The sequence below is a fragment of the Leptosomus discolor genome, chromosome 9, assembly GCF_034619465.1.
Source record: "Leptosomus discolor isolate bLepDis1 chromosome 9, bLepDis1.hap2, whole genome shotgun sequence".
In the NCBI taxonomy this organism is placed as follows: Eukaryota; Metazoa; Chordata; class Aves; order Leptosomiformes; family Leptosomidae; genus Leptosomus; species Leptosomus discolor.
Genome location: NC_141399.1, coordinates 30,270,072 through 30,324,790, shown reverse-complemented (window position 1 = coordinate 30,324,790; position 54,719 = coordinate 30,270,072). Strand labels below are relative to the sequence as shown.

At 41.1% G+C, this 54,719-nt stretch overlaps 2 protein-coding genes across 2 annotated transcripts; both read right to left on the bottom strand.

Moving 5' to 3' along the window:
- Positions 1 to 6,406: 6,406 nt before the first annotated feature.
- BRS3 (bombesin receptor subtype 3) lies at positions 6,407 to 10,845 on the bottom strand. Its single transcript, XM_009952606.1, has 3 exons — positions 10,415 to 10,845; positions 7,380 to 7,731; positions 6,407 to 6,814 (listed from the first exon to the last, which is right to left on the bottom strand). The coding sequence occupies exons 1-3, from the start codon at positions 10,843 to 10,845 to the stop codon at positions 6,407 to 6,409; spliced, it is 1,191 nt and encodes a 396-aa protein (XP_009950908.1).
- Positions 10,846 to 21,110: 10,265 nt separating this feature from the next.
- ADGRG4 (adhesion G protein-coupled receptor G4) lies at positions 21,111 to 53,520 on the bottom strand. Its single transcript, XM_086470671.1, has 23 exons — positions 53,430 to 53,520; positions 49,716 to 50,333; positions 43,507 to 43,590; positions 42,959 to 43,053; positions 42,594 to 42,646; positions 41,429 to 41,468; positions 40,848 to 40,933; positions 39,544 to 39,692; positions 38,476 to 38,608; positions 37,847 to 37,965; positions 36,373 to 36,583; positions 33,479 to 33,644; positions 33,195 to 33,344; positions 32,237 to 32,359; positions 30,331 to 30,376; positions 29,312 to 29,415; positions 27,807 to 27,928; positions 26,793 to 27,061; positions 25,467 to 25,560; positions 24,123 to 24,412; positions 23,469 to 23,570; positions 21,888 to 22,049; positions 21,111 to 21,238 (listed from the first exon to the last, which is right to left on the bottom strand). Exons 1-23 carry the CDS (start codon positions 53,518 to 53,520, stop codon positions 21,111 to 21,113), a joined length of 3,435 nt encoding a protein of 1,144 aa, XP_086326797.1.
- Positions 53,521 to 54,719: the final 1,199 nt, after the last annotated feature.

The following is a 54,719-nucleotide window of genomic DNA, read 5'->3' as shown; positions in this document are numbered from 1 at the left end:
CATGGCGCAGCCACTGAGCCGCGGGTTGGATGATCACGTGGAGAGCGGCGGAGCCAATGGAAACGAGGGCGGGAGGGCGGGGGACACCCTTCCTAGAGAAGGCTGGGCGCTGGGGGGCCGTGGGGGCGCGCGCGGCAGCGGGCGGGGTTTGCTTTCGTGCCTGTGGGCGCTCCGAGGCCTGCAGTGATGGCGGCGCGTGGGGCCGGCGGCGCGTGGGGCCGGCGGCGCGTGGGGCCGGCGGCGCGTGGGGCCGGCGGCGCGTGGGGCCGGCGGCGCTGGGACGGGATAAAGGCTGTCGTTCTTCTTGCCCTTTTCTCTCCGGCTGCGGCTCTGCTTCACCACAGGCAGGGCCTTGGCACGAGGACGGCTTAGAGACCCTTCTGGGCCTGCTGTGGGCAGGGAGCCATGCCTAGGTGGGCCTTGCATGGAGGCTGTTGCGGTTTTACTTACGTGATAAATTAAAACCCTGCTAAGGGGCACTGAAAGTACTTCCTCCTGCAGTACTTTTCCCTATTGTGCTTCGGGCAACACTGAACAGTCAAGTTGCTGCTCTCAGTTGAGGTGCTGTGCAGCTAGCTGTCTGTCATCTGTCACTGACACTGAAAGGCTGTTTTCATATCCTGCTAGAGGCAAAGACAAAAAAAGAGGTAGATGACACAAAAATGATATGCTAAATGTGAACGAATCACATTGGTTCTTGCTCCTCCCTTGGCACAGGTTTCTGGTACAAATGGTTTAAACAGTTAAGCCTCCTGGGCAGAAGGAGCCACTGCTTGGATCTACCCGGGTGGCACAAGTACCTGTTTTCCACAGGACGGGTGTGACAGGCTGAGGGTGTCCAGCTATGGCTGTTGCGCTCCCTTCAGAAAGGGTTGATACATGGGTACAATGCAAGGGATGAGGCTTGTCTTCAAAATTTTGAGTTTGTTTGCATTAATGAAGCCTCCAATTAGTTATTAATCAGTATAGTCTTTGTCTGTAGGTACTTAAATAAAATTTTCTTAATCGAATCAGTTCTTTTAAAAGACTTTCATTCAGTGCCATCTAGTGGTTTTCACAGTTCGGGTCACATCAAAACTAAATTTAATTGCTAAAGTATGTATTTAAAAGTATTTTTATTTAGAGGATGAAGAAGCACACCGTTTAGGGTTTATTTTGCAAAATTTAACCTACAGCTATAAACCCCAGGTATTAAAACAGTGCAGGTGTTTTAAATGAAAATTTAGCTGAACAGCCCCATCGAAGCTGGCAGTGGCTGGTTACCAGTGGCATAATAATCTTGCCACTCAGAAATGAAAATTACATTCAGTACAGGAATTTTCCAGAAAGTATTCCAGGAACAGATATGTTTTTACTGCCGTACAGACTAGAATGGTAATAAAATCAAAGACACAATCCTGAGGTTGTGAAGCTCTGTAGGGAGAGATCGACATCAGCTAACTGGCTGGGCAGCAGACTGTCAGATGGAATTGCTGAAGGTATAAATAAAGACTTTCAGTCACCTTTGGCTGTTACACAAAGAACATCCAGCCTAGTTAATGACACCTTTCATGGTTCAAGAATTTTCTCTTGGCAGGGCTCTTACGATAGTTGCCCAAAGATTGTTTTGTGATCGGTTACGAACTGACATTTGTATTAGCTCTCAAATAGGTCTTGGATTTTGGTGAGGAACATGAGAGGCTTAACATAAACTGTGCTTACTTATAAAAATTAGAATTGGATATATATTTGGAAGTAAGATAATCATAGCCTTAAACATTGTAAGAGTGATACAATTTAAGTCTTAAACTGCTTATTTGATTTTGGCAGAGTTTTTTATGTTCATAACCTGAGTAAATGTAGTGACATCTGTGCCCACACAGTACGGATTTTCCTACTGTGCTTATCTGCCTACAGCAAGTCACTGGGGCACTGTCCTGGTGAGCAGGATAGTTAATTTAAAAAAAAAAATAAAATCTCAGTCTTTAAAAAATTAAATCCTGAATATTTAAGAATCAAATTTAATCTTAATCCAATGGAAGTGAAAGCATGCTTGCGTGCAGCAGGGTTAGCGCACAGGAAGTCTGATCTGCACACTTTCATGTAGCTATGAGGACAAACTACCTCAAATTCCCTCACACTTTCCGCAGGTAACAGCATGTGTGATGGCAGCTGCTGCGGCAGAGCTTCTTACGGTGTTGCTGCCATCTGCTCTCTTCCTCTTCAAGAAAGACAGCACAGTGAGCGAGCTCAGGGAGCTGATTCCGCTGGAAAATCATTGTTTTGGGGGATCAAGACAGCTTTCCTCTCAATCACATCCTTGCAACGATGTAATTCATGGCTGCACAAGTGCTGCTGCATGTTCTGGGGATGGTGCAAAGAGCTTGAGTGTTACACAGCTCAGGTCAGTCTAAGCTGTCAAGAAATGGCGTTTTAAATCCTGACAAAATGTCACAAAGTAAATATTAAAAGGAAGCATTAGCATAATGATTTTATATCTGTGTTTGACTCTTATGTGTGATAAAAGACAATCTTGGTTCATCAGAGCTGATTGTTGCTCTAGAGATACCACCTTACTAGAAGTACCAAAATCTTGGTTTTCATAAAGTGGTTTTTGCTATCTGTTAGAGGAGAACCAGCACTTCACTAATACTTAATTAAGTAAAGAGTTAACATTCTTTTCTGAAGATGCTTTGTAATGTTGAATCAAGGAGGCAGTAACTAGTGGTTAAGTAGGAGAGGTTACACCTCTTTGGGCTTTCCATGGGGCTGGAGCCAGCAGCTGTTACACAGACTAGCAAGAGCGAAGAGGAGTCTTCATGGTGCAAAAATGACAGGACTGGATCCAGATGTGCTAAAAATTCAAAACCGTTTCCTATGCTGACAAATGAAATTCCACAAAACAGTTCACCTTCCACAGAGCAGACCGTCCGTGACAGAGTCCATAACGATAAGCTGATTAGAACCTGTATGTTTGGGGGTTTTTAATTGGAAGTACTACTGTTTGAAATGTGTAAGTGCTGTAGCTGTGTGTAACTTTAGCTTATTCTTTAATAGTAATATTCTTAGCAGAAACAGATGAGTGTCAGCAGGCAGCCCATATTTAACTATGTAAAATAATACTTTCTATGAAAAGAGGAGGGTGAGCTTTAAAATGGCGGCAATTTCGTCACTGACTTTAATGTTCTGTGCCATGTGCTGGAGATGCAGCCTGTTACACTATACCCATGCTTTGACATGGTTTTGTTCATTTTTATGGAATTTTTTTTTCAAACTAACCCAGCATCTCGTAGTGACAGCACAAATTAGAGTACTGATACTAAACCTGTTGCTAGTGCAAACATTGTTACATTTGTATGTATGTTGATGTTAATGTGTACACTTCGTTCACACAACAAACTGAAAAAAAAATATGTCCTAGAAATGGTGTTTACTTACTTAGTAGGACTCCACATGAGCAAAACTTTTGATGGAGTCTTGCCTTTCAGTATTTAGTGCCTTTTTTCTACCTGTTCTTTCATTGTGGATATGAATAGTAAATCCCTAATTATTCATGCTAGTTCTTTGCTAAAAACGATTCAATATTTCTGTAAGTAGACATTATGCCCATATGCTCTTAGAGAATTACTCTTGTATTACCTAGGAGTGAAAGAGCTGTTTTTTGGAACACAGAGAAAAGATTGCAAAGGAAACAACCATTTTCCCCTAAATCTAGCTGTGGTGATGTGGAGACATTTTATGGATAGTTATATTGGGGGAATAGATGGAATGAATAATGGCAGATAAAAATAAATGTTGACCAATATATCACTCCAATACAACATGTCATAAAGATTTGAAAGTACAGAATTATAAAAGCATAAAATACACAGAATAGTTAAAATTATGGCTTGAAATATATTGCCAGTCTTTAACCAAAACATGTGCAGCATATAGCAAAAACATCAATTTTGTAACAGGATATATTAGCAATAGATAGACGATCCAGTTAGAGGAGTAGTTACACAAGCAAGAAGTAGCTGCATGCAAAGCAAGGAAAATTAGTTAGGACACTGTGGTTTTTAAGGGCTACTGTGAGGTGTAGCCAAAGATTTTGCAGTGGGAAATTTGGTCTCCAACAGAGACAAATTGTGAAGTCCAGAAACATGTGGCAGATTTGTTTCCCAAAGGCTGTAATAAACTAGAATAAAGAATGATGTAAGGAATGATAGTGGTTGTTGACTTTTCTTTTGTTCAGAATTCCCTATAGTAAGACCCAGGAAGATAAGAGTAGGCTCATAAGTGTGTAGGCTTTTTTATTTATTTCAGTCTCACCCTGCAGTTCCATTAAGAAAAAAAAAAGAAAGGGAAAATATCAGTGCAGTATGTTTGTTATATTTGTACATCGCTCACTACCAGGGAATGTGTTATATTAAGACAAAGAAAGTAAGATAAGGTCTCTGAGTCTGCTTTGCCTTAAATTGTGTATCTGTGCTGTTATATTTCCATTTATTTCAGTGGTGCTATCCTAGTGTACAATTGGTTCAATAAAAGAGAGAATCCGTTTGAAAACTGGTACTTATAGCCTTGCGGCTTGTAACATGAAGAGTGCAGTAAAATAAGGCCAGGCCTGAGGGGATTAAAAAGCGCTATCATTAAACTGGTTTGAGATGATGACAGAGGTTATATTCCAATGCCCTTGGGATTTATAGTCTGGTTTTATTATTCTGATTAGGGCAGTCAACAGAGACTGCAAATAGATTTTCTGCATCGTATAATGAAGTCAAGGAAGAGTGCATGGATGGATGGATTTTCATCCATGTGTTGTTATGAGCTCTGTGAGGCTGGAGGAGGGTTGTATCTTCAAATTCAAACTTCTGTGACTGACAGCAATATTTTGTTTAATTTACATAGTTGCAACGTCCCTTCTATACTTTAGCACACGCATTCTTTTTTGAGATAGAAGTCGCTTGGTTTAAGCCCTGGAAAATCTATTGTGTTTTCTATCACAAGCTCCTGGAGAACAAAATTTTGGTTCAGGGTACACAAACTTCATAAAAATGTGTCATTCAACGTTTTTGTAATGTGGGCTAAGAAGGCTTGCTTCCTGTGTTTCCTGATGGGAAGACAGTCCCTCCTAGCAGTGCTGCTGAGCTTTTTGGGGATGCACAGACTGCCCATGATAGGCTGTCCTTGACTTGCCTCTGCATGCAGAGTCATAAAATCAGTGGATTTGAGATTAGAAGGCCTATCTCATAAAGACGATCTATACTAATACTAAGAAGGGATTCTACTTGAATAACTTGAAGAACAGAAAACTAGTACAATAGAAAAATCAGCTCTCCCAGCATGCTTGAAAGTGTGCAGACCACTTAGATATGACCACGTACACTGCAGCAGGAGTGGATCTGTGGAGGGAAATGGTTAGTCTGGCCCCCTGCGCTGTACGCTCTGGAGGGCTTTACTTCAGTCTCACTGTAGTCTGGTTCTGTGCACTGGAGGCACAGTTTCATCTGAGAGAAATCCAGGTTGTGCACTCAGGACCACTCTGGGAGACAGAGCAAAGTAAGGCAGGAGGGGACATTTGAGCAGTTTGCATTAAAGTAAATCCAAACTAGAACTCTGATGCAGATCCACCCCAATTTCCTGATGTCAAATCACTGTAACAATAAAGGAACCTGCACTGTTGAGATGTTCTAACCATAGATCGCAAAGAATTTTACAAGTGTCATTAAAGATGATTATAGCTTTTTAAGAGAGGTCATCACCTACTGGTTCCCTTGGCTTCCTCAGGAACTGAGAAAGGCATCTCTTCACACAGCAGTCAGCCCTTACCCAGAGTTTCAAAGTGACTGACAGAGCAAAGGCTAGTGTGGGTCTTATGGATCTGGCCCATAATCCTTTTTTTTTTTTTTTTTTTTTACTACACCATACTACAAACCTTAGCTTTCCTTCATTTTAGCATGCTTTCTAGTGTATTTACCAATTTTTAACATTCAGGACAAGAAAAGAAATAAAAAATCTGCCTGGTTGATGGTGTTATGAAGATACGTGGTTTTGCTTGCTTGCTGCAGATGCAAGTACTTGGCAGAGGGAGCTCTCAGTCACAAGTCAAAGAACAAGTCACCAGGAATAAAACCATCCTCACAGCTAATTCTTGCACCAGCTCTGCTGACTCCTGTCCTGCCTAGTCCAGGAATTCCAGCTAGGGATCCGTGTTTGTGCTTGGGAACATGAACAATCCCTTTGAGCTTACGCTGGAAAGTTCAGCTGTTGCAGCTTCTTCTCCCACACACTTCGATTTCTTTGTTGTGTATTTAAAAAAATAGGAAGTCCTGATGAAAACTCTTTCACAGACGGGGCAAGGCATGGCACCTCCTTCCAGGATCCCAGTAGTAGTGACTTGATTGCAAAGGCTCAGTTTCTGTCCTTCTTCATCCCAGAGGGACTAAACGCTTTCCTCTTCTTTTGTGATACTATAATCTGTTAGCAGCGTAACGCTGATTTCTGAGCCATGCGTGCTGCCCGTGACTGACAGGGCTCTGGTAGGCGTATTACTGTATGTAGCACTGGGAGGCTTCGTACGAAATTTTGCCTTGCAGCACGAGACTTGCTTTTTAAAATGTTGCCGGAAACTTTTACTCAGCCAATAAAGAGCAAAAGGATTGACGCAGGAATTGCTGAAGGCCAAGGCACGGGAAAAAATAGTAGCTATCAGATGAAAGGTGGAAGCATCTACAGAAGCATGGTACGTAAAAGAGCGGTATAGGTAGAGGATGTGGTTAGGCAACCAGCAAAAGGCAAACAAAGCAACAAGCACCAGCACGGTTTTTGCAACTCTCTTGCGAGATTCAATCTACAAGAAAATAATGCATATCTGGTATTAATAGCAATTAGTAACACGTGTTTATATAGTTGGTGCTGATCTTCAAAGGGATCTAAATGCATTAGTAACCAAAAAAGTGAAATGGAAAGAAAACCCCAAGAAACCAACAAAAATTAATCTATTTCATAATTTTTTAACAAAGTATTTCCAGTGCAGAGCACATTCCCTTTCCATTATAAATCAAGTGGCAATCTCATCTAGACTAGGGTTTGAAAGTACAATAGTTAATGTGTCAGCTCACATGGATGAGGTCTCAGTGTTTACAGTTCAGCGATTTAACTCCTGAGTTTAACAGGGTCATAATAAAGCAAAACAAACCCCATCCCTCTTTAGGAAAGCATGCACACTCACAATTAAGTTAACAAGTCATGAGCATGTGCTTAAGTGCATAGCTGAGTTTGGATTGCTAATATGGGCTGGGTTTTCAGAGCTTTTACTCTATCATCAGGTAAAGGGTTTGCACTCAAGAATTCAGCCTTAATCAGCCTGATAGATTTTGGAAAATTAGACACTTTAGTGCTTGATCATAGCTTACCTGCTTACGGGCATGACCATATTCTTCTGCTGGCATGTTGGATGTACTTTTATATAAAGTTCTGGCGATAAGAAAATAGTAGACGGAAATGACAGCTAAGGGTACAATATAGAATACTAAGAAGCAAATCAGGGAGTGAACTTCCTGCAGGATCTTTTCAGAGACTGGATAGGGGGCACATGCCTCGAAAGTTACATTTTTCTCAGGATTGCTGAAAGAATACAAATCTGAAAAAACAGCCTCTGGGATAGCAAATATCATGGAGACGATCCAAACACAGCCAGCTTTACAGCAGGTCTTCAGGAGCGCATCCGAAGTCTGCAGTTCCAAGGGCTTAACAATGGCTCTGTACCTAAAACCAACCAACATCATTGTCAGAATAAATACAGAAAAAATGCAAGCACTGACAGTGCAAACTTCCTGAGGATGAAGCCATCTCTGTTCTGGCTAAACTAAGGGCGGTAGAATTGTCTTGGAAGAGAGAACAGATACTATCTCTTTGTAATTAACATGGAAATGTAAAAGTTAATTTTAAGCATGCATTTTAGTGAATTGACTGGCAGGACTTGTCATTAAAGCCTTCCGAAGTAAAGATGACTTCTACAGTTTGACTTCTCTCCTATTTTCATGGCACTGCCTAGAAAGATAAAGGAGGACATTAATATGTGAAACTGGTAAAGGTATGAAACAGTTTAACTATTTTATAAATACATGAAACCAAGCATGTACACCCCTCCTTTCTTCCACGTTCTTAAGATCTCTGCTGAGTGCAGTGATCTGACTCAAAATAATGTTCCAGTATTGATTCATATTTATAAAACAGGAGTTAATGCTGCTGTTGATTCATGGCTGTGATTCTGCAGCGTGTGGTCTGAGTCAGACATATGAGAAAAATCTTGGTAAATCTATAGATGTGGGAAAATCTGTGTGGAAATGGGACATGGAAAAAGGACCAACTGCCATGAAGGTGGATGAAGCACAGGAAACAATGTACCCTGCTCCCAGAGTATCAGGGACTCTCAATGATGCAGAAAGAAGAGACCCCTACAGGGGGGCACAAGACTGGCATGAAAGGAAAAGCAGTGAAAAAGGATCCAGAGGATAAGGCAATTTAGTTGTACTGTTCTGCACAATCTGAGGATCTGGTCTTTTTCTCCTCTAGGCAAATTTAAACAGAAAACTGCAAGCTAGACTGCTGTTTGTCAAATAAATACCATTTTTATTGACTTCAAGTTCTTCTAGCTTACTGGAACATGATAGTCTGGCATTGCACACATGACTGATGTTCTGAGCTTTCTCAGTAATTTTACCATATAGTTACCCTGTGAAAATGTAGCATGGAGTATTTACGTAACAGCTACCATGAAGAATTAAATACAGAACCAAGTGTCTAAATCATAGAATTATAGAATAGTTGGGGTTGGAAGGGACCGCTAAAGGTCATCTAGGCCGTGATGGATTCTGAATTGATGTCATACAGGACCAAGACCTTGGAGCTATGATAAATAGTTCAGTAAAAACATCATCTTAATATTCAGCAGTAGTTAAAAAAACACACCAAACCATAAAAAAAAAATCACAAAAAGGCAAAATGTTAGGAATTATTAGGAAAACAATAGAGAGCAGAAGAGACTATTGTGCAATTGTCTGTATCTGGTTCCTGCAACTCTTGAGCACCATCTGCTGCTCTGCACATCTGAACTCAAAAAAACCCCATACTAAGGATGGAACTTAACATGAATATCCTGGAGAGATGGATAGGGGTCACTGTCTTTTCTGGCACAAGAGCCAGGGCCATCAAATGAAGCTACCTTCAAAGCAAAAAGAAGTTGTGTTTATGCAACAGATAGTTAAAATCATTGCTAAACAAGTTCAAGAAGAGACTGAACGAGGATCTAGAAGAGAAATCCATTGAGGTTATTAAATAGACAGAAACCACATCTGCTGAGGAGGTCATCTGAAGGTTTAGGTTGTAAGTGTAGTGTTGGATAGTGGTTTTTATTCTTCCTATGTCTTTTTTCTTGTCCTTATGCTACCACTGCTGGTGGCTGGTATTGGCCTACATGGACCCTTGGTCTGACCCAGTGTGGCCATTCCTGTGTTGGCTGGGCTTTTTTTGGAGTACAGTAGCATTAGCACTTAAATTCTGGACACGTGAACTACTTGGTATTACATACAATCCACAATCTTTGCATACAAGATGAAAATCTTTTTCTCTCTTAATACTAAAATTCATTTTAGGTTTTTCTGCTGCTTGAAATGCTCATGCTGATTGAACTGAAAGCTCATCTTAGTTTTGTTCGTTCAGAAAAGATGTGCATGGGAAAGTGATTTTTCAGCAACTCCTGACAGCAGTCAGATGGGAGCACTGATCCCAACTAACAGTGCTGTCATTGTAACCTGAGTTTAATTTCAGGACCTCTGGGCTAAAATACCTCTGGAAAAGATATAAGAACTATAAGAGAAAATATTCAAATTGTCATGTCACACTAAGCACTTACCAAGCTGAAAATTACTGTAGTATTGCAGTAGCCATCAAATCATGAAAGTCATTCATTTGTCCCCCAGTCTGTTCTGTGTTTTCTTTTGGCATTTTACCTCATGTGTCAATCTTTTACATTCTAGGATTTTAGAGCCTCACTATGCACTTTGTGCATAGGACAAAGGATTTCCACTCAGTCATTTTCACAGTTTTTTCGTCTTCCCTGACTACTTTAGTGCACCACTAGATAGCACCAATTTGCTGTCTTTCCTCTGCCTTAAGCAATTTCCCTTTTCTGTGAGGCTGAGAAAAAAATCTTGTGCTGGACTTCAAGCTAATAAAAGGTCAAGAGTCTTTCTCACTTCACTTCAGTAAAATGAACTGCTCCAATTTTTCTAACACACATTTTAATATTAAATGGTTATTTATTATTATTTTTAGTTTATTACAAGGTGCCATTCAATATTGTGCAAAATTATCATTTCTGCTCTTTTATTCATTTCTAACTTCACACCTGCGGTATCTCCTGGCAAATCAGTCGCATCAGACCCACCTGTCAGCACTGAGAACAGTCAGGGTAAACACTGATACTCCAACTGAGGTTAACTGGATAAAAGACAGCAGCTTGCACCCAATTCTTCCGAAGAGCCAGGTATCCACAATATAACGTGTTGCATCTACAGGCACACAAGTTAATAAAAGCAGTAGGTCCCCAAATGCCAGGCTGGTGATGAAGATGTTTGGAACCGTCTGCATTGATTTAATCTTGAAAAAGACTTTGATGAGTATAGCATTTCCAAGGAGACCCACTGAAATGATCACAGCGTACGTAACATAAATTGTGCACAGTATTTCTAATCCTGGAAAGGAGTCTTCAGTCCATTTTTCATTTGTGGTTTCATTATCAATGATTGATTTCAGTTCTGTACCGTTTGTAGATGCACACAAAGTCTGATTAGCTGAATGCAAGTGTACTTGAGACATTTCTTTAACCATTTCTTCTCCCCAAGCTGCACTTAAATTGATCAAAAAAATGATTAATATTTAGCTTGCAGCATATCAGCAAGGTTGTGTCTTAAATTAAGATTCCTGTTGCACATTAACTACTTCCATCCCCTTCTGGGTCTCAAAACATGCCTAGGAGAAATGCAGACAGATCTTGTTCTGAACTGTGTAGGGGGTGGAGAATTCTTTTATTGGCTCTTCAGCTAGTGGAGCAGAGAGGGAGGAGGAAAAAAGGGAAAAGGGGTTTCTTTAAAGATATTAGCTGAAATGATGTTTTTTTCTTGGAGATGTCTGGCAAGTAAATATTGTATTGTAATTACTGTAACATTAGGGTTCGCATATTACCTAGAAAATGTTTGTTAATATTTTTCAAAATATTCTAAAAAGGAAATAAAATGAAAATCTGAAGTAGTTTTCTCAACAGTACAGATAAGCATAGAATATACTAATTTTACACAAAACTCTACAGTATACCTTAACAGCAGATAAAATATCTCAGAATACAGACTGTATTTGCTGAAAAAGCCATAGAGACAGCCTGTGCTTCTATATGCTCTGATTAGTCTTTCTATCACAGAAATGCAGTGACCTTCCAAAAGGCAATATAAGATCAAAATTTATGGCCATAATCCTGCTAACACTTACATTAAATCTTAGGATTGTCCCTTGAAACAGTCCCATTGCCATCAAAACCACAACTTATGCTGAAATTTTAACAGGTTTATAGATAGTTGCTGTATGGAAGCCTTTTATCTTGCAATAATCTGTGTATTTGTTGGCTTTGGATGGTACAACTAATGATTCAAATCTGGGGGAAAAATAACTTCTCATGATGCTCTCACAATCAAACATGTTACTAACATGGGTTTTCTTTAGATCAGACAACAGTCAAATCTTAAACTCTGCTCTGTGATGTACTCCTGACTAACTTTAATGTAAACTAAGGTACCAGGAACGTGACCTATTGAGTTAAATCTCCTGAAATTAAGAAAGCCAAGATCACATTTCTAAATAGTGGAAGTGGAAAAGATACCAAAGGACTGAGCTTTACGCCTTGAAAATGAAGATCAGTAGCTGGAGTATTTTTTCCTCTGTATTGTTCTTCAGCTGTGACGTTCGAGTGGAGAAGGTACCTTGCTGAAATCACAAAAGCAATCTTATAGCCAAGTCCCTTTATCATTAGCTGCACACACAGACACAGAAACACAAAATCAAGTTTGTTTCATTTCCTCAAAAACCTCCGCTAAGTACTATGCATGAAGTCTGATTTTCCCTTTCCCAATCCCAATCCTTGCAAACACAGCTATGGCATAGGTATCAGGTGGTGACAGACTAGGTGGTAGATCAGATGGAAGACCAATGCTGTGGTCAGTTGGAAGAAGGAGTCACTGATACAAAAAGGATGCATGGGTTAAAAATTCCAATTACGTTTTTTGAAAGTGCTTTTAGAAGAGAAGTTCTTGTCACGATCAACCATAATATATCGTTTTATGCAGGCACAGTATGTAGGTTGTTCACAAATTTAGATGCCTTTGAGGATGCCCGATTATGTTGTCCACCCACACTGGTGTAGTACTGTGCGTTATATTTAATATAGAGTTCAGCAACTGTAGCAGATTGTGACAGCTTAATGTTGGATAGTTACATAAAATGTTTAGGTTTGCTGTATAGAAGTAGGGTATCACCAAACATTGGGAACTAATTGCTAATACTCAAGGGTGCCATCTGAATGAAACATCAGGTGTTTCGCTGAAACAAACTTGTTATTTGCTTTGAATTGCACTAGAGGTTGGTTGATGCACCAAAGTTCAGCCGGCAGCCTAGATCCCAACCTTTACCAGTCCCAGAGTTTTCAGAGCCATCCGAGAGATTAGGGCTGACAACTTGAAATTTAAGACTCAGTTTATTCTGTCACTCAACCATTTTGTACAGCAGGGTAGAGGACCTGAACTGATATCCCTCTGTGTAAGAGGAGACTGGAGACCCTTGAGCTATGAGATGCTCCCAATAGTTGGTTTGGGGGATGATTCAGGTATGAAGGGAAAGGTGACAGACCTCCCAACCCATAGTTAAACCTCCTGAGGACACCAATATGTGCCACAGATGAAAGCAACCCCAGAAAGCAGCAAGGGCTTACAATTCTGTTTACTCCTTGTACTTAATGTGCTGTTTATTCCAAACTGGACCTGAAATCATAGATCTGAACCTGAATGCTCAGTCTGATGCTACACACTTTAGAAGCCCTCATTACCTAGAAACACAGACACATTGTCCCTGCTCTCTCTTTGATAGGGCACAATACATATGTCTAACCCAGGTCACAGCAGCATGAAATTCTACTTGGTTTTGCCTTTCTAATGAGAGATTGAATTTTTCCCAGCTTTCTGCCTCCTTGGGGGAATCTGGCAGAAGGAAGCACCTTCATTTCTCACAGTTCTTCCTACAGTCCTTGTATTAGTACAGGTTTTAGCTAGGTATCCAGGTTCTCTCTTTATGGAGCATAACATACTGTCTTAGTCGATCATTAGGAGGTGTAAAGTATTATTTTGAAAAAGCACACAAAATAACATTCTCTAGACCCAAAAAAAGCCTGAAGGACGATAGTAAGCATCAAATATGCAATTTGTTTATGATGGTAGAATTTCAGTCTTTCGGTTCATCAGTTCTTTGTGATCTTCATTAGTGTCATGGGTAGAAACCAGGCAGGAGAAAACACACTGTCTTTTTAACAGAGATTCCAATAGCTTCCAGTTGTGCAAATCCAGCTGAAAAGGAAGAGCATGGCGTAATTATTCCAAACAGTAAACAACTCTAAAGTGTTATTTTAGAGCTCTGTCTTCTGGTGCGAAGAGAAAAGCGTTTTGGGTAATTCTGGCTATTGTTTCAAGTACCAGGCTTTGCAGAAAATTAATGTTCCTTTTGAACTACATGCTGCAAAAAAAAAAGTATGAGTAAAATACTCAAGAGTATAGAATTTAGCTGTATTTTTAATGCAAATTTTCCATTTTAATGCAGTGTGACTACTGAGTTAAGTCATTTCCATGTGCTGTGTAGTGTCACCCACTCAGAAAAATCTGTTTCAAAACCATTTGCTCTGCACCAAGCCAAAATATGGAGAAAATAGCCAGAATCCTAACTCCCATTAAAGAAATGAATTTTCCAAAATTGTCATTATTTTGTGTAGCATATTTTTATTATTTCAGTATATGCTGGTCATGCTGCATTGATCGTTATTTGTACAAATACATCAAAATGCTTTGTAGCTGGAGTGCTAGGAACAGAAAACTGACACACACTGAACTACAGCTATATTAGCGAGCCTGGGTTTTTTAGGATTATTTTAACTCACTTTCTTAGGTCGTTATTTGCATCATTTCTGCATAGGACTATTAAGTTGTCTTAATTCTTCTTTTATCCCTCAAACTCATTTTCGACCCTTGCTTTGATTGTCTCTTCTAGCAATTTTGCCATCTGTTTATTGCTGGCTGATGTATCTTTCTTTCTCTCCATTGAGCAAACTGACGTTTATGTTCTACGGGTGTTAACGGCAGAGATACTGAACAGCTTGTCTATCCTAGTCCTGAATTTTGGTAGACTCTGTTGTGGCATCCTCTCTTAGAAAAGCCTTTTCTCAGATTAAGATCTCTTCTACAGATGAGCCTGATGATGTCCACATGCCCAAACTGCTTAGCACAGAGCAGGACTCTGCCTTTGGGTCACCACAGGTACATTCCTCTTACTCCTCCCTGGAGGTAGAAAACTGATTTGAAGTGTAGCAGTCTGCCCAGATCAATGTGAGTCTTTCCCTTCCAGAAAATCTCAGTAGCCTTCCTTTTAGGTTATCTTCTTTTGACATAAAGATGAAGGAAGGCTTTTTGCTCCTCCATCAAGAAGTCCTGACCTGGAGTCTTTCAACAACTCTAGCTTATAAGACAGACTCTGCAGTTATAACTAGAATTATGTTATCTGAAATATCTTTTTCTTCCTAGTGGTTTCTGAACTGACTTTGCTGCCTTTGTGTTGGGAAGAGGAGTCCCGGTTCTAGAGACAACATTCTCAGGGACGGGTGTGTGTAATTGCCTTGTTTCTGACTTGCATCTGTGTTGCGGGTTTAGTGTCTTCTCTTTAAACCGAAATTGCCAATAGCATGACAAATAATGACAAGATGAGGAGACAAAGAGTATCATAACTCACATCAGTAGTAAGAATGAAGCTTTTATCTGACAGCTGTTTGATGGGCTGTATAACTTGTGTGACAGTTCCAAATCCATTTTCTAGCGTTTAGTCAGGCAAGTATTAAATGGGAAAGCCTGAATACACACTCGGAGTGAGCGTCGATGTCAGAGACAGTGGTCCACGTTTAGAGCAAATTGCTAACACATCCAGGGCTGTTTCCGGTTCTGCTCTGTCCTACTTCGAGAATGGGCATGAGTCATTTCCATGTGCTACATCTGAGTCCCTACCTAAACAGAGAGAACATCACCTCCCCATCTCGCCAGGCATCCGTTTCGGAGCCAGCAGTGACAGGCAATGGGGAGGGAAGTTGTGTAACGCACTGTCTGTGCTGGATTTCTTCACCTGTGAGCACAAAAGCTTGGTTTCAGTGTCTGTCAATTCCCACTAAGTGGGAACATCTTGTCTCTCCTGTATTTTGATTTTTTACCATTGCCCAGTATCCTGAGCAGTTGGACAAAAAAACAACTACTGAGCTATTAAAAGGTGAAATATCTTTTTAGGACACTCTAATGACAATTTCCTTGGCTATGTCACATTCATAGCAGAGTGTAGCCATTCATTGTCAAAGACTACATTTAGGAGAAAAAGACTTTGGTTTATTACTGATTTTATGTCCCTATCACCTGTATGGAGTTCATTCTACACCAAGGGCAGAGGGAGCTGTGCAAGCACTGAGACTCAGGGCATCAAATCCTGCAGTAATATTTGATTGGAACTGCGTCCCTGTTTTTTGGAACTGAGGATGAGCTATCTAGTTACACTTCCAAATACCACAAGATTTATCAGCATGTCTAGGAGCAAATCTAGGAGCAAAAATAACACCATCCCAGCCCTCAGTGTTACAAAGGTGAGATGGAAGGTCAGCTCAAATGAGCTGTCAGGAGCAGCAATCAGTAATACAGCAACAAGACAGATATCTTCTTGGTCAAAATCTAAGAAAATACCTTCTGGGTTTGTTACAGTGTCTAAATCCAGACTATTCAGTGGAGTTAGTGGGACTCAGTCTGCCTGTGATGGGGTCTCAAGTGCTGTCGTTAATTAAGAGCTCCAAATACCTTTTATCCTGTTTCTCTGTTCTTGCATCCCTTCCAGTGTTCGTTTCCAAGAGTTTCCTTGTCCAGTTTCAGTATGGGAATGGCCAGTGAAATACTGGTGTAATTTCTCAGAAGAGAGAAAAAGAAACACTTCCATGTACCACTGAATTTCTTCTGTTAGAGGAACAATTGAGCAAGGAAGTAATACAGCAAGCATAATTCTTTTGGGCATCCTTGAAACTCTCAATGATACATTTAATTTAGAACCATTAGATTGCCATTACATGCTAAATACTTTCTGATACCTAAAAGCAGAGGGTATTGTACATTAAGACTTAACAATCATCTTATGCAATAGCCAATTATCTTCCCAGTATTTGATTTTTAATCTCAAATAATTTCCCATAATGACATTTCTTTCCTTGTCCCAATAATAACGGCCTCCTAAATTTAGAAAGAATTACACATCTTGGGTGTAAGTGTTGCTAACTTGTATTGCTAACCACTACTGTAGGTTCATAACTGTCAGAAGAAAACTTAAACAAGATGTATTGACCTTTAACTGTCATCCTGTGTAATATTTATGTATCACGTGGTTATCAAAGCCCTGTACATACATTGAGGTAGAAGGCAGCTTTAGCCACTTGTCCATGCAGAGACAGAAAAAGTCTCCAGGGACCCTTGAGTGAGCTGCCTAGACCTTGGAACTGCATCCACTGACTCAGTTGGTATGGAGGGTAGTGAAGTTTTGTGCTGGTCTAAATAGCAAGATGGGAGTGGAGAGGGTTTTTCTGGAGTCATCACCGCTGCTGCAGTGATTTTACTATCATTTTTTATTTCTTTTGCATTGTCTAATCTATTGTTAACAACCCAAGAGATCTGACATTGAGTAGTTGCCTTCATAGATAAATATACTTTCACAAATTCCTCTTTCATTGGTGTAAAATAGAGCACGCATTTGCTGGTGTATGTATTGCTAAAAATAAGCAATCTAGGAGTAAATGAGAGTGACTTAGAAATCAAAGGAGCTTTTAGATTGCTGCTTTCTCAAAGAGCAAGCAGAGTCAACTGACACAATCGAAACCGCAGGGAGGAGGATGCGTTTGTATTGATAACACATCACTGCCCGTCAGGTCACGTTCAAGCCAGAGCTGCAGAAGCTGTTCCCATCACTTAAAATTATTAGGATGTGAATCAGAAGCACATAGCAATTTCTTATTAGATTTGTCTTTGTGCATGTCCTCTTCCTGTGAAAACCATCAATGCACAGTCCTGCGACAGAATGTCAGCGTAGATATGTTGGAGAAGAGCAAATGTAATGGTGCCGGCATGGAAGATATTATTTCGGCCCAAAGAAAATTACACATCTTCATTCCAGCTGACAACCTAAACAATGCCATGCTTGAAACATAAATGATACACTGTTTAGCTGAAAAAGCCATTAGGCGTATGATGGAGAGTGGAAGCGAGCTAACCACCTTCCCAGAACAAATAGCGCTTCACGTTTTACATACGCAAGCTGACAGATTTTTAAAAATTTACTTACAGATTTTGCTTTTTGAATAGAAAAAAAGAGAAATCAATAGCAAGAACGGAGAACTGACATTGCTCCACTCCATGCAGCTTGCTCTTTTTCCCACTGTTACAGCCCCAAAGCAGGAAGCAAGCTGATGGATCTGCCCAAGAAATGGCATTTCCAGCCATTTCTCAGCAGCTTGAGAAATGATAAGTATTTCAGCACTTTTCTCCTTGCTTGTGTAGCTTTTATCCAAATCTTTGTTGCTCCTAATAATTTAATAATGTTATGAGGATATCTAGCAAAAACTTTAGAAAATTGAGGTACATTTTGTCTTTTATCAGGAATGTAATAAAGCAATTACAGTATGCAGGAGTCAAGGCCAGTCTCATGTTGGTCTTGTATTGATCCTCTTTTACTGCCTTTTTATTTCAAATTAGAATAATAGAAAACAGAGTTGGGAGGACTTTCAACAGGTTTTCCAGTTCATCCTTTGCCCTAAGGCAAAATCAACTTTACCTATATCAACTCTGGCAGATATTTGTCTTGTCACTATGAGTGGTTTTTAAGACCCGCAGTGATGGCAATTCCATGTGCTCTCTAGACCACTTATTCCTTAAAATTAGAAATTGTTACCTAATGTCTAGTCTAAATTTAAGCCTATTCCCCCTTAATGCAGGAAAAATTACTGCACAAAGAACAGTGAGGGTCAAAGCAGGGTGGTAGAGAAGGAAACAGGGTCAGGCTGTCTACAGTAACTACAGACCGGTCAGCCTCACCTCCATCCCTGGAAAAATGATGGAACAACTTATCCTCATCGCTGTCTATAGGCATATCAAGGATAAGAGGGTCATCAGGAGCAGTCAACATGTCTTCACTGAGGGGAAGTCATGTTTGACCAACCCGATAGCCTTTTATGAAGACATAATCAGGCGGATAGATGATGGTAGTGCAGTGGAGGTGTTTTATCTTGATTTCAGTAAAGCATTTGACACCGTCTCCCACAGCATCCTCGCAGCTAAACTGAGGAAGAGAGGTATAGATGATCAGGTAATGAGGTGGATTGTGAATTGGCTGAATGAAAGAAGTCAGAGAGTTGTGGTCAATGGGACAGAGTCTAGTTGGAGGCCTGTATCTAGTGGAGTCCCTCAGGGGTCAGTACTGGGACCGGTACTATTCAATATGTTCATCAATGACCTGGACGAGGAAACTGAGTGCACTGTCAGCAAGTTTGTTGATGACACAAAACTGGGAGGAGCGGCTGACACAGCAGAAGGCTGTGCTGCCATTCAGAGAGACTTGGACAGGCTGGAGAGCTGGGCAGGGAGAAATTTAATGAAATACAACAAGGGCAAGTGTAGAGTCTTGCATCTGGGAAAGAACAACCCCATGTACCAGTATAGGTTGGGGACTGAGCTGCTAGAGAGTAGTGTAGGGGAAAGGGACCTGGGGGTCCTGGTGGACAGCAGGATGACCATGAGCCAGCAATGTGCCCTTATGGCCAAGAAGGCCAATGGCTTCCTGGGGTGTATTAGAAGGGGTGCACTCAGTAGATCAAGAGAGGTTCTCCTTCCCCTCTACTCTGCCCTGGTGAGACCCCATCTGGAATAGTGTGTCCAGTTCTGGGCCCCTCAGTTCAAGAAAGACAGGGAACTGCTTGACAGAGTCCAGTGCAGAGCCACAAAGATGATTAAGGGGGTGGAGCATCTCCCTTATGATGGAAGGCTGAGGGAGCTGGGTCTCTTTAGCCTGGAGAAGAGGAGACTGAGGGGTGTCCTCATCAATGTTTATAAATACGTAAAGGGTGAGTGTCAGGAGGATGGAGCTGGGCTCTTCTCGGTGATGGCCAATAATAGGACAAGGGGCAACAGCTGCAAGCTGGAGCATAGGAGGTTCCACATGAACATATGGAAAAACTTTTTCACTGTGAGGGTGACAGAGCCCTGGAACAGGCTGCACAGAGGGGTGGTGGAGTCTCCTTCTCTGGAGACATTCAAAACCTGCTTGGACACGTTCCTGTGTGATCTACTCTAGGTGGTCTGGCAGGAGGATTGGACTAGATGATCTCCAGAGGTCCCTTCCAACCCCTAACAGTCTGTGATTCTGTGATTCACCTAGACTTACCGATATCGTAGCAGAGACAAACTGGTGTAAAAGAGATGGGGAGGACTAAAGCTGCAGTTCCTCCAAAGACCTCTGCACCTTTCTTCCTTACCCTCGCAGGACCCAACAGGGTGTGCAGCAACCAGGTTAGGGGTGCAAGGGTAGTCAGGCTCAGCTTTAGCATGCAGCACCATGGCACAGCATGTCCTGCTTCTCATTGCAAAGCAGGGAAAGCTTGTATTTAGCAGCAAATTGTGGAACAAAGAGTTTACAAATGAAAATAAAGAATATAAGCGAAGGATGATAGTTCAAGTGTCCAACACACTAAACTGAATTTCGTATTGAATTTATTTCTTATTGAAAGCAATTTCAAGTTAGAAACAAGTGGGTACGAGGTGAAACTTGTTTGCATGATTTTAATGCTAACATTTCTCCCAGAAAGCCAAGGAACTGGAGTGATCTGTCTAATTTCAAGTAGGCTGGCTGTAGCTACTGTACATTGAAATATTCATCTTTTTCCACTAATTGCTGTGTGGGAGTTTTTCACAGAAGGAAGGAACCTTTTGTATTTGCTATCATACATACCAGCTCTAAGACATTGCTCCATTATATTTTTTTTTTACTCCTCTGTCATCAGTACAGGTTATTATTTTACTGTATTAGCAATCATCAAAAGATCTTTGTTTGAATGATATGGAGAAAGGCATTCAAAACCAAAACTAGGATTTGGTTGAGCAGACAAGTTACTGATTCAAACATATTTGCTGAAAGCAAGCTCATCTTTTGTAGGAGAGAAAAGTTAACTCTCTTGTGATGTTATGAAATGGAGTTTACCTCCTGCTGTATTCACAGCAAAGCATTACTAAAGGGAGAACTTCTTAATTGCCACCTCCAAAGATGGTAGGATTTTATCTGCTATTGTTCTGTTTTGGGTTTTTATTTTGGCAGGGAAAGGTAATCTGAAACCTATATTGTGTATATGGGTACTCATTAGAGGAGGGAATTTCAGTTATTCTTGTTTCCACATTCCATTTGAAGGTACTGGGAAACATTTTCACACATTTAAACATGCATCTACATCTCTTTAGAGATCTAAATCCAAATCAGCAGTGCTGGCACATCTAAAATTAAAAACATGAGGGTTAATCTTGGAAACACAGGGACACCAAATTCTTCTGTGGTCAGTACTGCCACACCACTGAAGACTAGAGAGTTGAATCATGGGGCGTTTTAGCTCTGTAATTGTGTTCAGAGTGATAATTATACATTAGAAGTAATTATTTAGATCAATGTTTATTTCTACATGCAACAAAAGAGAACCATCATTAGATAACCGGAAGAAAACAAATTCAGTATCAATGAAAAATGCTTGCTTTCTGTGGATAGTGCAGCCCTGTATCCATGGGTAGTATTCTTTGTGAACAAAGACGTTTGATCTCACCATCTTCTGGAGGTACAGCACTGGGGTTGTAATGAACTTCAGCTATGGAAAAGAATTAGAGAAAATTTTCTGTTATAATAAATTGGTTTAATATAGTTAGAAAGAAACCTGTCTATGCAGAACTCACTGATTTAATGTCTTTGGGGAAATAACAGAGATCAGCATGTTTCCAAAAACAGCCAGGAATATTTGGTGCTTAGGTCAGAATTCATATAAAGGCATTCCTTTTTCAGATCACGGGTCTGCAACAATTTCTCCTTCTCGGAAGGCAAAACCTCTTCCTGGGATTCTTCTGGATTAAACAGGCTTACAGCAGATCCTGTTCAGCTTTCTGTAATCCCCAAGATTTTTGCTCTTTTGGGAATGCACAAGATAGACTACAGTGCTCCCTAACTGGAAGTGGGTCACGTGAGAATGACAGCTAACTGGCCCAGAGTAGAATATCTCTCAGGTGCCTAAGGTGAAAACAGAACAGAGAGTTCCCTTCCTTTTGGAGAAAAGCCATACTGGGATCTTAAGGGCTTTCTTACTTTCCTTAATACAGCAAAAGCCATCTGTAGTGTAGCCATTAACCCCAAACTGAAGTCTGGCACAGACAAAGCAGTGAAACTTTTCCTATTTGTTTCCATTGGTTGGGATTTGACAGTCACCACTGCATTCTAGTCTGAGCAGTGCACACTGTTTTTCTTACCAATCCTAAAGTTTATATCCAGAGAAGTCCTGGGAAGGAAATCTGAACCATTGAAAGCTGAACACGTTCCATTAGAATTTAGACTCCACAAAGCCTGGGATGGTGAATTGTGGTTTAAATGCCTTGGTGTAGATCCAGCAGTTGCATCTGACCCCCTCCTGTCTGAAATCAGAGAGTGGAAGGCACAGGAATAAAATTCTGTACGGGTGTCACATCTCAAACTACTTGAGACCAGGGAGAAGAAAGGTCTGTGCTTGTTTCTTGTGCCATCCTTGTACCTCCCTGAAGCCATGGGTCTCCATGCAGCATGATGCACAATTCCTGCTGTTAATTTTTACACTAGCTCTGTCACACTTGTGCCGGTGGGGCTAAATACCAGCAATTCAGTCTTCTATTTCCCTTTTAGGGACCCAATCTAGTAATACCAATTTGGGTAAGGTCTTATGAAAGAAGACAGGAGGTACACAAAGGAGAGGAATGGCAGCCTTATCGTTATTGTATCATACAGCATCAAGCTGGCTCATGCTCAAGCGAGAATACTTAATTTGCTACTCTGCAAATGGAGAGCTACATATTCCTCAGGAGCACACAGTGCACAGGACTGCTATGTACAGGACATATGTGTTAATACAGGATTTTTAGTTTGGTTTTCTGAAAAGATTAAACCAACGGATTTAGCTTCTCCTTTGTAATATCCATTCACAATGTCAACTAATTTTGATACACTGTAGATAGAAAGAGGTGCTGAAGCTATTAAATTCTTCCACATTTCTGTGAAAAATGAACATCACTGGGGTAACCCAGAATAAGAGAGAGCCTGTGTTATTGCTTGCTGAGTTGGTAGACAGCAGAAACTTAGAATAATTTGGTTAGAAGGGACCTTTGGGTGTCTTCACTCCAACCTCCTGTCTGGAGTTGCATCAGGTTGGTTTGGCACCTGTCCAGCTGAATTTTCACTCTTCAAGGACAGAGACTCTCTCCACCAGTCTCTGGGCTACTGTCACTTGTTTAACTACCCTCATTGTGAAAATATGTGTTTCCTTATAAATAATGGGAATTTCCATAGCTGCAACTTGTGTCCATTGCCTCTTGTCTTCTTGCTGTGCACCTCTGAGAGGTCTATTTCTTCTCTATAACCATGCCTCCTCAGATAGCCAAAGACAGCAGTGACATCTCCCTTCTTCTTCCCAGGCTGAGTAAACCCAGCTTCTGCACATAAAAAATAGCTACCTGTATGTCCAATATCCTGCATAAATTTTTGAATCTCAGCTTTGTGAAGACTGGAAGGCTACCAAAAACATGGCTCACATAAGGGAACACTGAATGGCATGTAAGAACAGAATTAGAGACCAAGCTGAAATCTTTTTTGGAAATCTACGTTTTTTACTGCATGCTGTCACCCCGTCATCGTATCATATAAGCAGTTAATAGAAGAGGATAAACACCTATTAAAGAACAATTATCCAATGCAATGCAGAAAGGGTATTGAGGGGAGCTTTATTTATTAACGTAGAACAAATGTGACATCAGTAGCAGGCAAAGACTTAGGAGTCAAGCTAAACAAAATCCCTCAATGCTTACCAGAATAATTACTCAGACGAAATCTTCCCCAGCAAAAGTGTGCTCGGCACTGCTTCACTACTTCTTCCTTCATTAGGCAGTGAAACACAAAGATAAAGAACCCTAAAGAAGTAAGAAGATAAATTCACAGGTTTTCAGGTGGATTCTCCAACCTGCTGTCCTTTTCCTGGACTTTTTGTATGTCATTCTGTCACTAGTATGTTTTGTATGGGCAGACAGGTGGTCCCCAGCGCTAGCATCATGTTGGCCCAGAATTGCACTGAGTCCTTTGTGCATATGAAAAGGTAATGGGAAGAGCTTTCTGCAGATTTGGTATAAGAATAATCTGCAAGTCACTGTAGATTCTATCAACCATTTTTATGCCCAGATGAAAAGGACTGTGCTATCTCCTGAAATGATACATTTATTGGGACCCATGTTTCAAAGGCATGAATTCATGACTTTAATAGTATATTTATCAGAGCAATGCTATCTAAACAACATTATCATGACACTGCAATGGAGCTTTCCTATTAAAATAGCTAAACATCGTAACACAAAAACTATATGAGCACTCCTCTTCCCCCATGCTTCAATTACATGTTGTTACAAATGTATTTCTATTCCACGTCCCTAAACTGTTGTATTTATAGTAGTATTCCATTCAGAAATTACCTTGCAAGGTGTTAAAAATGCTGAAGAGATACAAGAAAAATATCCTCACTGCTCCCCAGGCAAAAAAGACAAAACCCCAAGTTAAGCCCAAAAGGAACATCAAGCTGAAAGCACTTTTGAGGTCTTGGAGAAAACCCTGTTTCCAGAATCTGGATCTGCTTTCTGTCCGTGATTTCATGGAGTGGATTTGAAGGAGAACAGTGATGAACATGGCTGTATTTGTCAAAAATATTAAGAAGACATAGGCCACAACGGAGATGTAAAACACTGTGTTCCCCTGAATCCAGCAACTGCAAGAAAGGCAGATATGTATTCAATAAGGAGTTTTGTGAAGCCTGGTTTCCAAAATAAGTATCCCATATGGTTCTTTGATACCTAGTAAGGGGCATTCCCTAATGCCCATTACTTTCCCCCAACGAGGACATTCATGGAATCTCTCCACTTGCCTTTTTTATGGATGTTGCAGAAAACAAATAACTTCGAGACTTGAATTTAATTTCTGCCAAATTCAGAGAAACCTGATAATTGTTTCACAACTTCATAATGTATACACACAAAGACACACTGCCTTAAGAAAAACAAATTAAATCAAATGAATTAGGAGTCTGAATAATAGTATAGTACAGAGACGAGCACTGGTTAACTTTTCATCAGACATAAATTAGTGAGTTTTACTGCCTTTTTTTGCTGAAGATGGGTAACACTTTTTCCTCTGAGGTGTCATGGGTGGGTGTTGCCTTTCTGATGGGGTAGATTCAAATATTCCAGGTAACCTTCACCAACAAGTGATCAGATTGTGCTATACAGAAAGCAGGTGAAAAAATGGAAGTATTCTTTGCTATAAAAACCTTTTAAAAAAAGGATGAAAGAATGCAGTGTTTTCCCACTGGAAAAGAGAGGAGGTTGAGATGATTTAAATAAAAGAATTTGAAATGATGAAGAGACAGCGATGTGAACTGACATTAAAAAACCCAGAAGCAAAAGTGCAAAATACTAGAGCAATTATTCTGCCTTCAGGTTTTACTGGAAATCTAGAACATGCAGGAGCATATACAAATGTCCCATGAGACTGAGTTAACATCATGTAAAGATTTTTCCAGAAAGTAAAAGCGGAGTTGACTGACAGAAGCTCTCCTTGTCCTCAAGCCCAGTCCACTGGTGTGAGAGTTACACCATGTAGTAGCCATACATCCAAAATGATCCAATGAACCAGAACCACTAAAAGGAGGGGATTAAGATGGTGGAGAAAAAACAAAAGGAAGAGAGAAGTTGTTGCCTTCTGGTGATTTCTTGTATCTTTAAGATACTCTGGTGACCATCAAAAGTTTAAAGCATTGTACTTACAAATCGCTGAATGGATTGCTCTCAGAATATGATCCATTGCCATAGAAGTCTTTATTTATAATGAGCACAATAGTAATTACAATAGCTGGCATTCCTAATATGGAAGGCAGGAGAAAAAGAGATACTTAAATTAGAAAGAAAAAATAGGTAATATGGAAAGATGTCAGATAATCTCTGATAAGTAATTACAGCAGGCATGTACATCTTAGGATCAAACTCTACCCCTAAAGCTCCTGAAATGAGTGTAATTAAATATGTGGCATAGCAGGTTTAATCTCCTTATTTATGTAAATTACAAATAAATAGGCATAAAAATATCTGTGTTTGCAAAATGTTTGAGAGTGTTCAAACATCTCCAGAAGGGATCCAATCTGGTAAAATAAAACCAACAGATTATTACAAAAAGCACTGTGTCAAAAGACAAACAGACCACAGCATTTTGTGTTAAGATCTGATAGAGACAGACATTTTCCAGACAGTGTTTTATCAGTCTTCCCTTCCACTCATTTCCCATTTCCCGTATTTCTTTCAGTTCTGGCTTTTCTGTTGAGAACGGCTGCCGCCAACACCACCACCATGGATGGCTGCCCCTGAGTACAGTTGTGTGTGACATCAGATCTAAGGATAGAGATGATGATATGCTGCACAATATTCAAAAGCCTAAAAAAACCCTTTAAAAAACAGCATCTAATGGTGACCCCAAAAATACAGACCAAATTCCGCTCTGGGTCAGGGCCTCTGACAACACCCTTTCTGACAGCTGAGCCAGGATTTTGGAACTTTTTGTTATGTTTCTCCCAAACAAGTCTCTGATGCTCAGTGCTTGGAGGAAAAGTGAATTAGTGAAATCCTCAGGAGAGGTATGAATGAAAGCCAAATCCACCCGCTGCAAAGGAATCCTGCATAGAACGGCAGGTAAGGACACAAGTAATGGAGAAGGAGATCAAAATCACCTCTGAGCATCACCAGCGCAGGGGCGAAGGCTATGGACAGCTCATACTTCCTCAGGCACACCCACTGACATGAGGTACCATGATAAATCATTCCTGTAAAGAGCAGGAGGGGTAATAAAAGCAGTTCCTTACGCCCACTTTTGCCTTTCCTTGAATATAGCTCTCTGCAGGGAGCAACAGGCACTTTCTGCTAATGTCTCCCTGGGGAGAAGAAACTTAAGCTGAACCTGCCTGGGGGAAGAAGTCCATCCTTACAGCTCAGGGTGTGCACCACATTTCTACTAGCTCAGTGACCTAACTTACTTTTGCAAATATGCCCCTATCTTAGAGAAGTTAACAAGCACTGAAGTGGAGAAGAAATACACTTACTTACCCCAGCCAACAATACAGCATTTTAGAATGTACTTTGGGACATAAACATTGAAAACTTTGACAAGAGCCAAGTAAAAGTGAACAGACTCCAGGCACATCCATGTGAAAGCTGCAAGAAGGAAATAATGAAGGAGAACAGCCACGGTGATACAGAGACCTGGCTGGTTGAATGAGGACACCCAGGAGTTGGTGAGGAAGACCATGTTCAGCATCAGCAGTGCAGCACAAAGATTGAGCAGGATTTTTGAAGGGTTGTTTCTCCGCAGCTTTCTAAAAAGAAAGGGAAAGTCCACAAGGTTGTCATTGCATGAGTTTGCTGGGAGCATTCACTAATGCAAAGTAGCACAAATGTATATTTTGGCTTCTTGTGGTATAACTTGTGTCTACATTGGCATTTCCTATCACCTCACTAGTGTGTTTTTGAAGCAGATTTCCCAGCCTGAAAAAGCAGAGCTTCTCTATACATGATAACCTGCTTTTTCACACTTGGTGGAGGAGAGACAGACAACATCATCTTTTTACTACCGCATCAAATATTGTTATTGCAATATTACTGGATCATGAAAGCACCCGCAGTTACCTAAGTCTAGGGCCTCATTGTGCCTGGAACTACTGGCACATACAGTATAAAATGAAAGACCAATAGCAAGAGAAGAGAAAAGTTTCCCAATTTTCTTGTTGATATCATGTAACTACAGTCTATATACAGGGAATATTCCAGATTCTTGACATGATATCTTACCCATGTCCATAGGTAAATTTATGAAATGACAGAAATTTAGGAACACAGAAGTTGCTTAGCAGTTCAGACTAGTGCTTGTATTGAAGCATAAATATTTGAATCCCTTCTATTTCACCACAGTCACAGGTCAAAATAAAGCAATATTTATATTGTCAGCTCTCAGTCTTCCCTCCTATGCACCACAGCACCAAATGTTGCCAAACATTCTGATAGTTGCTGCAAATTCATTATTGCTAAAATATTAAAAGCAATAAGAAAAAGGATCAGACTTACTCAAGGGCTAGATATGTCACCAGTGTTATACCCAAAAAAAGGGAAGAAGCACCACATCCTGCATAGCTTATCAGAGTTAATACACGATCATGTGTGATATCTATCTTTGTCCGGGACAAATCCTATGTTACAAGATAAAGAATCACAGTTGTTTGCCATAACAGACAAAGAAAATTGCTTCCGACATTTTCACATTGATAAAGAAATCGATTTCTGTTCTGCTTAATGCTACTTTTGAAGGGTTTCCATTAGTATTTTTATGTGTTTCTCATTGTATAGTCCTACAGAATATCCAAACTAGTAAAAATATCCAGTATTTAAAGTATCCAGTAATATGTTGTGAAGCTAGAAAAGATGTATTTCAGAAACCACAGATTCAACAAGGATTCCAGGATCTTGCCAAAATTATTCCACTGGGAGCTGTCTTCGTAGGAGAAACTCTCCTTTGTTACAATGGCAGCTGCCATGCTTGGAAACTGCACAAACCTGCTAAATGTCTTGGAGTGTGGGAGAGGCCTCCACATCCAGAAAGCATCCCTCTGCAAAAATCAGCTGTGAAGCTGGGCCCTGCTTCTCCACAGCTGCTGCCAGGAGCCATATGGAGAGGATTTTGTTATTCCCTGCCATAGGTTCTCTTTTATTTGGTGAAACTTTGAACCTCATACAAGTAACCTACATCTCTGATGTAAAATCGACGGTGCTGTTGAATACTGGTAACTGTGCTGATTACTGAAGTGGCAGTGCAGAAGAGGTGTGATCTTAAAATCAGACTGAATTCTCTTTGTTTGAATGGAAACTTTAGCAAGTTGTCTGAAATCTGTAACATCTATTTTCCTTATTCACATTTTTACTACCAGGGAGGGCTTTCGTGTCTCTAGGAGCAGGGCAATGGTGACCTCTAGGGGAAGCTGGACAAGCGTCCGAAGGCAAAGGGATGGCCTTACCCCATCGTGTAGGTTGTCTCCTACTTGGATTAGACAACTTTAAGCTACTCAGCTTGCTTTGAACTTCCCTATCACTTTGCATTTTTTGCAGCCCATTCTCAGGCAGTCATCTCCTTTTTAGATATTCAACTTTTAGAGGCAGTTTTCTCTGTATTACAGAGAAATAAGAGATGATAGTTAATGACATCTCCCATATGTATATTAAACTTCCCTTTCTGATGGAGCATAGATGTAAGGCCATTAGTTGCCCCTGGCAGGTAATAAATTTAACACAGTATTTCCAACACAGCAAATAATAACACATTAATGTTGATTAAGTTACATTGCAAAGAAGTACAAACTACATCTGTAAAATGAATTTGCCTTGAAGCAAGTGACATTTAGAGGACTTTATACCGTAAAAATTATTATAACAGTTTTGTTTGTTATTAGTGATTTTGGCAAAATTGCACGTATCTAACAGGTTGTATAGATACGAATCTCCCATCTCTCCCAAAAACTAGCGATGACTTTGTTTAGTGCCACAGGACTTTTTTTGGAGATGATTCACAGAGTACTTACCAGTAAGACTCCAAAATGGGTAAGATGGTTACAAAAACAGATTGTGTAATTCATATCTGTATATTCCATTTCACACCCCGATGTACTCCAACCACCCAGTCCATCTGTGTAATAGAGAAAAAGGGATTTTTAAGCAGACTTAGTCATGCTCAGTCATTTATAGCTCTGCGGCATGCAGAATGTGTGAATACGAGCTCAAGTTAGTACAGATTGCGGGGTCATTTAGCAGCGCACAAGTGAGATTTCACACAGGAACACATTTTATATAGTTGCCTAAGACTCAAAACTTGGATAAAAGCCTTTGGTGGAATGAAGAAATATTTAAAGCCATTTACATGCCATTATTTATATATTTAAAGCCCGTTTACGTGCAACACAGAGAAAGCAGGAAGGTAAGGAAAATGTGCTGGACTAGATTACACTTCAGGGTGTGGAAACACAGGAGGCGAGAAATATTTACAGGGCAGAGGATTTGTTTAGGCTGAGTGTAGCATTGAAAAAGCCAGGTCTTCCCTGGTGAGATTAAATTTATGACCCTGTTTAAGTGGTGTGTATGACATACTCAGAAGCTGAGCTTCTGATTTTTTTTAAAAATATATATATATATATATATATATATATTCTAACACCAATAATTGCAGAGAAAAACCTCTTCCACGTGTTATGACTTAACCCAATACACACTTCTGTTTCTGTGTCTGTTGACTGCCTGAGCCATATTCAAGACTTGACCACAGCAAAGCCCCCACTGACTTCCCTGAAGTAGCTGTGAGGAGTCACCTGATGTGTCATTGCATTTCCACTTTTTTCTTAGACTGTCTTCTTATTCATGTAGATGCACCATTGTACAATGCTGGGCACGTGTCCCCTCATAGTAGGGGGACCCTGAGGTATCGACTTCAATGGAAACCAGCAGCACAGGCTCCACAGGACAGCCTCAAAGTTTCAAGCTGCAATGTCAAGGAGCTCTGTGAAGCTGGTGACAGAGCAAGCATGGCAGCTCCGTAAATAACACTTACCGTTCTTCCAAAAGTCCCAAAAGACACAGTGCACTGCTGCATTACCCTGAAAGCAGAGAAAAAGGAGGCTGTGACATTTATTCAGCATGTCTCTACACTGCCTGCAGTTGCAGAGGGTGCATCTTGTCTGTAATCAGGGTTTATAAATAAAGCAGTTTGATTCGATTTCCTCTGTACTGAAAGCCCACTGATCTCTGCGATTATTTGCATGGTGGCGCTGCAGGGGGTCTGTATGTTACTGAAGATGCCAGTGGATGCCAGGGGAAGTTGGACACTTGGTCATTGGGAACCAGCTGGGATACTGGCCATCTCATCCACGGCACTGAAAACCAGCAGAGGTTTTGCCTTCCCCTTTCCCAAGTGAAAGCCTGGGAGTCAGTGATTTTCCCAGTTTTCCCAGTCTTTCTGTATTTTGTGTTGTCTTTTAAGCACAGCAGAAAATCTGACAAATTGTCCAGCTTAGACCAATTCCTGTGTCTGATCTCATTTGCTTCATGTGGTATCTGAGATGTCATACTAAATTACCGGTGAAATTCAACAGTTATGTCTAAGAATAACAACCTGAGATTTTATGCAATAAAATTAAAAAAAAAAAAACAACAAAACAATTCTCAGCTCAAGAAAAGCTTTATTTTAGAATTGCAGTGTTTCCACTGTCTCTGAAAACAGGCAGGGAAGACACCTAAGAGAAAATAAAGCTTGCCTGCATATTGCAAACAGCTGAACAGATTTAGATGGGTATTCAATGCAATGTTTTCCCTTGGGGACATTCTAGTTTATTACTATGCTGCAGCAAACTTTCCCAAGGTACAGATTAATTTTCTTTTATTATTAATAAAGTTAATAAAGCATAGCATTTACAGGAAGCCACCCTAACAGATAAGCTGTTAGGATGTGTGATCTGTAGACTGTCAAATATAATTAGGCAGAGAGCCAAAGATGTAGGTTAGGGTGATATCTCGTTAAATATTTAATTAGGATATTTTTAAAAGGTCAAGGAAAAAAACCTGAGAGGTGCCAGATGGCCTGCTAGAGTAAAAAAGACGGAAGAGAGGGGTTATTTAGATTAAATTCTGGGTATATATTATTTGCTAGAACTGAGTGGGAAGAGTGTATTGCCATAACAGCAGCATTTTCAAGCTCTCAGTAACTTGAACTTTAATCAAATTCCTATTGAATAATTTTGTTCTGCCCTGAGTTTCCAATATATTCGTGTGGAGGTTGGACCATAAATATTGGCCACACAAAAATGCTAAGGTGGAATTCAGTCAACAAGTTTGACCCATGCCCATCAAAAATAATTTAAGCTAGATTTTAGTTTTGAAACATCATTTTAAAAAATCCCAAAAACCCCTAAAACAAAACCCAAAGCAAATTAACTTTGAAAACATCTATGCAATGTTTTGATTTTTTTTGCAATTTTACTTCTTTTGATGACTAAAACAATTTGCTGAATTCAGAGCAACAACAAACCATTTCAGTGAAATCCAACACCTGCCATTTTTTAGCAAATCAACTATTCCTTGAAAAAAAATTATCTGGATCAAAACAAGGAAACAATGAAAACATCCCTTGCTGCTAAGCATGGATTTAGAATAGAGACACAAGCTTTACTAACCTGAAGGAATTAAACACCGATCTGTGTGGTCTGTAAATGTTTTGGCATTCCTGCATGATCTACTCTAGGTGGTCCTGCTCTGGCAGGGGGGTTGGACTAGATGATCTCCAGAGGTCCCTCCCAACCCCTAACAGTCTGTGATTCTGTGATTCTGTGTGATTCTGTGTGATTCTGTGATGGAGAGGTCAGGCAGCAAAATGATTTAAGCTTATTTGTCCTGTTGCCAGTTTATTGTAAGCAAAATAGGCTCGACTTCAACACATCTCCGAAGAAATGAACACATCCTACCGTATTTTGGTCTATGTGTTGAAAAGTAATAGTCACAGGCTCATTCAGGTTCTGAATTGATGCATTTTCAATGCTGGCACTCACAACGTAAGTATTCAACCTCTCCTTCGTTAGACTGTCATCCTGCAGTGGAAAAACACATGTATGCAAAAAAAAATCCAAGCTCTTCCCTGCTTCCAGTTTTTTTAAATTGCATTTCTTGGAAATAGCATTCAGCTAAACACCATGGGATACATGGTGTAATTTAGCTACTTGCTACTTCATTAGAAAATGTAGTTAGTTGCAAATTTAGGGACAGTCTCCACATCAGCTGGAGCAGAACAGTTTCAGATGCATTGGCGGGATTGAGAAAGCTGTATAATCATTTCAGTACATCAAAACATCCAGTTGTACATCATTAAGCTCATTAGACAGTAGACACAATTGTGAATGCTTCTTCTGTGTGAAAAGCATTGCTCAACACACTGTATGCTCCATCATACCAAAAGAGATGCCTCCCTTTTAACTTACACTCACCCACGCCCCTGAGTATAAAAAAACATAGCTAGAATAGTCCTAAATGCTGCATATCAGTGCTGCTATTATTTAATGGGGACATAAATCTCAGAATTATTTTCATGATATTTGACATGTACTATGCATGTTCCTTAAGCAAGAGCTTACTATCAGAGGAAGATTAGGGTATGTTCTTTTCCTACAGAACAGAAGAATTAGAACAACATCAGCTACATAAAATGAACAAAAAGTCTAAGGTCTACAGACACGTCTCAGAACATCCTTGCGACAGAGAAGATTTTGCTGTCTGGGTGCATTTTCCCTTCACATTTCTTAGTGCTCCATCAGTCTGATGCTAAATGTGCCCAGAACTGATGATGCTATTTGGATTTTTCCTTTGTAAGCACCAAGAACAGCTGAATTGATTACTGCTGTGTTAGCGTGTGTTAGTATTAGTAGTTACCACAAAGAGTGAAGTAGAGCCAAAAAAATTAAACTGTATCTTTGAATGCTTGTCTGGGTCAGAGTGCTCGATCCCTAGGAATTTCTTCAGTGATTTTGGCAGAAACACCGAGGCCAAGGCTTTTTTGAAAGGGTTTTCTTGAACATCGATCTGCAGGAGAGAGAGATGATGTGCTCAGAACTGCCTTCCAGATGTTGTCCTCAGGTCAAAAACACAGCAGTACAAAATAGCAGGAGGATTGTCTGGTTTAGTCAGTGGTCCCTGAGGTGATACTTTGCTCTTACCTTGAGATCCATGCCTCTGTTGTAGGAGGTAATGCCAAAGGCCAGTCCTTCAAACACACTGGGGTCTGGACGCATCACCAACAAAGCCAAGAAAGTGGTTATGACTGATGTATTTCTTTCTGTGGAAGCCACCTTATAGCCTATCTCCTCAGTTGTCTTCAGGATACTTTATGAAGAGCAACAGCAAAGAGAAAAAAAAAAAAAATACATCTGTTGATCTGTTGAGGTATTCTCCTGGCTTCATAATATGCATTAGGAGACAATCAGCTACTCTGATTTATAATCACAAGGAGCAATCACTGGAGCAGAATGGGGTCCACTTTGAGGTAGCTGGCTTTTTGTCTGGCACAGGGTCAGGTGATGGCAAGCATTGAGTTAGCATGTTTCAGCAGGCCAGAAGTCTGGCAGGGGGGAAGATACCCTCCTGTGGGGACAACACAAGGTGGTTCTGGGAAAACTTGAGTCAAAATTCACACCCAGTCAAATACTGCATTTCATCTGAAAGGCAGTTACTTATAAAACCTGCTAATTTGATTGTTTGCAATCATCTAATTATACCTTCAGGTAAAATATCAAAGCCAGAATAATTTAGTCTGCAAGAGACCTCTGGAGGTCTGTCATCCAACTCCCCACCTCCCCCAGGCAGGGCGTAATTCAAAGGTAGGTCAGCTTGCTCAAGGTCTTGTCCAGTAACACTCTGAATATCTCTGAGGATGAGATTTCACAGGCTTTCTGGACCCTGCTCTCTGTGTTGTTTTTTTCTAAGTAGACAGAAGAGACTGGAATCCAAAGGAAGCAGCAAATTAGGATTGTTTAATGCTCATGGGTATTAAGAGTCAGAGACAGCTCCACATCTTGTTCAGCCTCCCTTAAGGCTATTCAGCAGTATGCAAGAAAGGATAGTACCCTATTCAAAATGTGTATAAATGATAGTTGGCCCCCATAGACTAAAGGAAAACCTTCCTGTCCTTCTTCAGTCTGGTGTTATCTTCATACATTGTCAGTCCCAGACACACAAGGACCTCCATGGGATCCTTTCAGCCACAGCTGCACTTGAGCTGCAAAGTCTGGAGTTCAACTTCCTCAAAATATCTGGGATCCAAAATTTCTACTGAGGTCTGAAAGGAGCATAATAGCTCTTGTGAGGATATCATGCTAGCACTCATCAGGTATCATCACAGTGGTTGCATTCTTCTGAGGTCTGATTTATGGAAAAATTAAAATACCAAAGACTCTCCTGTCCATAAAAACTGTAAAGATGTTTTTATTACAATTTGTACATACCAACATAGAATCATAGAATGGTTTGGGTTGGAAGGGACCTTAAAGATCATCCAGTTCCAACCCCCTGCCATGGGCAGGGACACCTTCCATTAGACCAGGTTGCTCCAAGCCCCATCCAACCTGGCCTTGAACGCTGCCAGGGAGGGGGCAGCCACAGCTTCTCTGGGCAATCTGTTCCAGGGCCTCACCACCCTCACAGTGAAGAATTTCTTCCTTACATCTCATCTAAGTCTCCCCTCTTTCAGTTTGAAACTGTTACCCCTCGTCCTATCACTACCCTTCCTGATAAAGAGTCCCTCCCCACCTTTCCTGCAGGCCCCCTTTAAGTACTAGAAGGTACTCCAACTCTATCTCCATTAAGGATCAGGAATCCAGAGCCTATTAGAATATCATCCTTGTCCCTAAAACCTTACATTTCACAGGAGTAGAATTTAAAGTAATGGACGTGTCACTTAAAAACCCCCACAGCCTATTTGAGAAGGTAGAGGTGTTAGGTGCTGGCAGCTATCACAGCCCCCACTCCACACATTGCAGTGCAGTAACTTTGAAGAGACAGCTTACAGCCAAAAGGATCACAATGCTACGCAATGCTTTCTCTCCAGAAGATTTTCTAGGCTATTTTTGGCTACTCCTCTTTGCGGACTCCTGAGTTTGAAAAGGCAATGCATAGTTGTCCAGTACAAAAAACTGTGCTGTTGTGTAGTCTATGCCATATCTAGAACTGATGTGGAAAGTTCATTTTTCTTACTTTTGATATTTCTTATTTTAAAATAGCTTATTAAAATAGTTTTACATTAAGTGAGAGAAAAGTGCAGATAGGTACAGTCTTTAAAATGAGAGATGCTGAATGACTTTTTAATATGATGAACACCGCATCTCTTACACTGTTTGTTAGCATTGGATTTACCAGTGCAAAGTAGAATAATCTTTCCTATTTGGAGCTTCAGGCCATGCAGTGAGAAGTGGATAAGCTGTCTTGCCCAAATCAGAAATGAGTAAACTCTGTGTACTTGCATCTGCCTTTGTAAAGACTGGCAGTAGTTTCCTGACCAGTGCACTGCTCAGTAACAGAAGCCAGACATTTCAAAAACAAGTAGTTCAGTTACATTTAAGATCTCAAAGGAGACAGATGTTTAAAGTTATCTAGCCACCTCAAATTTAGCCTGTGTGAGAATCACGTAATGGACGTAGGATCGTAAAGGTAGATTTTGAATAGCTATGAACACCGAATGTTTGCAAAATCAGCACAGGTACAGCACTCCAGCCTGATGTGCTGGTGGAATAGATACGTGTCTCCAGGTGACCTGCCAACAGACCTCACTGCTGAGCTCTGAGATGAGGTGGCAGCTATACAGTCTCCCTGATCTGCCTCCAGGCTGATATGCCCATAAAGAACAACTCTGTGACGGTGACTTCCGCAGAACTGGTTCCGGTAAAAGTACCTTTGACAACACAATAACCAATCTCTACTGCTAAGAACCACAAACACATTCAAGATCCAAAACCAGAAATCACTAACGCTTGCAGTGATATTCTAATAGACTGAACAAATCACTCCAGGGTGCCATTTTACCTTAGGAAGCCACTTCTGGGCAAGTTATCTTACTTACCTATTGGTCATTTTTCTAATGCCCTGGTCTTCTATTTCTTGCAGCAAAATATAGTTTAGTACAGACAATGTAGTCTCTGCAAGAGTCATGCTTATATCTGCAAGCCTTACGATATCAGAAATTTTACTCGCAATAATTTCTAATTCTTCCATATGCAGTGTTGCATCTGGCAAGAGGTGTAAAATATGTTGTACAACATCTTGTGCATTCTCTGAAAAAAAAAAAAAAAAAAGAAAGTACAGATGATTTATGTTGCATAGCTATATGTCTAGCTATACAGCTACATGTCTCTATGTTAAAGCAAGGAGTTAGTCTGCTTCTCCTCGCTTTCCATATGGTCATAATGCTTCTGATCTATTACAAAGTTATGTCCTAAGAAGAAGTCAATAAGCCCACAACATGTCAATGAGACTGGCAAAAACTTCGAACTAAAATCTGGACACCTCATGTTGTATTTTAAAGGAAGAAAACAATGTACTTTTCATAAGAATATTATCACCTGCTTTTGGATTATAAAGATCATCTGTAAATAATATATAGTTTTAATTTTGGTCACACTTAGAAGCATCTGTGAGTTCAAAATTACACAAGATCCACCCCTGTCCCCAAATGCTGCTTAACTGGTATAGCAGCAAAAGCAAATTCTGAATGGTATAATTTGAAAAGTTGTATTTGCCATTCATCATCTCATTATCCTTCTATAATTTTTTTATAGAAGCAGAGTTTTACACTCTGGGAGTCAGACAGACTGTATGCAACTGCAGATATCTTTCAATGATCTATTATTTGATGACACTGCTGAGTAGGTGGATAAGCTATGGTATTGTTTTCATTCACCATTCAAACTACTTGCACTGTTTGGCATAGCTTAAAAAAAGATATAAACAGGTGGTAAATGTCACCTTATAGCTTACATGAATTACAGCACAAACTTTTCAGTTCCACACACTGATTTGTGCTTCTGTGTATGAGATATTGTGAACTACTTTGATGTGGTAACAGAGAGAGTATAGACAGGCAAAACCTGTCACATTATTCGTTGGTTATTTACTTAGTCCTAAGTGTAGGATTTGAGACGTCTTCAAAGCGCTAGCTAGAGAATTCTGAAGCACCTGCAAAATTCATCTACATTAAAAACACCTTAAGATGACCAGGTGAGTAGGATGCATATAAAACCACCTTTGTCAGACATTGGAACAGGCTGCCCAGGGAGGTGGTTGAGTCACCATCCCTTAATGTGTTTAAAGGTTGTTTAGATGTGGTGCTTGGAGCTATGGTTTAGGGGTGTACTTGATAGAGTAGGATTGGTGGTTGAACTCGATGATCTCAAAGGTCTTTTCCAACCTGAATGATTCTACGATTCTGTGATTCTATGATTATCACTTCAGTTCTTCAGATGTCCAGTGTAAGCGTTATCTGAGTATAACTATTGTTACTTTGGTTCACTGTGTCAGTGAAGTATCTGGTGCCATACCTTCTGTTATCGTGATATCATGCAGGTCTAAAATACTATTTGGAAGTTCTTCCAGTAATTTACATTCAGTTGTATTTGGTTTCTTCCAGAAAGCTTGCTCAAGTTCAATATTAATTGCACTGAAAAATGAAAACAGCGTACATTGTTACAAGAAAAAATATATAATAATTTATATTCCTTATATTTCCCATTTAAGTAGCTAGCAATGCAATTAATCAGTCCAATTTTTAAAACTGACTTTCAAGTCAGATGTGCCTTAGCACTCATTTAGCAGAGTGGAAGCAGAGCCCAAATGCCAGAGCAATTTGAAATGCATCTGGACGTACTGGAGGGCAGAGAGCCATGAATAGATGGCACAAAATACTACAGTGCATCTGTTTCCCTCCCTGCTCAAGCAGAAAGTCAGCTTCTTACTATGCTGGCTTGCGGTTGCTGCAGGTGATGGAAATGATGCAACACTCCCTTTTCCTGCAGTCCGTGCTGGACTGGCCCTGTATATTTTGCATCTTCCTTGGCATGGCACTGCTGTGTGCCATGACAGACTACCATCTGGTTTGCCATCACACAAAGCCTGGCGCTCCCTCCTGTTTCCCAGGCAAGAACCAAAATGCGATGGTCTCATCACTCACCAACTCCTTTGAGCAGATTGCAGAGGGTTTTTCCTGCAGCTGACCTCTGCTTTGGTAGCTGGACTTGTTAGCGGCCAGGAATAATTCCCCTTGTAGGTTGTGTGTGAAAAGCTTTCCGGACAATCCATTAGTGCTGAGGAAGAAATACATAAAAGCTCTTTAAAAAAGATTTAATAGGCAAAAAGAAGACCCCCCTGACACCCAGGGATCCAGCTATTCTCTGGACCTCCTTTCCTGATGGGAATGAGCTGTAATTTGCAGACTGGATGGGAGTATTTTACAAGTTCACTGGCTGCAAGAAATCATTTTGCTTAAATATTTCATCTGTTCTTCTACAATCTTTTTCTCTTTTGTTTGACAAGGTCAGTTCTCAGGTAAAATGTTAATTTCCCAGCATCACAAACCATATTTAATGACAGTACATCCTGCAGGCTTCTCCAATCTATCTGACGGTGCTTTCACACTGCCCCTCATTATCCCCTCGGTGTCTTGCCTCCAGGCTTGTAGTTTTATTGTCTGCAGCTGATCTTTTCTAAGTCTTTAGAATAAAATGTGGTTTTGAATTTCACGTACAGTCTGTTAGCTCTTATCTCTTGCTAACTTCTGTATTTTAAGGACCAATAGAGATTGTAACCAACAAAGAGATTATTTGCCATTTGAGGCTTTATCCAATATGCACTGGCATCAAGCAAATGTCAGCAATGGGTTTGATTTTGATGTTTGGCTCTGGTCTCCCTCAACAGCCAGGCTCTGGGGCACTGGCTATGAGCAGGGGCTCCTGGATTTGCAGCTGCATCAGCCTGACCCTGCCTTCATTGCAAAGGTGCTCAGACCTACCTCAGCACCAGGATTCAAGTTTTAGCTTACCTCCATTTGTCTGGAACCCAAGTTTTTGATCTTGCTGTCATTGCATGATATTCTTCAGCTTGTGCATCAGATGAGGTCAGTCTGGCTACATGTAAGGATGTTTTCTAGCCTAACCTCTCCACAAAATTTAAATTTGAGAAAACACTTGTAGCCAGAATGGCAAAGCATGGGATTTCCAATGAGGTTTTAATGAAGTATTACCTATTGGCTTGACAGCCACATCTTCAGGTTTCACATATAAGGATAATGGCCCCTCTTCAAAAGTGTCATTCAACAACTGTTTGATCTTGAGACTCAGCACCTCCTGTATTTCAAGTGATGTAGCCTTTATAATGGCCTTACAGCTGTAGCTACAAATATAATACACAAACAAGGGTACCGTATTAGTAACATTTCACAATTAAAAGTGGCTACAAAATTAAGTAATTACCCAGAAAATTATATTGAATTGGATAATTTATGTATGTATTTTGTTCACCATAAGTGCAGTCCTATGGCAAATGTCACCAAATGCCACATTTTATGTACACTAGTACCCTATTGCTGGAAATACTTTCTAAAGCACAAATTATTGAGAATACAGGTACAAGGATCATTTTATAGTTTGTGGTAAATACCTCAAAAAGTTTCCTAATCATGTTATCTCGGCAAAGGAACATCTCTGTCACAAGTAAATATTTTTCAACCATGTTTTAAAGTTTGGAGTGAGCTTGTCGTAAAATGATGAGGTTCCTGAATATCCCTGTGTCCCAACAGACGTGGCAGACAAGGCTCCCTGGAAAACTGAGATTTAACTAACTGATTTCATTATCTCCACTGGATTCCAGCTTTTTCTCCTCAAAACAGCTATTCTTCTGCACAACTATGTTTGCTGACTTTAGGAGGTTTGGAAAGACTGTGTCTCTCTTTGAGTGGCTTCAGACATGGCAGAAAGATGCAGAAGCCAGCTCCCAGTCATGGGTGGGTCAGCTCAACGGACCTCTAATTTAACTGAGGGCTAACGAGTGAGATTTCCTAAGCACTGGGATGTTTCAGGTGTTTCCGACTCACTCCTGTCTCTACACAGTTGCTCCCCACGCAGCATGGCCTTTGTAGACTGTTTGCAAGTTCCTCTTGCTCTTCTGGCCTGAGGTCAGAAGGCAGTTAGGATTTCCTGCAGAAGAGGTGCAGGATTCATCCTGGCAGCCTTCTTGGGCACTGTCCACTTCTGGCCCCAATGAAGGATACTGATCACAGCCAGTCCTACAGGGCAGCACAAACCTCCCGGCTTGCCATGCGAGCACTTTGAACCTGCCAAGATATGGGGTATGAGAGGGAAACCTTGGATGCTCACATACATTTCCCCAAGTCAAACATTACTGTGGTTCTGACTCCATATGTGCATTTCTGTTTTATACAACTAAAGGTTCCACAGTTATTCTGAAACCAAAACAGCCAAGGAGGGGTATAATTCCTTCTCACCCTAAAAATGAAATCAATATGAAGTTCGTAACCATGAGTCTTACCTTTGTGACATCTGCTTTACCTTCATCTTCAGTTTGCATGGAAGGACACAAAGAGTTAGAAGCTGGTTAGAATCAACTGGTGCAAGCTGGATTTTAAGGAAAGCAAACAGCAGAAACTCAGTGTGCTCATTAAAATAGAGCCTATTGCTTTAAGTGTTATTGGGACCTGACTCTCTAGAGTGGCCTTTGTTCCACAGTACCTCTAGAGGTACATAAGGATAAAACAGAACATCATAGAGCATTGATGCTCGTCATGCAGAGAGCAGAGCAAATCTCTATCTAACACTGTTCAGTGTGTGTGCTTACCAGAAAGCTATTGCAAAGTAGACTGCTTGTCGGTAGTGCTGGGCACATCCAGCATTCCTTTGTCTGCACAGAACGTATCAATGTCTATTGAGATACAGTGGCTTTCCAGCCCAACTATTTACATGGGGCACACCTACCAGATTGAAGGTCAATATTTAATAATTTCAACAAAACACAATAGTATCAGCGTTTAGACCATGCAACTACTTTATCCTCTATGCAGAGATAAGAAAAATCATAAAAATTAAAATCATAAAAAAACCCAAATTACATACATGAGTCTTCTTATAGACAGTGCTTTGTGGATAATTACCCCTGCAAGCAAAAGAGAATAGAATAATTATATCATAGCAAGCATATAAATTTAACATGCCCCATTCTGCTATTACCTAAAAAAAAAAAAAATCTTGCGACTGCAATGAGCCAGACCTTGCAGCAGAGAAGTCATCTTGAATTCAGCGTAGGTATATCTATATAAATCGCCAAGACCAAGTGCTGTAATAGATGTGCACCCTGACAAAAAATGATTCTTCCAGAATGGGATCCACCCTTCTCTTAACGTTTTCCGAATTGGATTCACCTCATGTAAACAGTGCAGTGTGTTACTTTATTGTCATTTGTAAAGTAAGCAGTAACTGTGAAAGTCAGAGAAGAAAGTAGAAGTCAAAATATGCTAAAATGATAAAACTCCATGTCTATACAAGTGATACTTTTATGAATTGCTAAATAACCCTCTCAGCTGCTCACAGGTCGGATACGAATATAGCTGCATTGGGCTAAAAGGTATGAAATAGAGGACTCTTGTGCAACAAACACTGTTTCCGAAGAGGATTTTGGAACTATAATATCCTTTCATCAGACACTGCCACACAAGAGCCAGGGTGTACCTACTGACACAAACTAGACAGTCCTCAGGGGTATGTTACCCTCACTCTGCAGATGGATGTGACCCCTAAACTCCTTCGCACTCACATGCAATTGCTGAAACAGGGCTTCAGCTGTGCTCATGTGAATGAACCCTGCAGGTACCGGTGCTCTGTCCTACTTCCCATCTCCTGTAATTACCAATTTCTGTACTTTTTTGAGTTACTAGGATGGCATACCAGCTACACCAGCCCACCTGACTCATTGCTCACACACTGCAGAAGCAGCAAATGTTTCATCTTCATCGTGAACCAATATATATATGGCCAAAGATGTGGTCTCAGGTTGGCAGCAGCTACTTGCCTTACATTAGGCAGGATATATATTTTCAGGTGAATGAGCCCAGTAAACAAAATGTGGGTGTTCCACCTGATTGCAGTTGTACAGATCTGGGAGTCTGGTTTACACCCTTGTCATGGGACTGGTCAGTTGTGAAATGGGTATTTGGAACCTGGCTACAATTTCACTCAAAGGACAGAGGGTCAAGGTGACACCACTATACAGCCAGAGGCTTACCTGACTTTAAAGTTTGTCATGACAAGTTCTTCTCCAGTAAATACGATACTAAACTGGAAAGAAAACAATAACATTTTTATTAACTTGATTTATTCATACTTTATCTAGACCTGCTTGTGAATTTAGAATTGTCATCAAAATTCTAAATCCTGATGAAAATGGCTAAATGTCAACACTTTTCCCTTCCTTCAGAATTTAATTTTATCCTGTTAAAAATATGTTGGATAACATGATTCTGAAACACCACAATATTGTTACATGGATACTCATTTCTGTGTTGTCCCATCAGTTTGCATTCTGTACCAGCTGTCCTCATCATCTGATACATGATGAAATACATGAGAATGAGAAAGCAAGCTACTCACCCAGTTTTCAAGAAGCTTCCGTGCATCATAGTAATCAGGAGCTCTCTCAGTTTTGTAGAAAATAGAAAAGTTCATGTCAATGTTAAAGAAGCTAACTGTAAGAAGAGAATGTAAGTGAGATGCATCCTGTAGTTTGCACAGAAGGTGCCTACACCCATTCCCATCTCCTCAACCCGTCCATTGAACCGTGGTTGTGTTTCCCATTTCCATGGTCACTGAGGCTCTTTGGGAAATCCTGGACTGCAAGTGTCCAAGTCTAGATTACTGCTGCATTGCTAGAAATTCTGTTAAAGAGCCTAAGGGCCCAAACACACGGCCAAGTTATCACATCTTAACAAAAAAGTTGTGGTTCATACTTGTGGGTGCACTAACTTGGCTTTTACTGCCTGCTAAGAATGCATAGGAAGAGATAGGAGGATCTGCTGACAGACAAGACCTTGCTAAGCAGCAATAGCTTAAACGTGTGACTGAGTCTTAAATTGACACATGTATGGTGTGTCAGTATCATGATCATGTCAGCATTTAAAACGGCCTTGTGCAGCACTTACGTGGAATGGTACCATTGGTACTGCTGGTCAGATGTAATGGGGGCAGCGTAGGAGCCCTTGTTGATGATGCTTCACTTGAGACTGCTGAAAAGAATATTAAAAGGCCTAAGAATCCACTGTGGCGAAAGTGTAAGGAAGAGTGTAGTCCAGGTGAGAGAGAGGTGTGAGTCCTTCAGCAAAGGTCATCGTAACAAAGAGCTTCCATTGTTCCAGAGATCTCTGCAGGGTGAAGGCAAAGGGGGAATACACACCTGCGCATGTTTTTTTTTTTTATTTCTCCAGAGTTAACAAGGAAGTAAACAGGATTTGCAGAGTTTAGGTCATGAGGAAGACCAAGGTATATGCAACATTATAATTTTTCACTGCTTGTATTGAAGAGCAGTTATCTCTCTGTTCCCTTCTCACTCATGTAACCTGTGACAGCCTTCAGGAAAAAGCATTTGTCAAACACTGAACGCTAACAGGTTAGCATGCAGTAATGCATGTGAGATGAACGTTGATATTCATGGTCTCTGGTTTAATGATAACCCGGCATTATAAATGGTGGCCATCCTGCCTGCTGTTTTCAAAGTAAAGAATTCCAAGAATGTGTTTGTAGCTAGTTTTCTTTGAAATGAATCACCTTGTCAAAACAGATACAATTTTTGCATTTCATATGCAATCTGCCACATCACCAGGCAGACAGGGGCAAAACAGGTGATGTTTGTCACATGTACTACAGAAAATTGCATTGAACTGAATCACGATATAACATTACAGGCTTCAGTGATGAAAGAAAAGCAGGATCACAACATTTTGCTCTAGAGGTACCATTTCCTTGCTATGCTGGTAATTTGTGTTTTTTTCTTCTCTCACATGACTGTCAGAGACTTGACATTCTAGCTCTGAGTAAAAGAAATAAACTTAACATATGAATAGAAAGCCAAATGTCTATGAATAAGGAGTGTGGTTGGAAATAAGTAGGATAAGGCCATGCTTCATAAAACATTGTTTTCTCTACTGCAGTTCAAGGTAAGGAGAATCACCCATGCTTGAAATCTAACAGCTCATCTCTGACCCATTCAAATCAATGGCAATGCATCCATGGACAATAACAGAAACTGGGGCTGTTGACAACTTGAAGCCCTCTATTTTTATCCTAAGTAGCTTCAAATTATTTTGTGAAGTTGAAAGGACAGATGAAGTCAAAAGCCTGTTCTGATCAGGCATGCTACAGTACACAAGCTTCTGCTTCCTAGGCAAGCAAGCGATTTTACTCTTTGCATTAAGCCACAGGCTGTGCGCTCAGTACAAAGTCCAACTGGAGCGATTTCTGAGTTCCAACTTCGTGAAACAGAGAATAATAAAGCTATCAAAAGTGCAGTGCTGAGTTGTCTCTCCAAGGTTGGCTCTTGCAGACTAAGCTCAGACCCTTCCGTCTCCAGCTCAGACCTTCAGCCTCTGAATGCTCCTCAGAGGTGCCAGTTTGTGTTTTGGTGTCATCTCATGATCTAGGAAACAGCAGCGTCAGCCCCTGTAGTATCAGCAGCAGAGGCAGCACGCTGAGAGCTGGTGGAGAGCTGAGCCAGGACGCTCCTCCACACCTGGAGGCAGGGGGATGGGGAGCAGAAAAGTTGCATGGGCTGTTCCAAAGATCAAACTGTCCAGCAACCTGGTTTTGCAGAGCAGTGCTCTTTGTAGCACAGTCCCTGCAGCTCCCAGGGTGTACAGAAATCTGTAAAAATAGCAAGCCTGCTTTTCCCATGAACCTTGATGAATCTTAGATTTTCATTTGGACATCTCTCCTCTTTTCTCAGGCCTTTTGCTTCTCAGATTGTACTAAACCGTTAAAAAAAAAAAAAAAAGAAGACTAATTTATTCTGCTTTACTTTTCTACTAAAACGCTAGCAAGTCCAGGAGCAAGCTGCCACATTGCCATTTCAAATCCATTGCCTCCAGTAGGTCAGAAACATGACCTGACATAATGGGTATTTGCTGATTCTTTATTTGGAAAAGATCTGCAGGCTTAGATCATCTAGCTGCGAGACAGACCTAGCTGTTCAAGACACAGACCTCCTACCAATAGCCACTAGCACTGTTTGACATACATATGAATATGCAGAAAACAAGAAGCCGGAAGAATCTACTAAATTGAAAGCAAAACACTAGAGACAAAGGAAAACAACTCCTTTAAAGAAAACAGAAGGACTTGAAACTAAGGGGATGTGCTTTTTCCTCCAGCACACTTGCACACCAAGCCCTCCCCATCCTCACAACACATACTACCATGAAAATACAAAGAGTAAAACCCAGAGTGCCTGACCCTCAGTGCTGCGGAGAGGTGGATATTCCAGCATCCTCAGTGGCTTCAGTCCCACAGCTTAAGCTTATTAGTGGAAACCTGTATGCCTTACAGGCTGCCCAGAGAAGTTGTGGAGTGTCCTCCTCTGGAGACATTCAAAACCCGCCTGTATGTGTTCCTGTGTGACCTATTCTAGGTGGTCCTGCTCTGGCAGCGGGGCTGGACTAGATGATCTTTCGAGGTCCCTTCCAACCCCTAACAGTCTGTGATTCTGTGATTACTGTGGTGTGAAGCTGCAGCAATGGGTTCTGTGAGCCCCAGTGTGATGCTACAAATAATTACTCCCTTGTTTCAGGCTGATGGGAAATGAGTGTCTTGTTACAAGCTTTTTTTAAGAACTGCTGTCATAGAGGAAGTGTGATGAGAACGCAGAAGGGCCAATGCTGTGCAGACATGCCCTATCATTGGAATAAATTCTTTTTTCTTTCCTTAGAGAAATACAGACATGATATTAGGCTATGATTTATAGAGCCATAAACCAAACTGTTTGTACATATAGGGTTTAACTTGTCCTCTTGACTGTTACAGTGCTGCAGATCCGCTCCAGATAGGAAGAATATGCATATAGCTGGGTGATTACAGGCTCCACTCTGTTCCTGTTGTTATCAGTGGAACGTTTCAAAAACCATTGCCTCAGGGGCGATGTATGATATCACCCAATGTCAGCCAAGATGAATCAGAAAAATCTGCTAGGGAAAAAGAAATAAATAGAGAAGTAGCCAAACAAAACCCAAATCCATTCTAATCAGGAATATATCTCACAATGCCATTTTCATCTCCTGACAAATGAAGCATAATTACAGATTCTAATTTATTTCTTTCTCTTTCTCTTTCTCTTTCCTTCTTGTTATCACCTGAAGAAAAAAAAAATCTGTTTATTCTCACATGTCAAGGATCATTAGCAGCAGGCAGGTGTGGGACTAGCCACCTGCATCCTGTAACTTCATTTGCTTTAATTAACATGTATGTAATTCCATTCATGGAATGAGGGCTAAGGCATGACAACAGATGAGATCTGAAGCTAGAAAAATACTGTACCACTGACATTTAAGTCCTAGTCATGAATTTTGATTTGATAATTTAATAAGTGGTTCATTTGGCATCCTGTAAATATGTGTGGTTTTGAATAGAAGAGCAGCAAAAATTAGACCAAGCAATGAGAACCATAATAAATATATTTCTGTATTATTAGCAGTCATTTTTAGGTATTGTATATTTACCCCTCTCCCAGATTATTTAAAATTAAGAAGAAAATCAGAAATGACTGTGTGGGTGAGGTAGGGGGAGGAAGAGATGGAGACTGTGAGTCAGTGAGAGGATGAGAACACACACTTTTACTTCTACAGTTTCAGCAAAGATCCAGCTGAGCTGGAAAAGTGAAGGATCATCTTCAAGAACTCTGGGGGAAAAGCAAAAGCAGAACAATAACTTCACTCCTGCTACCAAGCAAAGGCAGTGCAATTGCTATGATAATTACATCACTTATAGAAAGTCAACACACCTTCTCAAGGCTTCTTTCTGCTACATTTATCTGAGAAGCTTCACTCTCTTTGCCTAAATGAGCCCTGGCTTTCTAAAAGTAATGTAGGATTTCCAAAACAAAGCAGGTTGCCCAACTTTCCAGCACAATTGCATAAGCCGTCTTCTGTCAAGGTGAACCAAGCAATGCACAGATCTATAAACAACATATATAAACACAAGAAGCACACCTTGCAGCTAGTAATTGTTATAGGGCATAAGTAACAATTTGAGTCATGCCACTAGCATTGAAATGGCACTTCCCCATGACATTTCATTACATAGCAACACCTCGGCACGACTATTGCTTATACACATGCTCCAGATGTTCTCATGTAGACTCAATATATATGACCCCCATACGGACAATCCATAGGAACTACAGCCAAGTGCAGCTTCCCCTGCCTGACAGACACTCAGTATGTATTTACACCACTCACATTATCCCTACCTAGTGTATCGTCAGTATCTCTCCGTGCAATAGCCAGCTCATGAATCTCAGTTAATTAAAGGAGTAGAGTTATAGTGGAAGCAAAGGTCTTGCCAAGATCTAACACATGACATATTCTCAAACATCATTAAATTTTATGAACATCTCTATAACTAGGACTTCACAACAGTCATCTTAGTCATTACTCTTGGGAAAATGTCAGGCTCCAGTAACCCTTCTCCCAGTGTGAAACACAATGTGGATCCAGTGGTTCATGGCATCATAGGCAAGAGTAGCTTCGGTGCCTGTTGGTGTAATTCATCACTCATGAAACATGCTGTTGTTTCTCCTTGCTGATAACTTTTGAATATTTGGGCCAACATCTTCTAGACAGAATGTACAATTCAGGCTGCACTGGAGAATCCTAACAGGGGATATCATCTGTTTCTCGGGGACTGCTTTAGAGGGAAAAAATGCTTTGACCATTGAAAGCCTCTCTCTAACATGCTTTGTCTCACTAAAAAGCTGCTCAAATTAATGCAGGTTATTGTTTTTGAAAAATCAAAATCTAGGAACACTGAGCAGAGGCTTTGATTTTAGGTGCTAAGCTTTTCATCAGCAAACATGACTAAGTTTCTCATGACTCCTTGCCAAGTCAAGCATGCATCTTTCCCACAGAATGAATGGGCCCAAGGGCAAGGGTGTTAATCGGTAAAGGGAAATTGAGCCTTCCTCCTCCCTCCTCATCAGATCTTGTCCACCCCAGTCAGGGACACAAGCAGGGAAATTTCTTCAGCAACAGGCAGAAAGAGGACTGCATGGATAAAGGCAGTGGGGCAGGTAGCCAAGAGACAGATGGGAAGGTTGTAATTTACAGCAATTGTTATTAGTGCCTGCGTTCTTTGGCATAGAGCGAGGAGTGTGCAATGAGGGAGGGGAGGGAAATCCCTCTGAGCACAGGTTTCAGCAGCAGTTGGTGATTTCCTGACGCTCTCCTCATTGCCTTGGGCCTTGGTTCAATGAAACCTGGAGCAGGAGATGGGAAAGTGCAGTGGGAACTGCGGTGAAGTCAGCGGGTGCTGCACTTGATGGAGACGTGCTATCTGATGGGACACTACTTGAATTCTCAAACTGGACACCAAAAATGACCAATTACTTCGTACTGTGCCTCTGATTTCCCTGTGAAGCCGTAAGCTTACAGACAATTAGTAAAGATACATTCACTGTTATTGTGGAGCACCTGAATATTGTGGCCTGTCACTAGTTTTACACAAATTAGTCAGTCAATCAGTCAATTAGTCGATCTCAGCCCTCTGTTTTAATACTGTGAAGTTTAAATACTGTGTAGTACATACAGACATCAGGAGTGAATCATGAGATAACCCAAAACACTGCTAAGAATGTGTTTACTAAAAGTGCTTTTCAATGAAGGAACATTCATCTAGAGCACACAACAGACAGGAATCTTGCAGATGACAGGTTACTGTCATCTAACTAATGGCTCTAGTTAAATATTGTTAAACATATTGTAAGAAAATTTCTGTGTCCAACCTTCCTCGCACAGTGCCAGACCAGCTGAGTAGCAGGTTGGTGCCCCAGCAGAAGGATGAACCACAAGAAGGTTCATCTAAAAGAACATCTGCCAGCAGCCTCCAGCGGACTTCAGTGGCAGAACCTGCTCCTGCCAGCATTCCCTCATCCACAACCTCTGTATCTGCTTCAAGAATAGCCTGTGTGGTGTGAGTAGGCAATGTCATATGCATGGCTACATCTCTGTCCACTTCTGGTCTCAATCACAGCAGCATTGTCTCAGAGGCAGACAATCCCTGTTGTCCTGAGCAGTGGAGGGTTCCCTGCTCTCTGTGTGTGATCCCCAGAAACACACAAGCCCCAGGAAGAGAAAATATTGCAGAGACTCACCACAACGCAGGTGATGGTCTGCAATGGGAAAGATGCTGCTGAAGTTCCAGTACTCGGCCTTCCAGCTGACAGTATTGCCCATGGCACAGTCCAGAAGCTCTTCCTGACCCATCACATGGTCCCACATTTGGAAGTAGTACAAGCTGCCGATGAAGCTGTTGCTTACCCGCACAATAACGCCATCCTTTCTTTTGTGCAGATGACCCAGAACCAGGCTACCATTGGGTTTCAGGCACTCAGCACTGCCAATGGTTTCGGTATGCACGAGGTGACCATTGCAGTAGACCTCTAGCAGCTGTTTCCTGGTGTCCCACAAGCAGCACAAACTGTACCACTCAAAAAGGGCCAGATCAATCTGAATGTCTCGTCTGGTGCCAAAAAGATACAGCCTCAACTCCTTGTTTTCTCCAGAGAGTCCAAGCTCTATGTCATTTATGTCAATGGAGGTGTCATTAGCATCATAGGAAAATGCCGCCCAAGAGCTGACATTGGTAGTCCGGTTTAGGTCAATGCACACCGTGAACTGACATAGCTGAGGAATGCTGAAGTTGACCAGAGACACATACTTATCATTCCTTCCCAGGAAATCCAGTCTTTCTCCATGCAGATAATGTGTTTCTGTAAGCAAATGGCATTAGGAAAGAAGGTAAAGAAGGGAAATAAAGTGTCGTTTCCAAAGAAAAAGCTGCAATATGACCTCATTCAGGTACTTCCCTAAAGGATGATTAAAACAATCAGAAGTTTCTTCTATTTCTAGTTTATGCTGCCTTTGAAATTTAATTCTGAGACACCCACACTACCAGTAAAGAGAAGATAAGTTTAATTCTGCAAAGGAATACTTGAAGTCCTCAAGACATGCCAAATAGGAATCAGTATAGAATTCAGGTCGAGGGTCTACGTGGTCCACTATCAGTTCAGGTGGCCAGTGCAAAGGTCTTGGTTCAGCACAATCTGGGTAAAGAGCTGTTTGCAGGTTTGCCTCCCAGGTGACTTATCACAGCCCCAACCTTCAGTTTTTAGGTCAAGGTTTCTGCTGAAAATAAAATTCATAAGGACTGTCCTTTTCTCAGGCTCTGGAGAATTTGGGCCTTTTTCTTTCTTCATTACTTTAAATTATCTCATTATATCTTTATAAACCGCTCAAAAGATTTTGCTGACAGAGGCACCCTCCCTAAGTAATGCTAATCAGAGACCTACACAGGCAGTGAGTAACTTGCCTACATGTGGCCCCAGCTCTGACTGCAGAGTAGTAGCTGTGATGGCTCTTAACTCAGACAACCTCAGTCCCTGGAGCAGTTTGGCAGGGGCACCAGCAAGCTGTGGAGGGTCTTTTAGTCTGCTTATCTGGGTTTTGTAATCCACATTAAGTGTCTGTTGTACATCTGGACAGGAGGCAGCCCAGTGCAATGCTAAGACACATCCATTCTACATCCTGGATTTGCCATGGTCTCCTACTCAGTGACCTACTCTACCACTGCAGTCACTGCCAGCCATGACAAAGTCCCTTTCCCAGGCATGAATCTCTGTGAACATGCACCGAGCAGCACCGCTCCACAGGCCACATGTTTAGACAGCAGCATGCAGTCACCAAAGGCAGGAGCCAATCTTTCCACCAGCTTCATCTGCCACCAACAAAGTGTTTCTGTAGGGGGTGAGGTGGCCCCATATACACCATCAGAGTGGTAATTAATCAGACTCAAATTGTAACCCAGGCCCCTCCTGTACAGGTGATCAGCATCTTTAACTTGCCATTAAGCTCACATATTTACATGTGCTTCACTAATTTAGTATATATTTCTTCTAGATAAGAATTGTGATTATGTTCTGTCTTTTATAAGCACATCTAGGGGCTGTTTTTACAGCATTTTCTTCAAATGAATTAAAATTTTTCCAAATCTGATTGCCAGCCATGCAAATCAGGTATTATAAATCCACCTTCTAACCTGATCAATATATCTCCAGTGACTATTTACACTTCTAATAAAGGTTACACATGTTGTGGACTGCAAAAGTAGCTGGCACTTCTCCCCATCTGCTTCACATGCTTCAAATTGGAGGCAAGTAGGAAATGATCCATCTGCACAGTCTAATTCTGCAGGTGGTCAGAAGTGGTGCCTTGCTGTCCTAGCATAACCTTGTGTGCTCAAAGCATAAAGAGAACATTTCTATTACACATAACAACACTCTGCTATCTTGCTTGTCTATCTCAGCTTTAAAATCAGCTCCACTGAGCATCTCAGTGTGTTGTGGAGCATGCACCCACATCCTGGCCTAGCTTCTACCACTGCAACTCGGTGGTTTGCACCCAAGATAATTGTTTTCCCCTTGAGAGGGAGTACGTAGGACTCAGAACAGCAGTGTATAACATCCATTCGGTGGAGGCCCCTGGGTGGGATGGGAGTTTAGCACCTCTCCACTGACACACCAGCCTCTGCCTTAGTGGGAGTAAGCCCTTGCACATGAAATCACATGGCCAGCTCTGGGACTGCAGGAAAAGATCTGTGGTGAAGCTTTAGTGGGTACAGAGAGGTGGCTGTAGCTACTCAGTTACAGTTCAAGCAGTGGTTAATTCATTACAGCACAAGAAAATGCAGCAGCCATCTTCAACCATACTTTCTAGCAGCTGCAGGGCCCAAAAGGGTAAGAAGCCAGTTCCTATGTCTTTCACCAAAAGATGGGAATCCTTGTGGGATGTATAACCGGCAGAACTGGCACCCATTCCATTAATGACCGGAGCACCATTGCACCCCAGGAGAGACACACTGAGAAATCATCTCTTCAGGGGTCAGGACTTCCAGTGTCTTATAGCGGACAGACTAGGAGCCCCTGGCCAAAGCTGAGAGAAAGTGGGTACATTTGGCAAGAATTTGACATTAATTCCGTCTTTTTATTATGGAGGCTTTACTTGGAAAGAGCTCATGGTTTTTTTGACTGCACTGTGTGCTGGAAGTGACCCCAGTGCTACAGGGTGCATTTTAGAAGCATGAATTATCTCTGTGCCTGCATTGTTCTTGAGGAGAAGTCAAAGAAAGACATACAAAAATCACATAGAACTAATTACTGTTTTGCTGGGATTTACAGTGGAGCGAAAGGGTGTCAAGTGTGTTCATGAAGCACAGTGTACTGTGTTTGCCTCAGTGCCTGAATTTTTACTGGAGAATTTCGTTCTGCCAGTAGCTTCATGCTTTTTCCAGAACACCACGGAGTGAGTAAATACACAGCTCTTATTTTACAGTGACCAAAGAAAAACAGAAAAAAACATACAGAAATGCAGGAAAGACACCCAGGAAGGAAGCAAGTGAATAATGACAAAACCAAGAGGCTTTTCATCTCCAAATGTGGACAATAGCTGTGATGCAACCAAAACCTGACATTTCACTCCTTGCCATATTTTCTCATGTGTAGAAAATCTGCAGCCCAGACTGAACCAACATCCCAGGAGAGGGTGTGCGTCATGCCTAGACCTGTAGGTCTGCAGGCCAACACATGCTCAGGGATAGACAAAGACCCCAGTACCAGTCACAGTGAGAAGGGAGAGATCCAGAGCAAGAATAGCTGCTGCACTGGGGCAGAACAAGAGGAAAGTGGGCTCCTATAGAGATATACTGTGTGTGCATAGGCTGGGAAACCAGCAGACATCCCCTGCGCTGGGGGATGCCCAGAGCCCACTGGCAACACCATCCCTATGCTTAATCCTGAGGGGAATTACTGTACCTGCCGGGAGGAAAATATGAGCAGCAACCATCAAGATGCAGAGAGCCTTGTCAGAAGAGTGCTGTCCAGGGCCACGCATGAACCTCTTCATTCTTTAGGCATGTTCTGAAAGAAAAACATTGGTGAGCACTCCCTTAAGACACACTTTGCTGAGAAATCCAAACACCTCCTGCAATTTGCTGAAATGGCATTCACAGCACAGGAGCCCAGAAGTCCTAACTCCCTGTGACCAAGCTGAGTCATTAGATCAGTAGCCTGTGTAAAGGCCACAGCTATACAAGCCCTCTGGTTTCTGCTGGTTTCTAAAAGCAATGAGGTTTACACAATTACACTGTGCATGTTTTGTCCATCTGTCACAGCTCTGCAAACCTATTAGCAACTTTCAATCTGCTTTGACAAAAGAAGTTCATGTCTGAAGTGGTGAAGTTCCTACAAATGTGGGGAAAACAAGAAGAAAAAGCTAAACCAGTGAGGTTAAGCTGGATGTGCTGACCCACAGTTGTGACCCACAGTTGTAACCCACAGACTCTCATGGGATGGGAGACCACAGGGCAGCAGGCAGGGCAAGAGGCACATGAAGAAGCGGGACACAAGGCTGCTCATGGACAGCTCAGTCAAAAAAAGTGTTTGTTATCACTGCTGGGCTTTGTCTACAAATGAACTTTCATCAGTTTAATTAAGCCCTGGGAACATACTTGTAATTGGGGACAGGCTAGTTCTGGGGTATAAGTGTACACTAAACACTTAAAGCAAAATCCAAATACGCTACTCTAAATTGGAAGGAGTTTGTCCTATTTTTGTGCTTCAGTTTGACTAAAGTTGCTTCAAAGATGACTGTAATTAAACCAGAGCAACCGAGTGGACAGACAGCCTCGATTCCCGAGAGCCCTGGACTCTCACTCCTAGGGCCCTGCATGCTCCCCTATGGTGCTCTGCTTTCTCTACTTACTTCACTGGGCATCAAAGGCAAGGGATTATTCTTGGTTTAGGACCACACTGGATTAAATCTTCAGCTATTAATGAGGTATATAAAATGGCTGTAAGGGATGGACTAGATCCTCAGATTGTCTAAGTTGGCCAAGCTCCATTCAGTGGAGTTGCCTAGCTCCACATAAGATGCGGCCCTTGCCAAGTAAGGGTTACTACACTCTGACCACTGGCAAAATGGAAATTGTTCCTTTGTGTCCAGACATGTAATATAAACATTAGAAAACTATAAAAAACCCTGAGCTAATAACAACTCTCTCCATTTCCTTTTAAAACTACACTTTACAAAACTTACAAAGTTAG

What these genes read in the sequence shown, in the direction of transcription:
- BRS3 (XM_009952606.1), bottom strand. Translation starts at nt 10,845, where the DNA reads ATGTCTCAAGTACACTTGCATTCAGCTAATCAGACTTTGTGTGCATCT. An exon ending in ACTGTTCTCAGTGCTGACAG is followed by an intron (nt 7,732 to 10,414) that starts GTGGGTCTGATG and finishes GGTTGGTTTTAG; the next exon opens with GTACAGAGCCATTGTTAAGC. An exon ending in ATGGTCATGCCCGTAAGCAG is followed by an intron (nt 6,815 to 7,379) that starts GTAAGCTATGAT and finishes ATTTTCTTGTAG; the next exon opens with ATTGAATCTCGCAAGAGAGT.
- ADGRG4 (XM_086470671.1), bottom strand. Translation starts at nt 53,520, where the DNA reads ATGAAGAGGTTCATGCGTGGCCCTGGACAGCACTCTTCTGACAAGGCT. An exon ending in AGCAATCCATTCAGCGATTT is followed by an intron (nt 24,413 to 25,466) that starts GTAAGTACAATG and finishes CCTTTCTTGCAG; the next exon opens with TTGCTGGATTCAGGGGAACA. An exon ending in GGATATAAACTTTAGGATTG is followed by an intron (nt 21,239 to 21,887) that starts GTAAGAAAAACA and finishes TCTTTTCCATAG; the next exon opens with CTGAAGTTCATTACAACCCC.